The 72089-nt window shown below is 37.0% G+C and overlaps 2 protein-coding genes and 1 non-coding gene across 3 annotated transcripts; 1 reads left to right on the forward strand and 2 right to left on the reverse strand.

Annotated features, from left to right (window-relative positions):
* Positions 1 to 27487: 27487 nt before the first annotated feature.
* LOC136210618 (polcalcin Nic t 1-like) lies at positions 27488 to 27955 on the forward strand. Its single transcript, XM_066001968.1, has one exon. It carries the CDS (start codon positions 27575 to 27577, stop codon positions 27896 to 27898), a length of 324 nt encoding a protein of 107 aa, XP_065858040.1. The 5' UTR covers positions 27488 to 27574; the 3' UTR covers positions 27899 to 27955.
* Positions 27956 to 28071: 116 nt separating this feature from the next.
* Positions 28072 to 30508, reverse strand: LOC136202696 (probable serine/threonine-protein kinase PBL7). The gene is made up of 6 exons (XM_065993475.1): positions 29632 to 30508; positions 29295 to 29552; positions 29064 to 29221; positions 28918 to 28997; positions 28692 to 28839; positions 28072 to 28522 (listed from the first exon to the last, which is right to left on the reverse strand). The coding sequence occupies exons 1-6, from the start codon at positions 30098 to 30100 to the stop codon at positions 28187 to 28189; spliced, it is 1449 nt and encodes a 482-aa protein (XP_065849547.1). The 5' UTR covers positions 30101 to 30508; the 3' UTR covers positions 28072 to 28186.
* Positions 30509 to 34673: 4165 nt separating this feature from the next.
* LOC136216233 (small nucleolar RNA R71) lies at positions 34674 to 34780 on the reverse strand. The gene has a single exon (XR_010683227.1). It is a non-coding gene; the product is annotated as a small nucleolar RNA R71 (small nucleolar RNA).
* Between the last annotated feature and the right edge of the window lie 37309 nt (positions 34781 to 72089).

A 72089-nucleotide genomic window follows, 5' to 3' on the forward strand; every position in this document is an offset into this window, starting at 1 on the left:
GGTAGTGCGACGCTGCTGCCGTTAAGGCAGCAGCGCCGCGGTGCCGGCTGTTGCCCTAGGGCAACAGCCTTAACGTTTGGGTCGGTACGATTAAATCGGCCCTGTCCAATCACTGATACGGGTTTTAAAATTGTTTTAAAACAGGCCCAGGTTTTAAATATATATATGTATATGTTTCAGAATATAATAATTTGTTTTGATTATCAAAACCAATTTATTTAAAAGTTTGTTTTACATAAATATTTGATATAAGTAATTCAAATCATTAAATGAATTGTACGAATTAATTAGGGTATGCATAATTAAAATTGGATGTAAATTAATTTAAGTTGTTAATTTGATTAACTCAAATATTACATAAATAGTTTATGTAATCAACCAATTAAATTTAATTTAATTGAGTCTATGCATGTTTGGCGTTATGGACATATTAGACCCCTCTATAATCGTTATTTAGTCTTTTGGTATTTAAATAGGACCTGCGTGTCCTGCCTTCTCTTACTCTCTATTGTATTTCTTTTCTCATCCAAATCCCTTCAAGTAAATTGAAGTTTCCTAGAAGTAGAATATTGTTGTAATTCAAGGCGCCAAGGAGAAGACGGAGGACCCAAAGAGAAATATGTAATAGTTAGTATTTCCCTAGGGTGACCCTTTATTCCGTTTCTGGCTCAACGGAATAAACTTAGAGATATGTCCATAATTGTCAATGTTGAATGTATGAATGTTTGATATGTGCTAAAGCAAATCAAGACTAGGTTAGATTATGAGACTTAAATAAGATCCCTCACTAATCAAAAGTTAAGTAAATAAGCAAGTTATTAAATCGGTTGCCCCTCCCTAATATTATAATTCAGCCGGCAGTACTGGGGGCCTTTGGGTTGTTGAGTAAACTCAAGCTCGGGGTCTTATGGTAACACCTGAATTATCGAAAAATTATTTTTCACGAATATAGGGGTAATGCTTAAATTAGGATAGAATAATTGGATGAGTAAACTCATATTGTTCTAACCTAATGGGCAATATGGTTGGGATTGATAAACGACACATATCAGTTACTAATGTGGTTAGTAACCCAACAACCTAGAAATCACATGTTTTGATATGATTGATTACATGAATCTACCTAATGAATGAAACTAGCTTGTTGAGTAAACTCAAGGTGAAATTTCAGGAGTTAGGATTCTAGCTCACTAAAGGAATTGTGAATATCTTTCGAATTAATATAGAGGGTTATTAATTTGGTAAAATAGTGGGAGCAATTTAAAAACATAAAAGTCCAACGTATTTAGATTGTAAGTGAATTAAACAAATGAATAACATCCGTCACTTTTCTCACTCTCAGGTTAATCGTACTCTAAAACAATCATGTCGAAAACCGATCTAAGAAATATCCTTACCGATAACAAGTTGAATGGTTCAAACTTCGCCGACTGGTTTCGTAACCTCAAAATTGTTTTGAAGTTCGAAAAGATAGGGTATGTACTGGATACATCGATACCCGTTCTTTCGGTCGATGATGCACCCATTGAAGAGATTGATGCCTATCAGAAGCATAAATCTGATGATGAACACGCCGGGTGCATCATACTTGCATCGATGACACCAGATCTGCAAAGGCAACATGAGGAGATGGATGCCTATTCTATTGTCATGCACTTGAAAGAGCTGTTCGGGAAACAGACTCGTTGTGAATGTTTTGAGATATCAAAACTGTTGTTTCGCTGCAGGATGGAAGAGGGCACATCTGTTATGACACATTGTGTCAAGATGATTGGCTATATCACCAAACTTTCTAGTATTGGCTTCGCGATGGATCATGAACTAAGTGTCGACTTACTTCTTACATCCCTCCCAGAAAGTTATTCACAGTTCACCATGAACTACCAAATGAATGACTTACATACCTCTCTTGAAGAGCTTGCCAATATGCTCAAGACTATTGAGCCCTCAAGAAAGATCAGGTGGTACCTGCTCTTGTGATTGAGGGATCAAAGAAGAGGAATGGGAATTTTCCCAATCTGAAATATCCCAAGAAGAACAAGGGAGGCAAGCCAGCCCAGGCTAAAGGAAAGCAAATCAAGAAGCCCAAAGGGAAATGCCACTTCTGTGGTAAAGATGGGCATTGGAGGAGAAATTGCAAGGAGTAACTAGCTTCTCTCAAGAAGGGAAAGGACAGTGCTTCAACTTCTGGTATGTTCTATATTGAAATTAACTCAATTTCGCAGTCTGAATCTTGAGTATTCGACGGGTTGGGAGTACCAATTGATGGAAGAGGGGCTCTAAGCGATCACGAGCGAAGACGTGTCGATGGGAAGAAAGAGTTAATGGTCAAAGGAAGGCAGAGAAGTTTCTTACACCGGCAAGGGTAAATAAGCCCAGGTAGTGTTTTGAGAGATGCAGGTGGTGCTTGGTTGTCGGGTTTTGCACAGAATCTGGGATTGGGTTCTTCGTTTATTGCTGAGCTCTGGGATATCTTTTCAAGGCTTAGAATGACAGAGGATCTGGGGATTAGAAAGCTGCTCGTAGAGTCAGACAATCTCGAAGCGGTTAATATGATTGCAGATAGAAGAGCTCTGTGTTTCGGGACACCTTTTTTCTCAAAGGTTGCTTTCTCTCACCTCAAAGGTTGCTGACTCTGATAGTGGGCATAGATTCGAAAAGCCAGTCGACCTTCCAATTCAAGGTTCTAAACCCGGTTTAAATGCGGTTTAAGGCAGGGTTTAAAGGCTTTGTTACTATTAATAGTAAGAGAAACTGTTACTTAAACGAGAAATAGCTTTAAAAAACGGTTACTAGGAAGGATAAAAGAAAGTCTCAACTAGAAAGGCAACTATCAACTATCTAGTAGTCTGTAAATTATCATTATTACAAATAAGAAAAAGGTCTATTTCATTGTGGATCTCATATTTGTATGAATATGCAGGAATTAAAGCAGACTAGAGAATTAAAGAAAGGAGACATAAACTTGCGAGTAGGAAATGGAGCAAGAGTTGCCGCCCTCACAATTGGAGATTATGTTTTGAGTTTGCCCTCTGGGCTTGTAATAGAATTAAGGAACTGTTTGTATGTTCCAGAGATGTCTCGTAACATTATTTCTATTAGCTGTCTAGTTGATGATGGCTTTCATGTTTCAATTAAGAACAATGGTTGTGAATTTTATAGAAATAACATTTTCTATTTTTCAGGAATATCATTAAATAGGATTTATATTTTGAATGATAAAGTTTCTGCTTTCACAATTGATACCAAAAGACTTAGATTAGATAATTCAACTTACTTGTGGCATTGTCGTTTAGGCCATATAAACCAGAGACGCATGCTTAAGCTACATCAAGATGGGCTTATAGACTCAATTGATTTTGAATCAATGGGAACATGTGAGTCATGTTTAAAAGGAAAAATGACAAAGATTCATATAGGTGTTGCCTTACCGGAAGTGACGCTCCGGAAACCGTAGGAATTGACAAGCCACGGAACTTACGGGCCCTAGTTTCTGATCCCCGGCATTAGACATACCTTGACTAGGAACCACGTAGTCTAAGTACTTCACGGGTCGGTCAAACTACACGTAGTCGTCTTTGCAAGAGTAAATCGTTAATCGAATATATTCGGAGTTATTGCTTATTATATTTATAACTTATCATCACCTATATCATTCCGTGGAGTTTTCCGTTACATAAATCTATCTCACCAATAGTTTAGGAGTAGTTTGTAGTTGGTTCCCACATCAACCCCAAAGTATTCACCGCTTAAATAACGTATAAAACCGAGTCGTTTAATACTTGCACTTATAAATCCCGTGGATTCGATACCTGGTCTTAACCGGATTATTACTTGATACGACGGGGTACACTTGCCCCTAAGTAGTGACGTCTAGTAAAGATAAAGCATTTAGAAAGATCACATCCATAGTCATAACGCACTTATCGTAATATGCATTTTATCGTAGAAAACACTACGCTAGACGAATCACGCCATCAAGTTTTTGGCGCCGTTGCCGGGGATTTATAATTTCTTGCAATATTAGACAAAAACGTTTTATTGTTAGTCTAAGCATTTGTAGATATTACTTTCTTTTTGTGAATAATTTGTTTTGTTTCTTGTTGTTACTAATGATTTTTTCCATGGTATGATGCCTCATATTCGTCATATGTGGGATGACCACATGGAGGACGAATGTTTGCACCTACACTCAACCTCGCAATTCGATGTGGTAATCTCTATGCTTAAAGACATTCATGAAGGATTATCTAACACTGAGGCATATTGCAGGGATTTGGAAAATCTATTTGCCAGATTGAAGTCTCCTCTTGATTCAGCCGCGAACGAATCAATTCGAGGTTCCAATTCGGTTTGTCAAAATGGAAAGCTCAAGTTAATTGAGTTTTCTCAAGAGGATTCTCCAAATAATGAAGGTTGTCTCAGTTATGAGGAAATGGACATCGATGAGCCGGTTGTGTGCGGACCCATGGAAATGAATCCAAAACTAGAAGAGTTTGAGGTTCCTTCTACCTCGAAACATTTCACTCTTTTTGAACTACCAAAGGAGTCAAAAAGGGAGCAAACTGAACTCTTCAATAATTTCTATAAATATAGTTTTTGGTTTTTGTTAAATTTTTTTGAAGCTAACAATCCGTTTTGTAGGTACGGATTGTCTATTCAAGAATTTGCATTTCTAACGCGTATGGAAGCATACACCTAAGAGGAAATTCTAAGTCGAGCTCACCGACTATAAAGTAGCTTCTTGGGAGGCAACCCAAGCTCGAATAAAGTTTAATTTTATGTCTTTAATTTACTTTTAAGTTCTTACATTTAAGTTATTATTGTGTGCTTAATTATTTTTTCTTACATTTTATTAGGTGTTCGTGTAATTTTGTGTCAATTCGGTGGGACGATCTGGAAGAGAGTTGTAAGTATTGACGTTGGCAAAATTAAAACAAAAATGAAAAAATGAAAAAAAAAATTTATTTTATTTTATTCTATTTGATTTTATTTTTATTTTTGGAATATATATAATATACATATGTTGATTTAAAATAATAAAAAAAAAGTGATGCTGGCCGCTGCGGCACGCGGGGCGCGCGGCAGCACACTCCGCGCGCAGGCGCTGCCACAGCTCCAGGAGCTGCGGCACGCGGGGCGCGCGACAGCACGCTCTGCGTGCAGCGCTGCCCAGCGCTGGGCACCGCCGCTGTGCGACGCCCGCCGGCCCCAACGAGTTGAAATTTTATTTTATTTTTTTTTCTTTTTCTTTCTTCTCTAATTTTATTTTAATAAAAAAAAAATATATATATATAATAAAAAAAATCAAACAATAAACAAATTAATAAATTAATAAAAATATTTACATTAATAATCTTACACCCAATTTAAATTTTAAATTTTAAATTTTAAATAAATGCCAACCGAGTTCGAGAATTGATACCTCGAATACTTCACAAGTCATTACTTTCACAAGTCTCTACCTTACTCTTTTTTCTTTACACCTTGTGCTTCAAATTTATTTCGCAATGTTGGAACTTATTGCGTTTTTAAGTATGAGGAGGGATAGGGTAGATACCCTTCTATCTTTCAATTTAAATTCTATCTTTCTTTTTCTTTTTGTTTTCTTTTCTTTTGCGACGTCCTTGGAATAGACGTCCTTTTAATAACGTGGAGGGTCGTGCAACCCCGCACTTTCAGTTTGTTTTGCACTAACAAAAACAAAAATAAATAAAAATCAAATAAACAACAAAATAGTTAAACTAATTTATTGATTCTTTAAATTTTTCCGACACACTACCTCTCCCTCGGAAATAAAATAAAAGTTCTGTTATTTGTCCTTAAAATAAAAAGACGGAACACAAAGGATCGGTTTTAGTAAGAAATTTTAGTCTTAATTTTGAAGTTCTAGAATTTATGCAAAGTCTAGGTTTATACTAAACAAAAGCATCGAATCCTAACCCACATGTCATCTCCATAATGAAATTTAAGAAGGCAATAAAAACGGGATGTTCGAGAGTCTAGCAAAGACTCGATAGTACACAATTTAAACCCGAATTTTTGTGAGGTATTTTTGAGCCTAAAGGAGTTCGTACGAGAACTCCATTTCTTTCACAATTTTTCGAGAGCTTTGACTTCACTCGACTCATAGAGTTTGCACCTAATACCGGGTTAAGTACACCTATTTTGGTTAAAATGGCAATAGATGATAAAACGGACCCACTTAGTTTAATTCTCTTCTTAATTTATTTTTCTCGTTTTTATCAACCTCTAGGAAACCCCCTTGAGCCTACTAACCGACTTTTCTTGTCAACACCCTTTTAACAGTTAACCCTCTTTTTCCTCTTGTTTAAATACCAACAAAATCGATTCGCACCCGAAATAAGTCAAGGCCTTAAAAAGTGAGCTCCATAAGTTCTCGAGATCGTTTTTGTGCCACTCTCAAAACAAAAAGAAAAAGAAGAACATAATAAAGAGAAAAAAGGCATTCTCAAGCTCCACCTGAGCAATTTCGAGTATTTTACAAACCTACCAAGGCCAAAATAAAACACGGTGCAATCATCAAATTGGTATTTAAACTCGAGTTTTCAAAAATTAACCATTAAAAAGCCACCCACATTACAACCCCCCTCCGGGCTCATTTTTAATATTGTCTAAACCATAACATAGGAGGAAAAACCCGGATGAAAAGGCAAACTCAAAGTGATCTCGGGTAAGTGCAAAGAAGAGTGCCAAAACACCGACCCACCAAAGTTTGAGCGTAAGAGTGAAATCCCTTAGTGAGGTATTATTGGGTTCTCAAAAGATAATCGACCCCTGTTAATATTGCCTATTAATTTTGATCATAGAGGTTTCAAACAAGTTTTGGCCACTCATTTGTTTGCGTAGGTACTTGCCGAAAACATTGCATAAAACTTTAATTTTGAAATCACACACTTGGTAAAACCGATCGTCGGTTTGTTTCTTAATAATCTCAATCCCTTGTCTTTCGATTTCTTTTACTTGAGGACAAGTCAAACTTTAAAGTCCGAGGAGGTTTGATAGGGGCGTTTCGTCCCTATCTTTTAGCGTGATTTACGGTTTAATTTGAGGCTAAATAGATAAGTTTAATTATAAAAATAGAGTGTTTTAATAAAATAACGAAGTAAGAATAAAATTCGTAATGTTAATTAATAATCTTTAGTTTTGATTGAATTTATGAAATAAAATGTCAAGCTAACTCGGCTCTCGAGAACTGTATTTCAGGTACGAACAAGGGAGCAAAATTCATGCATTTACGCGAGGCGTATTATCCCTTACGCGGGGCGTGGAACATGGAGTCAGAAATGATTGGCTTATCCGCAGGCACCACGTGGGATCTACTCAGCAATACGCAAGGCGTACCCAACCTACGCGGGGCGAAGAAAGCAATAATTGGCCCAATCATAAACATCAGACTGCATTGTCCCCCGAAGTCAACTATCTACGCGAGGCGTGTTTCAGGATACGCAGGGCGTACATGGTGTAATTCAAGCGCTTTTTAGCCAGGAGCTCAAACACGCACGGCGTACACCAACATACGCGGGGCGTGGTTGAGACAAAAGATCCGGATCAGGTCCACATGCAGGAAATTATTGAAGGAATGGGCCAACACGCGGGGCGTGCTCCACCATATGCGCGGCGTAGTATGGGAAAATGAAGAAATCATGATGTTGCTCCATACTTGTACCTTGTGAAATTACAACTTTGCCCTAGCTTGATGTGTATAAATAGGGGTTTAACCTTAAGTTTGGGGGATATATATACTTTATATATACTTTTTATATACTTTTTTAGATACACTTATATATAGATTTGGCTGCATAGTTTTAGGATTGAGCTTTTATGTAATAAAACTCTACCACCTTGAGAGCTTGTTCGCTTAATCCGTCATTCCGTCAAAGTTCCGTTCGACCTCCATCCACCAAGCTCGAGAGTTCCACCTCTAAGTCCTAAGAGACGGCCTTGAGTCCGGTTAGCTAGTTCCGAGGGCCGATTCTTCCCTCTCTACTTGCTAATTAGCTTGTACTCTTCCTATGTACTAGGCTTGGTTGTATTCCGCATTTACGCTTTCCACATTTATAATATATGATTTGCAATTTCCATCTCTATATACGTGTTGATGTTTATTGCTTGTTTTGATACTCGTAATTGATTATTGTGTAGGGGAACGCGATTTCCGACGCCATCCGGGCTATCTTTAGGGATTCATATAGGTGTTGCCTTACCGGAAGTGACGCTCCGGAAACCGTAGGAATTGACAAGCCACGGAACTTACGGGCCCTAGTTTCTGATCCCCAGCATTAGACACGCCTTGACTAGGAACCACGTAGTCTAAATACTTCACGGGTCGGTCAAACTACACGTAGTCGTCTTTGCAAGAGTAAATCGTTAATCGAATATATTCGGAGTTATTGCTTATTATATTTATAACTTATCGTCACCCATATCATTCCGTGGAGTTTTCCGTTACATAAATCTGTCTCACCAATAGTTTAGGAGTAGTTTGTAGTTGGTTCCCACATCAACCCCAAAGTATTCACCGCTTAAATAACGTATAAAATCGAGTCATTTAATACTTGCACTTATAAATCCCGTGGATTCGATACCCCGTCTTAACCAGATTATTACGTGATACGACAGGGTACACTTGCCCCTAAGTAGTGACGTCTAGTAAAGATAAAGCATTTAGAAAGATCACATCCATAGTCATAATGCACTTATCGTAATATACATTTTGTCGTAGAAAACACTACGCTAGACGGATCACGCATCAAGTGGTACCTGACATTGTGAATCCCATTACTCTGTACTGTGATAACAATGGAGCCATTGCACAAGCAAAGGAACCACGGTCTCATAATGCATCCAAACATTATCTCAAGCGATATCATCTCGTTAGGGAGATCATAGCCAGGGGAGATGTGAGAATAGAAAAGGTGCCCACTGAGGACAACGTTGCAGATCCGTTGACCAAGCCATTACCACAAAGAGCTCACGATAGACATCGTAGTTCTTCTGGTATTAGTTTCAGGAACAATTGGCTTTAGTCCAAGTGGGAGAATGTTGGAGTTTAGTGTCCTAAATACAATTGTTTTAGGATATTAATATTAATGAATAAATTGTTAATTTGATCATTCCTTTAATCAGATATATAACATTAAAATGAAACTATATATAAAGGCAAGAATCTTTCATAAAGAAAGTAACCCTAAGTTTATTTAAGTAGTTATAAAGTGTTCATACAAGCATGAAGTGAGACTGTACTTTATAATAGACCAATAAATTTAAAGTAAACCCAAGTCAAGTAATATGTTATAGGGGTTAGCATATTGCTGTTGAGACTTGCATGTAACAGTGTTTTCTCTCGAGACAGAAAGCTGATCTCACAAGCTTTAGATATTCGGATATCTAGACAGTTACATGGATTCGGTGAAGGAGTTCATTAGGATTGTGACCCGACTTGAGATAATAGAATGGATTGATTTATCTAATGTGTCAACTGTTCATCTTATTGGTATTAGTAGGTATAACTAATCCTCAGACTCAAACATTCGTTAATTAGTGATTCTGGATTATGGAGTCTGATACTTTGATTCTGTGTGAGCATGATCCAATAGGTGAGAGCCTAGGGTGTGTGAGAGCAGGGTTGGGTATCACACAAAGTAATTGCAGAATAGTTAATGTCAAATTGAGCATTCGTCACTCCCGATAAGTGGGAGATATATCCAAATGGCCGCTTATGGTGAATTGACTGAAATCCTTGCAAGGTGATACAGTTAAGAGTAGAAATGAACATTTCACTTAACTTATCTTTTCAGAGTGAATTCAACCTGTACAAGTAAAACCGGACTCTTCGTTATATGTAACCTTGACACATTCCATGGTTATAAGGAATTGACCGACAAGATATAGTTGATGAAGGATCGTATTATACTGTACCTAATATAGAAAGGTTAATGTCAGTTATCAACTTGACTTCTTAATTGCTCTGGGGGAATATCATAGGTTCTGCTAGTAACAGCTCGCGGCGGTATTCCGTTATATATATGTTGGAATTAATCGTGATGAATAATTTCAAAGGATATATGATGCGCGTTTCTAGTAGTGTTCTTTTTAACGACGAAATGTATATTACGTTAAGTGCGCTATGACTATGGATGTGATCTTTATAAATGCTTTAACTCTACTAGACGCCACTACTTAGGGGCAAGTATACCCCGTCGTATCAAGTAATAATCCGGTTAAGACCGGGTATCGAATCCACGGGATTTATAACTACAAGTATTAGACGACTCGGTTTTATATTTTATTTAAGCGGTGAATACTTTGAGGTTGATATGGGGACCAACTACAAACTACTCCTAACTACGTGTGAGGCGAATTTATATAACAAACTCTATGAAGTGATATGGATGCGATAAGTTATAACTATGACAAATAACGACTTCTAATGTTTATACGGTTGATGGTTTGCTCTTGCAAAGATGACTACGTGTAGTGTAACCGACCCGTGAAGTACTTAGACTACGTGGTTCCTAGTCAAGGCGTGTCTAATGCTTGGGACCAGAAATTAGGGCCCGTAAGTTTTGTGGCTTGTCAATTCCTACGATTTCCAGTTTGTCACTTCCGGTAAGGAAACACCTATATGAGTCCCTAAAAATAGCCCGAATGGCGTCGGAAGTCGCGTTCTCCTACACAATAATCAATTATGAATATCAAAACAAGTAACAAACTGTTGAAAATTAGGCTAAGGTATAGCAGTGGAAATATAAAATTTTAACCTATTTCCATTTAACCACAAGATCCGTTAACCGTTATTTCATATAAAGAAGGATAAGAAGAAATACCTTTTAGAAGTTCTATCTACCGTTGCAAACGAAGTGCCCACAACTTCAAAAGAGATAGAAACTGTCTACCAATCTGCCCTTATCCAAAACAGACCTTCCAGACCTCCGAACGACAATCCCTTCAGTGGAAACATGGAAGAATATGTCTAGAAGCTCCTGTCCCAAAATCGCGACGATCCGACGGTTCAATCTCCGGGAATCCGCGAAATCGTGAACTGACCTGATGTAGGAGTAGTAAAACGAATTTCTCCCTTTTGTTTGTTTTTCTTCTTCGAGTTCCCAAACACGAAATAAAACACGGGAAGATTAATTTAGTATCAACCGTTGAATAGTGATGCGCCCTCACCTAACTCGAGATGAGAACTCACTAAGGGATAAGTGTACCCCGTCGTTATCAAGTAATAAATTTCTGGTTTAAGTCCAGGTTATCGTCCACAGGATTTATTTCTGCAAGTATCAAGCTACTCGGTCTCGAATGTTATCTAGGCTTAGGGGGTTTTGAGTTTGGTTTGTTAAATTAATCTACTCCTAGGTTGAATTGTGCTAATCCTAGCTAAATTATCTAATTCGAACTAAGTTATCTAATTCTAGCTAAGTTATCCTAGGTCTAACTAAATTACTCTACCCCTAATTGATCTTTCATTAATGAAACTATTCGAAGGAACATGGTATGAACGGTAATAATAAAGATAGATTATCAAGTCTATCGAATAAAGACCTAATCTGAGTCACTTGTATTCAAGGCGATTAACCCTACTTACCCTCCTGAGGTTCCTAGCGCGTGATTCCCTAAGGCCGAAACTAGGTCTAAGGCTCAGTAAATTGGCGCTTAATCAACTAAGAGGTTGTCAATCTCCTAGGCTCTGACTAGGTCAGATTCAGCTCGCAATATGTGCCTACTAGATTTTGGGGCTTTTGAATGAGTTAAACCAATTGAATAAAGCGTAAGACAAGAATTAGACAATAAACATAGAACAAAACAAGAGCTAAATTATTATTAAAAGCGAAGATAATTGTCACAAGATACAATAAGTCAAGTTCGGCAACTGTATCAAAGAGTACAAACATGGAAAGATAAAAGGAGATACAAAAATCCCTTTCAGGGAACCTGTTTACTCTGCAGCCGACGACTTGATCTTAAGGACGGACCTTGATAATTCCTCGGTAGAAAGCTTTGAAGGAGCTTCAATGGAGGTTGAGGAAGATGGAGAAGATGGAGAGAAATTACAAGGGGAAAGCTAAAACAATTTACAAAAACGAAAGATATCTAATTACAATTGAAAAATCCTATTTATAGACGCATCTCGGGCCTCGTTTTGACCTATTTTCGTGTCCTAGTTGGTGTAGGAAGACGTGGGGCCGAACGTGGCTTCGTGGGGGCGGAATTGGTCTTTTTGACCAATTCCCGCAGGGCTGCTCGCCGAGCAGGCGCCTGGTGCCCTGCTCGGCGAGCAGGCGCCTGGCGTCCTACTCGGCGAGCAGGCCTCCAGGGGCCTGCTCGGCGAGTAGAAATGGCCCGTGGGGCCCTGCTCGCCGAGCGTTTTCGCCCGAAGCGTGCTCGATCCAAGCGCGATGAGTTCCGCGACCTTTTTCGTCCGACTTCACACCTGCATACGCATAAAAACTCCGGAAAACATTAGTCCAAAAAGCCAAATTGATCCGTCAATCACTTATTTTGAGTAAACGCTTCGTTTGGTGCGACTTTTGACGGACCAATTAGCTTCAAAAGATAACGGAATTCTAATACGCATGCTATTTCGGCCGTATTTGCCTAAATTGATTACAAAACGAGCCTAAACGGTGAAAAGTAAATAGAATGTTTTCAATTCCTAACTAACTCACACAAAAGCATTTAAATGCGAGAATTGCTCGCTTATTAACCGAATAACTCTAAAAACCGTCCTAAAACCGTACCCAAAGATAGGGTTTTTTGACCCCTATCAAACCTCCTTGCACTTAAAACTTTACTTGTCCTCAAGTAAACTAAAAAACTAAACCCGCCATCACAAGCAAGCTAGAAAACTTCCCAGTTTGACTAAGTGCTTGACACAATTTCGAGCATCTGTAATTACATGCATTCGGAAATACAAAGTAGAGACACGATATCCAAAAGCTGCATTTCAATTATCATGGGTCATAGTTTTAAGCAAATGGACACATGTTCAATTAAACGAGTTTAAGGGGATCGCTAGGTAAAACACCTCACCATAGGTAGTTCACTCATTCACACAATTTTGGTGGCTAAAGTGTTTACTCTCGGCTTATGTTCTTGCTTAGGATTACGTTGATTTTGCACGTTCATCCGAGTTCCTCTACTATGCTATATGACTCCGATGATATCAAAAACAGCCTCTAATTGGGGTTGTAATGTGGTTAGAGGGTTAAAGGTACAACAAGGGTTAAAAGTTCTAGCGCTACAAAAACAAAGTTAAAATGGCTTTAGCAAATACGAAGTGACTGAGCTTTTTATTCATCCCTTATATTTATATTTTTTTTTCTTTTGGGATGTTTTCTTGAGACGTTTTTGATTTTTAGGAACTGGGGAATGAAGTTTTTCCCCTTTTGTTCGTCTCTTTTCTTTTCTTTTTCTGTTTCTGTTTTTCTCTTTTTCTTTTTGGGGTAGTGATGCTCATTCACTTCTTAGCCTTTTGGCTTGCTACTGAAATGCCATAAACAAAGGTAAAGCGCTAGAGGAAAGCAAAGGCTCAATTTCGAGAATTGCAAAAACAAAGGTTAAATAGCGAACCAAGTTGTGGTTTGCAAAAACGGGTTAGAACGAAAGAAAAATCTACAAACTACAAAAATGTCGGCTCAAAGGGGCTTCCTAGAGTGGATGAAAAAGAAAAAAAAATAAGGTAAAGAAAAGGATTAATTCTAATGAGGCTGATTCATCGTTTATCATCTCAAATCATTGCATGTAGGTTCAACATAGTATTAGGTGCAAAATCTGTAATCTTCCACAAGTCAAAGCATTCACACAAAAATGTCAAGAAAAAGAGCTTTTTGATGTTCGCTCTTAGGCTCAAATTCAGCTCACAATTCTTTGGGTTTCAATTTTGTGTCTACTAGTTTTCCCCAAACTCAAGTTTAATATCACATGCCTTCAATTCTTAAGTTATCTACCTAAGTAATGATTTTAGCATTTCTTCAAAAGTAGGGTCTAAATGCAACTGTAGCTCATGCTTTTACAGATACAAGGATTGTGTCCTACACCTAAACTAGCTGTCATGCAATATTAGATTCGGTTCTCAGCCCTCAAGTACAAATAACGAAGTTTGGATTCGAAGGAGGTTCACGGTTTTAGGTCCTAAACATGTAAAACATAAATAAAACTCGAAAAACGAAAAACTAAACTAGACACGACGCAACAAAAATTTAAAAATTATACAAATTTTTGTAAGTTTGTCTACCCCTCCTCCTCACACTTAAAATATACAATAAGTTCCAACATTGCATCTAAAACCATCAAGCGCATGTGCAAAAAGTTAGGGTGGAGAAGACAACTTACTAACCAAAGTTAAAAACAGAAATCTATAATTGAAAAAAAAAAAAAAAAAAACCTAGAAAAAGTTTAATCCAAACTTGGGTTGCCTCCCAAGAAGCGCTACTTTATAGTCGGTTAGCTCGACTGGAGTTCCTTCCTAGGTGTAAGTTTCTACTCGCGTTAGGAACTCGAACTCCTTGAGAAATAACCCGTACCTACAAAACGGATTAAGAGCCTCTAATAAGTTTAATGAAAGCAGGAGGTTGAATTTAAACATATTATGAAAAAGTTTGGTTTGCTCCCTTTTGGATTCTCTTGGTAGGTCGAAGAGAATGAAAACTTCTGAGCATGAAGCAAACCTAAACTTTTCTAATTTTTGAGGAAAAAGTAGTTGAGATACACAAGTTTTGATTTGATCTTTTATCTTTATCACATGATTTAGAATTTCAGATTTTGAACCGGGGTTGCTTACCGCTTCCGGTTCCTCACTTACCTCGAGTGATGCATGTGATAGTGGACTTGGTTCTACCTTTTTGTCATTCCTCAAAGAGATGGCTTGAGCTGATTCCCTTTGTGGGATTTCTATGTTTTCCTTTATGCTTGGGAGAGCATCTCGGGATTGCTCTTGCATCTCATGGTTTATTTGAGCCAATTGGTTGCTCAAGTCCTTGCAAACCTCCTCGTTGATTGTAAGTCGGGCTGATATTCCTTTCAAAAGGGACAGCACCTCATCTCGTGAGCTAGAGGGTTGTGGAGGATCTTGGCTCGCTTGTTCGTAAGGGAATATTCCCAATTCGTTTTCCCTGTGCTCATTAACAAACCTATTTGGAGGCCTCAACATGTTAGGGTTCCCGTAGGACAGATTTGAGTGTTGAGGTCTCCTCCAATCACTACCATAAAAGCTATAAGAATTGGGGTTAGAGTTATACCTTTGGTGATTACCCACAAAACTTACACTTTCATTGGTGTTGAGGCTCAGTTTCGTCATCAAGATATTCATTTTCTCATTTAAGTCGGCCATGGAGGGATTGGGAGCCTCATTCTCCAGGGCATGAATGTATTGTCTTGATGGGATAGTAAACTTTTGAGCTTGCCACTCGACTCTTTCTTGCCAATTCATTGATCAGAGAATGCTGAGAAAAAGTGAAGTTCTAGGACAAAAGTTGATAAGTAAAAGTATATAGAACAAACACAAAAGATATGAACAAGTATAGAAGTTATAAAGAATTATATATAAACAAGTATAAACGATATAAACAAAGGATATTCACAAGGAATGCCTAAACTAACAAGTCGACCTTTGGTTCGATATTGCAGAAGAAATAAATCCCCGGCAACGGCGCCAAAAACTTGATGCGCCCTCACCTAACTCGAGATGAGAACTCACTAAGGGATAAGTGTACCCTGTCGTTATCAAGTAATAAATTTCTGGTTTAAGTCCAGGTTATCGTCCACAGGATTTATTTCTGCAAGTATCAAGCTACTCGGTCTCGAATGTTATCTAGGCTTAGGGGGTTTTGAGTTTGGTTTGTTAAATTAATCTACTCCTAGGTTGAATTGTGCTAATCCTAGCTAAATTATCTAATTCTAACTAAGTTATCTAATTCTAGCTAAGTTATTCTAGGTCTAACTAAATTACTCTACCCCTAATTGATCTTTCATTAATGAAACTATTCGAAGGAACATGGTATGAGCGGTAATAATAAAGATAGATTATCAAGTCTATCGAATAAAGACCTAATCTGAGTCACTTGTATTCAAGGCGATTAACCCTACTTACCCTCCTGAGGTTCCTAGCGCGTGATTCCCTAAGGCCGAAACTAGGTCTAAGGCTCAGTAAATTGGCGCTTAATCAACTAAGAGGTTGTCAATCTCCTAGGCTCTGACTAGGTCAGATTCAGCTCGCAATATGTGCCTACTAGATTTTGGGGCTTTTGAATGAGTTAAACCAATTGAATAAAGCGTAAGACAAGAATTAGACAATAAACATAGAACAAAACAAGAGCTAAATTATTATTAAAGGCGAAGATAATTGTCACAAGATACGATAAGTCAAGTTCGGCAACTATATCAAAGAGTACAAACATGGAAAGATAAAAGGAGATACAAAAATCCCTTTCAGGGAACCTGTTTACTCTGCAGCCGGCGACTTGATCTTAAGGACGGACCTTGATAATTCCTCGGTAGAAAGCTTTGAAGGAGCTTCAATGGAGGTTGAGGAAGATGGAGAGAAATTACAAGGGGAAAGCTAAAACAATTTACAAAAACGAAAGATATTTAATTACAATTGAAAAATCCTATTTATAGACGCGTCTCGGGCCTCGTTTTGACCTATTTTCGTGTCCTAGTTGGTGTAGGAAGACGTGGGGCCGAACGTGGCTTCGTGAGGGCGGAATTGGTCTTTTTGACCAATTCCCGCAGGGCTGCTCGCCGAGCAGCCCCCTGCTCACCGAGCAGGCGCCTGGTGGCCTGCTCGGCGAGCAGGCCTCCAGGGGCCTGCTCGGCGAGCAAAATGGCCCGTGGGGCCCTGCTCGCCGAGCGTTTTCGCCCGAAGCGTGCTCGATCCAAGCTCGATGAGTTCCGCGACCTTTTTCGTCCGACTTCACACCTGCATACGCATAAAAACTCCGGAAAACATTAGTCCAAAAAGCCAAATTGATCCATCAATCACTTATTTTGAGTAAACGCTTCGTTTGGTGCGACTGTTGACGGACCAATTAGCTTCAAAAGATAACGGAATTCTAATACGCATGCTATTTCGGCCGTATTTGCCTAAATTGATTACAAAACGAGCCTAAACGGCGAAAAGTAAATAGAATGTTTTCAATTCCTAACTAACTCACACAAAAGCATTTAAATGCGAGAATTGCTCGCTTATTAACCGAATAACTCTAAAAACCGTCCTAAAACCGTACCCAAAGATAGGGGTTTTTGACCCCTATCAAATAGTAACCAAAGTAGATTGCCTCTAACTAATCAACACAAGATCAAGGATAAAAGAAATAGATGAAATCAATTGATCGGAAGGAAGCCGTAGAGAAATCTCGTCCTCGAACTAGGGGTGTCGAATTTTCTCTCTCTTGGACTAGGTGAATTTCGAAAATCACAAGTAGGGTATGGCTTGCTTGGATTTCGAAAATCTCAAGGAAAGGGGTATTTATAATCTCTTGTATCTAATCCCTAGTTAGATAGAATTAGATTACTGAATAGGAATTCCATTCGGAATAGAATTCCTAATTATTATCTCACTATATATCTAATATATTAAGGATAATAATAATAACCTCATTGGATAATAATAAGAGTATATTAATCTAATTAAAACTCCTAACTTAATTATCTCTTAATTAATTTAATTCATATTCCTAATCTAATTAGGATTAACAAAATCAAATTAATTATTCATGTATGTCACTACATGAATTTCGACCCCCTTATGTCCATGGGCCTTATTGGGCTCAATTGGGCTTCTATCAATTAATTAACATCTATATCTCTTTCAGGTTCCAAGTCTTATGTGTGATCCATTAGGTTCTTATTGCTTCTAGCCGTATGCAATGTTATTAAATTAATTTTCAAAGAATTATATTTAATCTTTACATAACGGAATGATGTACAGAGTATGTGATTAGCAAGTCCGTAATCATTCCCCCAGAGCTATAAGAAGACAGGTTGATTCTGTCGTTAACCTTTCCGTATTAGTTACAGTATAATTTGATCCTTTATTAACTACATCCTTGAACTGAATCTTATGACTATGGGTGATGTCAAGTCATATATAGCGAGACGTTCGTTTTACTTGTACAGGCCGAGTCAACTCAAAAAGATAGGTTAAGTGAAATCTGTATTTCTTACTCTTAAGCTATCACCTTGCAAGGATTTAGAGTCGAGTCTTCCACAAGCGATCCATGGATGTATCTCCCATTTATCGGGAGTGATAAATGCTCAATCCAATATATAACGACTCCGCAATTACTTCCTGTGATACCCAATGTCTACTGTTCACACCCCAGAGTCATCTCTGTTAAGGATTGTGTTACACCAGAGTCAAAGCATCACATTCCGTAATCCAGAATACCAATTAATATTCCTTTGAGTATGAGGATTAGTTATACCTATTAATACCAATGAGATGAACAGGTGACAAGGATGAATCTACCCATCCTGTTATCTCAAATCGGATCCCCAATCCTAATGAACAACGTTTCATCGGATCTATGTAACTGTCCAGATATCTGTATATATGAAGCTTGTGAGATCAGCTTTCTGTCGGACAGAAGACATTGTTACATACAAGTCTCAATAGTGATATGTCAATCCCAAACATATCACTTGACTTGGGGTGGTTTTAAGTTTATCAGTTTACTATAAAGTTTTGTCTCACTTCATGCTTGTATGAACACTTTATAATCACTTTAAATAAACTTACGGATTTCCTTTTATTAGACTTTATTTAGTGCTTAAAAGGGATTGCCTTTATATAGTTATAAAACATATATCTCATTAAACAAATGATATAAAGAACAATTCATTTACATTAAGTTTGTATCCTAGAACAATTGTCTATAGGACACTAAACCCCAACACAAACATCAACACATATATAGAAAAGAAGATTATGAATCATAAATTATAAATATGGAGAATGTAAATATGAATTACAACCAAGCCTAGTACATAGGATGAGTTCAAGCTAATTAGCAAGTAAAAAGGGAAGAATCCACCCTCGGAACTAGCTAACCGGACTCAAAAGCCATCTCTTAGGACTTGGATGGTGGAGCTTTCAAGCTTGGTGCACGGAAGTGGAGCGGGACTTTGATGGAATGCCGGAATCAACAAACAAGCTCTCAAGATGGAAGAGTTTGGCTATACAAAGCCTAAAAACAAAATCTAAACTACAAATGGCAAGAATTACAAGATGTAAGGTGTATGGTCTAAGGTCTAAGGTCTAAGTGTGTTTTAAATGAGTGCTAGACACTCTTATTTATAGATCAAGCTAGGGGCAAGATTGTAATTCCACAAGGTGCAAGCATGGGGGAACATAATTTTGTGCAGAAATCCCATAATATGCCCCGCGTATGGTGGTGTACGCCCTGCGTGTATGCCCATTCCGTCAGAAATCTCCTGCATGTGGACCAATTCCAGATCTTGTTGTCTCAAACACGCCCTGCGTAGAATGGCATGCGCCTTGCGTGTTTGAGACTCTGACTTTTTATTGCTTGATTTGGTCCTTTTACACCGTGCGTAGCTTGAGGCACGCCCTGCGTAAATGAGTCTCTGAACTTTTTGCATTGAAGAACTCCCTTACACGCCCCGCGTGTAAGGTGGTACGCCCCGCGTATGGATCGTTGACTCAGGGAGACCATGCAGTCTGACTTTTCAGGATTAGGCAATTATTTCTGACATGTGTTATACGCCTCGCGTAAGTTGGCGTACGCCTCGCGTATGCTGACTCGATACCACGTGGTGTCTGTGGATAGGGCAATCATTTCTGACTTTATGTTTCACGCCCCGTGTATGGGATGATGCGCCCCGCGTATGGAGTGGATTTTCACTCCTTGCTCATACCTGAAATACAAATCTAGAGAGCCGAGTTAGCTTGACGTTTTTATTTCTTAAACTAATAAAAAACAAAGAAAATTAACTAAACGCATGGAATTTATTTTTATTCCGTTATTTTATTAAAACACTCTATTTTTATAGTTAAACTTATTTATTTCTTCTAAAATTAACCCGTAAATCACGCTAAAAGATAGGGGTAAAATGCCCCTATCAATATATACGGCTAGTGGCATTAAAGAACCTAATGGGTCGCATATGGGACTTGGAATCAGAGGACGAAAATGTAAATTATTGAGACATAGTGCATGGGCCGAAATTTATATATTAAATAGGGATATTAATTTGATTTAATAATTATAATTAGATTATGGTTATAAATTAAATTAAAGGAGTATCTGATAATATTAATTAGAAATTTTTATGTGATTGAAACTCTAATTAATTATCCCTAACAATAATTAAATTACTAATTTGATTAATAATAATTATCTGGATATAATTAATTATTATTTAGATAATATTAAAGTGTTTATTTAATTATCTAATTAGTAATCTTATTCCGAATAAGATTCTGATTATTTAATTACCTAACACAACTGGGATTAGGGTTTAGAGAAGTCTATAAATAGACTCCTTAACCCATGAATTTCGACTAACGCATAAGAAGGAGAAGAGGAACTGTTCCGTCTTTCATCTCGGCTAATTTACTTTATTTCTTACTCCCTCTTTGATCTCGTATCGATTTCTGTTAGAGGCAATCATTGCGATTGCTATTTATTAAATGTTGATCACTGATTAGTTTTGTTTTGTGTTGAATCAAACGTTCGTGGTTCACGAGTTGATAATAACAAGTTGTGGGCACTTCGTTTGCAACGGTAGATAGTTCTTCAATAAAGGTATTACTTTCTATCCCTCTTTATATGAAATAACAATTAACAGATCTTGGAAAAGGGAAATAGATAAAATAGATAAAATTTTATTATTCCGCTATGCCTAGGCTTGTCTATTTTCTTACATGGCGCGTGCGGTGTTTCTTGACGTATGCTCGGAGTCGATTTTTCCCACATGCTCGAAATAATATTTGTGATTTTTCTGTAATTTTTAATTTATTTTTGGATGCACAGAATAATTGATATCGAATTAATTAGGTTTCTGTAATTGTTTTTAATATGTAAAAACTGAAGGAAAATAGACAAGCCTAAGCGCAGCGGAATAATAAAATTTTAACTATTTTATCTATTTCCCTTTTCCAAGATCTGTTAATTGTTATTTCATATAAAGAGGGATAGAATGAAATAACTTTTCTGAAAAACTATCTACAGTTGCAAACGAAGTGCCCACAACTCTTAATCCGTGTATCACGAACAACAAAAGAAACAACACAGAAAAGAATAACTGATCAGTAATCAACCTTAATAATAGCAATCGCAATGATTGCCTCTAACAGAAATCGATACGAGATCAAAGAGAGAGTAAGAAAGATTGTAATTAGCTGAGACGGTTTCGGAACGGTTCCTCTTGCCTCCTTATTATGTTGGCCGAAATATGTAGGCTAGGGAGTCTACTTATAGACTTATCAAAACCCTAATCCTAGTTGTGTTAGGTAATTAATTAACTAGAATCTTATTCGGAATAGGATCACTAATTAGATAATTAAATAAATACTTTATTATTATCTAAATAATAACTAATTATATCTAGATAATATTATTAATCAAATTAATAATTTAATTATTCTTAGGGATAATTAATTAGAGTTTCAATCACATAAAAACTTTAATATTATCAGATAATACTTTAAGTTAATTTATAATCATAATCTAATTATAATTATTAAATCAAATTAATATCCCTATTTAATTAATGAATTTCGGCCCATATATTGTGTCTCACTAATTTACACTTTCGTCCTGCGATTCCAAGTCCCATATGCGACCCATTAGGTTCTTTATTGCCACTAGTCGTATATATCCTTTGAGATTATTCATCACGATTAATTCCAACATATATATAACGGAATACCGTCGCGAGCTGTTACTAGCAGAACCTATGATATTCCCCCAGAGCAATTAAGAAGTTAGGTTGATAACTGACGTTAATCTTTCTGTATTAGGTACAGTATAATACGATCCTTCATCAACTATATCATGTCGGTCAATTCCTTATAACCATGGAACGTGTCAAGGTTACTTATAATGAAGAGTCCGGTTTTACTTGTACAGGTTGAATTCACTCTGAAAGATAAGTTAAGTGAAATATTCATTTCTACTCTTAACTCTATCACCTTGCAAGGATTTCAGTTAATTCACCACAAGCGGCCATTTGGATATATCTCCCACTTATCGGGAGTGATGAATGCTCAATCTAACATTAACTATTCTGTAATTACTTTGTGTGATACCCAACCCTGCTCTCACACACTCCAGTCTCTCACCTGTTGGATCGTGCTCGCACAAAATCAAAGTACCAGACTCCATAATCCAGAATCACTAATTAACGAATGTTTGAGTCTGAGGATTAGTTATACCTACTAATACCAATGAGATGAACAGTTGACACATTAGATAAATCAATCCATACTGTTATCTCAAGTCGGGTCCCAATCCTAATGAACTCCTTCACCGGATCCATGTAACTGTCTAGATATTTAAATATCTAAAGCTTGTGAGATCAGCTTTCTGTCTCGACAGAAAACACTGTTACATGCAAGTCTCAACAGTAATATGCCAACCCCTATAACATATTACTTGACTTGGGTTGATTCTAAGTCTATTGGTCTATTATAAAGTATAGTCTCACTTCATGCTTGTATGAACACTTTATAACTGCTTAAATAAACTTAGGATTACTTTCTTTATGAAAGATTTGTGCCTTTATATATATAGTTACATTTTAATGCTATATATCTGATTAAACAAATGACTAAATAAATAATTTATTCATTAATATTTATATCCTAAAACAATTGTCTTTAGGACACTAAACTCCAACAAAAACTATTTAAAAAATACTCAAAAAATTAAATAAATTAAATTACAGAAAAACAAAACTTTTTTCGAGATTCTGAAAAATTGAATTTAACGAGACCCGTCTCGAAATAAAAGTATTTTCAATAAAAGATTATTATACTTTTTTAATTTTTAGATATTCAAAATGTATTTTTAATATATTCCGAATAGACATGTTATTAAAAATAATTATTAGAAATATTTTCTAGTTAACAAAGATAAAATAAACTCGCTCAAAAAAGTATCTCCATCTGTTTAGTGTGAAAGTTGTTAGTCTCTTCGAATTCCATTCGTAAGAGTGTTCCTTCTTATTACGTTTCTCACCTGCCGGCTTCGGACGGTGGCACTCCATCCATCTGTCGGTTTCTCCTGGGCTGTTACTGCTATGTGATGGTGTGTTGAAAGACGATGGAAGAGGATATGGACAGACTGCAAATTGGGGACGATAAGCATGAGGTTCTCGACCTGGTTTTAAACCCGCAAGATGATGTTGTGACTGATATGGGATTGTTACTAGTTGGGAGGCTGATCACTGATAAATTGGTTAACTTCCCAGAAATGAAGATTAAATTGGCGAATCTCTGGAGACCGGGTCAGGGGATATCAATTTAGGAGCTAGCACCGAACTTGCATGTTTTTGAATTTAGGAGCTGGTAGGGGGGTCCCTGATATTTTGATAACTACACCCTAGTCATGAATACATGGAGGAGAGGCACGAATGTTGAGATGGTTTCACTGGAGTCCCTGGATATTTGGGTCCAGATTTATAATTTACTAGTTGGTGCAATGTCATAGAACGTGGGAAAGCAGCTAGGGGATTTCCTTCGTGTTTACCGTGAGTACGATGTCAAGAATGGAATTGGGCTATTTAGACAATATATACGGATCAGGGTCTCTATTGATGTCAACAAACCGCTAAAGAGGTACAAAAAGATTTGACGGTCTAAGGATGAATGATCTTTCATAAAATTTAAGTATGAGAGGCTAGGTATATTTTGTTATTTGTGCGGTCTATTGGGGCATTCTGATAGGTTTTGCAGAAGATTGTTTGAAAGTCAAGGTTCGAAACTGACGAAGGAGTGGGGGGATTGGCTTAAAGCGCGAATTTGGAGAGGAAGGGACCAATGGGGGTCAAGATGGTTGAGGGATTCAGGTGATGATGGTAAGTACGAACCTAGGACAATAAGTAAGAGCTTCCCAAGACATCATCTTTAGATAGAAAGAGGAAGTCGGAGATATCAGCAACCAACAACCAATGCGAGTCCAAGGGGGAATTTTGTAGAATATCGACCCAAATATAATTTCGAGGCAGCTTAATACTACATCAGAGGTACAAACGAAGCATGGTGTGGGTTTGGATGAGGAAGCGGCAGGTGGGAACGACTCAATGAATATCGAAGTCCAGGATGCGGGTATGGGGAGTGATGAAGAAGAGGGAATGGAACTTCTTGAAGCTAGAAAATGCAGAAGAGAGGTTTTGGCGACAGACAAAGGGAAAGGTCGGGAGGCAGAAGTTGTAAGGCATAAACAGACAACACCTATTACTGAGAGCTCTGATTCTATGATTGATGTAGAGCACTCTTTGACATTTGTAGCAGCGAGGCCTGAGATGCAGGCCCACTGAGCCCTGAGATGCAGGCCCGTCGAGCCCAATGAGTTGCATTAGCTGGAACTGCCGGGGTCTCAAAAATCCCTATGCAGTTCGTGTTGGTCCCTTAGTTATGTGAGAATTAGTTCTAGAGGGGGGGAGGGTTAATGGAACTATTACAGATTTTAAAAATTACCAAATGTAAAACGTTTCTCACAGCAACACAACTTAGAGTGCAAATATTGAAGTTCAGAGGCAACTTTAGTTGATTACCAACTAAGATTGCTTTTGTCCTTGGTTCGAAAGGTAACGATTATGAGTCTTCCGAACGTTGCACTTTTAAGATATAACTCTGATTGGTTAATGGTTCCGAATTAACAGCAAGCAACTATAAGGAGTAAGAGTTAGAAAATGATACTCAACAGATTTATCCTAGTTCGGCCTCCTGCCTACATCCAATCCTCAGAATTCGTCTTCCAAGCTTTAATCCACTACTGAGCTCTTTCTGGTAGAGCACAAACACTTACAATAGTTGTTGAGCAATTACAGAGTACCTTGCTCTATAATCCTACACTCCGAACTATCTAACTCTGTTTGCTAAATACCGAACAAATAGAGCTTCCAAACTATTCTAAAGAATTGCTAATTTTGTTCTAATCTAAGAACACTTTGAATGAATTTAAAGTAAAGATTACATAGAAAGATATGAAGGTGTGTGTAAACAGATCTTGCTTTGCTTTGCTTTTGTTTTGCTTGGAACTTCAAGGAATAATCACTCAGAGTTTTTGTGCGTTGAAGATCAAGTTCCAATGTTGCAAATGAGAGGCCTTTTATAGTTGACACTTGAGGCTGGGTTGAATTCGAAACTCAAAATAACCGTTGAGAGGGAAAACGTTTGACTGTCATTTTCAATACTTAGAGCCCAGTGCCAATAACCAATGATCTTCTATCCTTTACCGTTGTCTTTGTCTGTTGCATTATGCTCCAGAGTTGGTCGGAGGCAGACTTCTTGGTCTAGCCAAATCAGGAAAATTTCTCAGGTTGACCAAGAGACAATCTGTCTGTTGGTTCTGAAACTTTCATTATCTGGTATGGGCATTGTCAGTTGTGCAGAAGTCAACTCTGTCTTGTCCAACGTTGTTGATCTTGTCCAACGTGGCTTGATTCTTGTCTTCCGGAAATGATCTTATTTTTGAGATAACTGGAAGGCTTCTGGATCCTTCTAAAGACTGGGCTCAAGCTTTGTTTCATAAGCCTTTGTGAAGTGGGCTTGGATTTAGACCTTAAGGCACATTCTCAATTTCTTTGAACTAATGCTTATATTATCAAACACTTCAACAAACACATTAGTATAAATAAATCAATATTTTATTTTAATGTGTTATTAATTATGAAGATATTAATTTACTTTAATATTTTTGTCATAATCAAAATCAATGTGGAAATTGTGTTTCAACAGTTCGAGTATTGGGGGAGCTAGTCCGGGCTTGCGATCTGGATATTTTATTTCTGATGGAGACGTTGGTTGATGATTCTAGAATGAAAGGTTTGAGGCGAGAGTTACGGTTTGGTAATTGCTTGGCTGTCAGTAGGAGAGGAAGGAGTGGCAACTTAGCCATGTTGTGGAAAAAATCAATGTTTAAGATCAATAAGAAGGTACTCGGATCACCATATTGAGTTAATAGTCCCTGATGCGGTTGCAGGGGATTGGAGATGTATTGGTTTCTATGGGTATGCAGCTAGAAATAGACAAGGAGTCATGGAACCTCTTGCGGGGTCTTCACTTAGCATCCACATTACCCTGGATTGCTATGTGTGATTTTAACTGTATTCTGCAACCTGATTTTCAAACCGAAATACTATCCTCAGGTTACTTTCATTTCCTTTAAACTGGGCAATAATCCTAGTTACGTTTGGAGATGTGTATGGGGTTCTATTGATTTACTTTGTAGTGGGTTACATTAGCGGATTGGATCAGATAGTGCAGAAGGATCCGAGCTGATTCGTGATGGTAATTTTGGTGTTAACTCTGATTGCATCTCAGGTATGTAACATGGTACTCTTTTCGATTTTTTGTCACTAGAATGAGGGCTTGGGATCGAGGAAAGGTAAATAATTGATTCTTAAGTGTGGAGACTCATTCCATTTGTAACATGATTATCCCAAGGATGGAGTTAGATGATCGTTTGATTTGACAGTATACCAAAGAAGGATGCTATTCTTCGATGTCCAGGTACCACATCCTCCATAACTCTCATTCTAATTTTGTTGCTAATGTTGGGTGGACTTCTCTGTGGGATCTCTCGCTGCCTCTAAAGGTGCTTTTGTTCTTGTGGAAGATAGGTAACAATTGTATTATGATTCGGTATATACTTTTTGATAGACATTTGTATGTTGTCAGAACCAATGTTGGTCTGTGCTTAATGGGTGTGGAGTTCGTTCATGGAGGGTGTGGATTCTCTCTCTTGATCTTCATGATGTCCATTTTGAATTTGACGCTAAGTTTGTGGATGATTGTATTCGCTGCACGAAGTATGATCTGAATGAGTTTGGAGTCATTATACGGGAGTGCAAAGATTTGTTTCATCAACGATCTTATTTTAGTTTGACATTTTCGTTTAGATTAGCGAACGATGTTGTCCATGTTTTTACTAGTCACGGTCTTTCCAATGCTAGTCTTTTTTTTATTCTTCTATTAATCCCATTTGGCATTCTCTTGAGAATGCTTTATTTAAGGATGTTTTGGTGGTTTATTAATAAAGTTTTCCAAATTTCAAAATAAAAAAAAAATTGTATATATAAATTTAAATTAATGTATTCTTATTTTATTTAATTAGTTTGAATTTTGAGAAAACATAACAAAAAAAAATGATTTTGATTAGTTGAAATTGATGGGGTTGGAAATGAATATTATAAGGCCGAGTTAGGCTTGTAAGTTATATGGGGTTTGAAGAATGGCAATAAAATAGGAGAATAATGAGGGGATCCAGCTTGACTCCGACTTGAAAGGCTGGCCTTAAACAGAAGAATTAGTCCCTCTTTAAAAAGCATATTAGTTAAAGAAAAGAAAATCGAAATCAAAATGGCTGATGCTGCAGAAAATGATAGTAAGGAGTTAAAGAAGATTGCTGATCTTGAGGAGTTGAAGAAAAAACTTGACACTCCTGAATTTCTGGCTGAGCGGGAACGCATTTTCCAAAAATTTGACTTGAACGGAGACGGCAAGATCTCCTCCACGGAGCTCGGTGAATGCTTAAAGAAACTGGGAAATGTCACCAGCGATGAGGTTATGCGAATGATGGCCGAGATTGATACAGACGGCGATGGCTTCATTTCAAAGCCTGAGTTCGAAGCTTTTGCATTTAATAATATAGGTTTAATCAAGGATGTTAACAAGGTCTTTTAATTCTTTCATTCTTTTACCTATCAATTCCTTTTATTTATGTCACCCTTTTGATTTATATATGGATTTTGATTGATTGATTGTTTGTTTGTTTGATTTATAAAGACATCATACTTTGCTTCTTCTGAATAATTGTATCAAACAAATATGATATGTATGTATGTATGCACACAACAAAAATTCTGATCCCACAATTATGATATGTATATGTATACTAAACAAAACTAACTCCTTTTCCTATTTACAGTTTCAATTTTTATTCTGACTTGTCTTCATTAGTTAGTTAAATAGTCAGCGACTGTGATCATCTTCAAATTCTGAAACTCCTAGCATTGCCAAAGCTAAATGACTCCTCATCTCACTTTTCGTCTGTTGTTGAGGGTAGCAATCAATAATTCCTGAAAAATTTGATTTCTTCTTACTTGAGTATACTCTCTCTTTTTCACCTCCTAGTATACCTATGATTTCGTTGATGCCTGGACGTCGAGATTCCTCGTTACTTACACAGGCAGCAGCAGCTTCAATCATCTGGGTAATTTGACGGATCTTTTTCAAAGTGTGTGGTCTAATCTGTGGATCAAGCAACTCTTCTATGCCTCCTTTTCCCTTCTGTAAAAGAGGCTTAGCCTGCAAGACAATGTATCATCAAATAAACCTGGCAATGGCTTTAGAAGCCGGCTTAAACTATTCTTTATCTATAAACCTGGCAATATTCAACAACACTTGAAGAATTTCAAGCCATAATATAACAACCATTTGCTAAAAGTAAAAGATGAACTCAATAAAATGAAATTACCCATAGAACCAAATTCTCTTCTTCCGGAGGCCTCCTTGCTTCGATTGGCTTCCTTCCTGTTATTAGTTCTAAGAGTACAACCCCAAATGCATAAACATCAGTCTTATCAGACACTTTCCCATGCTGGAAATACTCGGGAGCCAGGTAACTGCAGATTTTATTACACATCAACATCAACAAAATGAGAGGAAAGGAATAGAAATCTTCAAAGTTGCTGAAATCTTACCCGAATGTTCCCTTAACAGTTTTGCAAAGGAATGGTACTGAGGGTGCTGAAGTCCAAGTGGCCAATCCGAAATCACACAACTGTAAACAGTAATACATTCATTGTTTGTTTTTCAACTGAAACACTATAAAAGAAAAAACCCTTACCTTGGCTGTTTTCTTAGAAGAAAGGAGTATATTTGAAGGTTTAATATCTCTATGAACAACACATCTTTCAGTTCCATTGTGCAAATATGCAATTGCCTTTGCAATTCCTAGTGCCACTTTATACCTAACTGACCAAGGAAGTGCCCAACTCTTCTTTTCTGCAAATCAATCAAAAAGTCAACACAAAATTTACAACTAGCTGAAATCAGAACTGAAGAAAGCATAGCGTACCATGTAAATGGCGCTCTAAGCTTCCACCTGAGACATACTTGTACACCAAAAACAAACCCTCCTCCGGATCAATACAAAAACCCACAAGGGGTACAACGTTAGGATTGTGAAGAGAGCTTGCAATCATCAATTCTCTACAAAAAGCCTTTGAGGACTCCTTGTCTTCCTTGTCTAACCTCTTAATGGCAACAACACTCCTCAACATTCCAACTCTACCCCTAAAAACAAAGCTTAAGGCCCCTCTTCCCAAAACTCTACCTATCAACATCAACATCAACATGATTCAAAAGACACAAACTTTTCAAAACAGGAACACAAGTTGGGGCATTTTCAGTACCTTTAGAGAAATTGCAGGTAGCAGCTAGAATCTCACTATAACTAAATCTCACCATAGAATTTGCCACAGGGGAGATACTTCTCTCTAGAGACTGAATTCTTCTCCATTTGAGTTCCTTAGTTGTAGTCTCATTCAATCCATTGTCCAAATTGACCATCAAAACAGTAGCTGATCCTGAAGAATTCATGTTCATTGACTCCAGCTCCACCTGAGAACAGATGCTGAACCTGAAAGAAGAGTGAACCGACTGCGGATCCGCATTTGTTAGCTCAGCACCGCCGGACTCCGCCAGTAACCATGCCTTGTTGTGTTCAAAGTTTGCATTTTGAATTAAGTTTGTATCACTACTCTCATTAGGGACAAAACAGGACATCCCAATTTGCCAAACCATCTTTGCCAAAAGGGTTTTGGCCTTGGACTCAGTGGCCATCGCGGTTTTTCTGCTATTTGTGTCTTGTAAAAAAACCATTTTGAAAAGCAGATCTCAAGGTGCGCACAGAAACCCAGATACCAGAAAAAGAGAGAAAGTGAAAGCTGTAGCTGCTTTGCTTCAAGGGTGGGACAGAATTTTTCTCAAAAAATGGAGTAAAGGGTATGGACCATGTGTATATAAACCAAAGCAGACTGTGATGGTGATTAGTTGAAATACATTAATAAAGATAAAAACTTTGTTGTGGTTAGCAATTATAGGTGATTAGTTGAAATACATTAAAGAATAAAGATAAAAAAAACTTTGGTCTGGTTAAGAATTGTTGGTTGGAACTTGGAATAATATAAAGAAGAAGAGATTCTGGCTGCCAAGTCTCAAGTAGACAAATAGAACCCACAACAGGGAAGCTTGTGGGATAACTAATTAATTATCATATTTCATATAATTGGGTCATCAAATCAAGCATCATTGCGACCTACTACTACTACTAATAATATATAGAAGAGAGAGAGATTAATAATTAGTGATTAATTTGAGATTATGTAAAACAGGGAAAAGGTGTGGTGTGGGCTTATGAGATTAGGATTAGGATTAGGACAAAAATAATGAAGAAGAGAAATATGCAGTTTGGTGAACATCCAACATCTTCCAACTTCCAACTACCTTATCCGGCAAAACCACCTAGCCTCCTCCGATTTCAAAAGTGCCGGTCAACAACACTTCCTTTCTTCCTTTTTCTAACACCACATGACTTTAACTTCTGTTTGTTTCACTTACTTGTTTCCTGTTTTTAATCAGCTCATTAGTAATTGATAGTATTAAGTAAATATATACTTGTCACAACTACAAACGTCCCAACTTACCCTCTAAAAAATATAGAATAGGCAGCTTCTCATAGTATAAAATATAGCCAAACGACAGCTTAGTAGAAGTTTGATTTGGGAGACCTGGTCAAGAATCCAGTTGTTGCCATAACCACTGCCGATTCCGAAAATCACGAGCCAAATAGGCCTTGAAGGATATCAAGGTCTAATATCTAGACTCACTTTCTCCTATCAATAAGAGACATGTGACCCACATGTGACCCACTCTGATCCACAATCTATAATCATTTTCAACAACCCAACATCAGCATAAATAGAGTAAGCTCAGCTCGAGGTAAACATGTTTATTTTTCACATTTATATTACGGCTTTAAATTAGTGATTGTGATTATCCTCTAGTATTCTCCACAAATTGCTTTAGGCATCGGAGCGGGTTCGTCATACATACGGCCCCCCTTTAACTTTGCTTCTCTGCAGTTGCAGGTTGACACGTGAACTTTCAGAAATCAGCAACATCAAATTGGTGTGATGAGCGTGGACTGATACAATGATGACTCGTTTAAGCAGTTATATCGAAATCCCTTCCACCATGCACTCCCCACAACGGAAATCTAGAGAAACACCGAAGAAGAAATGCGTTGGAATCATATGGTCAATAATGACCCAATCCTAGAAATGGTGGAAGAATGGGAAGCCCTAGAGCCTGGGCAACAAAGGCTCTTAGGCGCAATCTCACGGTGCCTGACAGAAAACCTTAATTTTGTTCAAGCGGTCATCAACATTATGAGGCAAGAGCATGCCATCAAAATGGCAGCGGTAATAGAAAAACTGGTGATATGAGAAGAAACATTGAGGTACATGAACAAACCTGAAGACACCAAGTGCTCGACTGGACACCACATTGTCCGAAGCTGCTACCGCCGACATGACAGTTCTCCGAAGAGTCGAAGGAATGATCTGTATACCCAATCCAATGGGAAAGGAGCGTCTCCAGTATGGCGCCCCTAGACCTGGACTCCTCTTCTATGCAACATATGCGAGATGGATCAATCTCCTTTGAGATCGGTCCAGGCAAGAGAAGGAAGACACCAGACTCCAACCCTTGACGGACTCGTCACCGGTTGGTAGAATCCTGGTGAGTCGGCCAAGAAAGAGCGGCCGAGCCCCCAACCTAAGAGCGTCGAGCATTGAAAGAAGAGGACCTCCCGATCAAAGATGAGGACGTAGAGGCTAAACTCGAGGCAATACGAAAGGAGCTTGACAAGCTCAAGAGCACCATTGCTGAGGCAAGATCGATGGTGAACATCCTAACATCACAAAAGTAGAAATACCTATGTGCAAGAAAATCATGAGGGAACCGATGCCCTAAGGGTTCAAACACCCACCACTGAAGGAGTACGATAGGACAACTGACCCCACTACTCTTGTGAAGAACTTTAGGTAAGCTATGGACACTACCACGACAACTGACGTTGTGATGTGCCGCATATTTCCTACAACCCTAAAAGGTTCTACTTCTTATTGATACAAGTCTTTAGGACCGAAAACCATCATCGGCTTTAAGCAGATGTCTAAACACTTCGTTGATTGATAGCTCCCTATTTTATAGAGTTTTTAGGATTGTTTTAGATTGTTTTCGCTTTGTTTCCATTCGAATCTAGTACTATTTTGTTACCTTTTAGTTAAATTGCATATTTTCCTTTAATTATGGCAGTTTCGGTGTTTTCAGGGATTTCCAGGTGCTATTCGAGCATTTCCGAACCAGGCCCGAGCTAATTGGAGCATTTTTGGACTATAAAGGACCTTCAGAGCACTCTCGGGATTCGTTAGGGACCATTAGAGCGTATTTAGGAAGCCTAGGGACCTAAACAGACAAAAGCCGGAGTAATATTGCCCCATATGGGACCTATCTCGTCGAGACATTACATGTCTCGTCGAGACACCCATTGTCTCGACGAGACGAGGCGGTGTCGATGGTTCCCAAAGGGAACCATCGCGTGGCGTCTCGATGAGACACCAACTGTCTCATCGAGACATCCACTCATCTCACCGAGACACCTCCTATCTCGGTGAGACGAGACGGTGGGAAGCAATATCCTAGTGTCTCCTTGCCTATAGGATGCGATTTTTGCCCTGGAAATTTCCAAAAACTCCCCTGACACTGCTGAGCACTATAAATAGAGCTTACATCTTCTATTTTAGGGTTCCTCTTTTCTTTTTCCTTCTCCTCTTCCCTTTTTCTTTTCCTTTTTTCCTTTTTTCATAATTTATTTCCATTGTAATTTGTTTTAGCTTCTTGAAGATTGTTAGAGGAGAGTTCTCTAGCTTTTTGTAATCAGAATCGGACAAAACCGGGTTTTAGACTTCTAACTCCTTATTCTGTCTTATACTTTTACTATTTCAAATTAATGATGATTCCTGTTGATATTCTGTGCTTTAATTTTGTGGTTGGTTTATTTATGAACTAATCCCCATCCAATCTGGGATGGGGATGAGATTGATTGTGTAAACTATGTATGATTAGGGATTTAGGGTTTATGGAATTGTTTCAAATTGATCAGACTATGCATGCTTAATGTCCTAGATTTACCAGGGACATGATTATTGCTAGAATGAGATTCGATGATGATCAACTAACATGATATTCATTTATGTGAAACTTAATGCCTTGAACCTGATAAATATAGGATTATAGATAGATAGGACACCTGACCAAGGAGACTATTTAATCCGAACTAGTATAGTTTGACCTCGCTAGAGACCACTAGGAGTACAGTCTAGTGGTTGGGCTACGAATTTAGCCTTAATCACCGTAGAACCTAATGCTTTGCATGACCTAGGTTATATGCCTAATCAAGCCGTTAACCGAAGGCATGTGAATAGACTACATGAGATTGGCCATCTACACATCGTTAACTTGGTGATTACCGTCAATTATCGTTAGGACATAAACCTGAATCCCCGTAAACTATACATGGAATCCAATTAAGAGAATCCCCATCTTAGATTGTTTCATCCATTAATTCTAATTCTCTCCTATTCATACCTTTTATTTTAGTAATTTATTTACATAATCACTCCACAAACTTATTCAACCTTCTGAACAATTACATTGGCTTCCTGAGGTCTACTAGTTGTGATAAATAGTCATTGTGGTTCGATCTCGTGCTTAGCACTTTATTACTTGTTGTGATAGGATACACTTGTCCTATTAACCACTATACATTTTACGAACATCAAGTTTTTGGTGCTGTTGCCCGTGACTATTTTTGTTTATAACTAGTTTACACTTTGAAAAAGGTTGATATAATTGTTTGAATTTCTAAGAATCGAGGTTCTGGGAATCACTCATCATTGCATCTTGATTCTTAAGTTGAACTTGTTCTTGCAGGTCGAGAAAGGAGGAGACAATGGCTGAAGATTTGTCAATCATGGAGCTGTTAAAGGCAAAGCGGCCTACAAATACCTCTGGCATCCTCGATCCGGCAATAACAGTGGCATCATTTGAAATTAGACCTGCAATGATCCAGATGATTCAGAACTCGGGATAGTTTGGTGGGGATTATTACGAAGATCCCAATTCACATGTTGACAAATTCGTGGAATACTGCAGCACTTTCAAATGCAAAGACGTTACATCTGAACAGATTTTTCTGAAACTGTTTAGATTCTTTCTGAAAGAAGAAGTTGCAGAATGGCTACAATCACTCGAGCCAGGCTCTCTCACTGATTGGGACACTACAGTATCAGCATTCCTAGTGAAGTACTTCCCACCATCAAAGACTGCACAATTTAGAAGCGACATCACTTCCTTTAGGCAGTCCGACAGTGAAAACCTGCATCTAGCCTGGGAGAGGTTCCAAAAATTGTTAAGGCGATGCCCCCACCATGGCTACAAGAAGTACCAACTTGTTGATATGTTCTACTCAAGAATATCTCCCGTCAACCACGCCTCCTTGGATGCAGCAGCAGGAGGAAATCTATTCAACAAGACTGCAGTCCAATCGTACAATCTGGTGAAAGAGTTAGCTGAACGGAGTGCATGTTGGCAAGTAGAGAAGCCGGCTTCGAGAAGAGACACAACAGCTGAGGAGATCCCCAAGATACCTTCAGAATATAATCCTCAGATAACAGCACTAACAGCAAAGGTGGATATGCTGGTAGCTCACATGAAAGCACCAGAACCAGTATTGAGGTGTGAGTTTTGCAGCAGAGGGCATAAGAACGTAGAGTGCCCGATGGTACTGGAATAGATCCACTATCTCAAGTAATATGGATCATATAGTGCACATTGGAAGCAGGACAAGTATCAAGGCTCAGATGGGGAGATTGAATTGGAGAGAAATATAGACGCCCTGAGGGAGGTCCTGAGCACCATGGAAGGTAGGCTGGCACACAATGAAGCTTTCTGCCAAAGACTTCAAACACAGATCAGCAGATTAGCACTATCAGAGGAGGAAGCAAAAGCAATCACGCCTCAGTAAGACGAGGTGCCTAACCCTATTCCTAGTATTATCACATCCACCCCGTCTGCTCCCCAGGTAAGTGCTTTTTTGATCCAAATTCAATTGCTGATATTGCCTTGCAACCAACACAGGTTACTTTGCCTTACCCTAATTCTAGGAGAGCTAAGTTAGAGAAGGATTATTCCAAGATGTTAAATGTGTTTAAAAAAATAGAAATTAACCTCCCGTTTCTTGAACTTCTTGAGAATATGCCTGTGTGTGATTTTTTTTAAAAGAACTGATCTCTAAAAAGAGAAAATTAGGAGATCATGAAACTGTAATGCTAAGCCAGGAGTGTTTTGCAATGCTAACAAACCCGTTACCAAAAAAATCTAAGGATCCTGGTAGTTTTAGCATCCCTTGTACAATAGGCAAGGTTCACTTTAAACGTGCTTTATGTGAACTTGGTGCAAGCATTAATCTTATGCCTTTGTCTATTTACAGGAAATTAGGAATCGGAGACCCAAAACCTACATCAGTCACAATTCAGCTGGCTGATAGGTCGATAAGGCGTCCGATTGGAGTGGTAGAAGACCTTTCGGTCAAGGTGGATCAGTTCATCTTTCCAGTTTACTTCGTGATCATGGATATTGAAGAAGATGATTAGGTCCCTATCTTATTAGGGAGGCCTTTCCTCGCCACTGGTCGGACACTGATCGATGTTGAAGGGGGTAAACTGATTCTCCGGTTGCAAAATGAGGAAGTAGAATTCAATATTTTAAAATCTATGAAATTTATTATTGATGATGAATGTTGTAATTTTTTGAGCCTAACTGACTCCTTGGTTGAGAATGCTTTCCAGGAAATTGAAGACAAGAATTTGAATATTGAACTAGCGGAGGAGGAGCCATCAGATTTGGAAATTGAGGCAGAAGGTAAAGAGGGTTGTAATTGGGCCCGACACGATGAGCTCCTAGATAGAGAAACCAAGACGAGGCCTAAGACCTCAATTGAAGAACCACCCACCCTCGATCTCAAACCCTTACATGCACATTTAAAATACGTCTTTTTAGCACCTCCTATCCATTTACCTGTAATTATTTCTGCTGAACTCACAAGTCCTGAGGAAGATCGCTTGGTGGAGTTCTTAAGAAAGCACAAAGGAGCCTTTGGATGACAAATGTTTGACATCAAGGGAATCAATCCGTCTCTCTGTGAACACCGGATCTATATGGAGGATAAGGTGAAGCCGACTGCCCACCACAGAGAAGACTCAACCCCAAAATGAAAGAAGTAGTGAAGGCTGAAGTCATCAGATTGCTTAATGCAGGGATGATCTATCCAATATCTGACAACCAATGGGTGAGTCCCGTGCATATGGTACCAAAGAAGGGCGGAACAACGGTGACAATGAATGAAAAGAATGAACTAATTCCAGTGCGGAAAACTACTGGGTGGCGAATGTGCATGGACTACAGGAAATTGAACGACGCCACCAGGAAGGATCATTTCCCTCTTCCGTTCATTGATCAGATGCTTGAGCATATGGCATGTAAGTTTTTCTTCTGTTGTGTGGATGGGTATTCGGGCTATATGCAAATAACAGTGGATCCTGACGATCAAGAAAAGACCACTTTCACTTGCCTTTTTGGAACATTTGCGTATAGACGGATGCCCTTTGGGTTATGTAATGCACCTGCTACATTTTAGAGGTGTATGACAGCTATTTTTTCTGATATGATAGAAGAGTTCATGGAGGTCTTTATGGATGATTTTTCTGTATTTGGGACTACTTTTGATAGCTATTTGCATAACTTAGGATTAATGTTGCAAAGATGTGAGGACACTGATCTGGTCCTAAATTGGGAAAAGTGTCAATTCATGGTCACTGAGTGTATAGTTTTGGGACATAAGGTGTGACGGAAGGGGATTGAGGTAGATCCTGCTAAAATTGAGGTCATTGAAAAATTACCTCCCCATTCCAATGTCAAAGCAGTTATGAGCTTTTTAGGCCATGCTGGCTTTTATAGGCGCTTTATTAAAGATTTCTCTAAAATTGCTAGGCCTCTGACCCAACTGCTGCTAAAGGATTCAAATTTTGTTTTCACACCTGAATGTCTTGATTCTTTTAACACTTTAAAAGACAAATTGATTAAAGCTCCCATCATGGTTAATCCCAACTAGGATTTACCATTCGAGCTTATGTGTGATGCCAGTGACACGGCTGTAGGTGCATGCTTAGGTCAAAAAGTGGATAAAACTTGCCAACCCATTTTATATGCTAGTAAAACTCTTAATGACACTCAATTGAATTACACTACCACAAAAAAAGAGTTACTAGCTATGATTTTTGCACTTGACAAGTTTCGTTCGTACTTGGTGCTTTCCAAAATTATTGTATACACTAACCATGCTGCACTGAGGTATTTGTTCTCAAAACAGGATGCCAAACCTAGGCTCCTTAGGTTGATTCTGTTACTATAGGAATTTGATCTGAAGATATGAGATAAGAAGGGAGTTGAAAATGTGGTTGTTGATCATCTCTCCCGGTTAGAACAAGAGGAGGTGGATACATACATTGATGCAGACATCCAAGAGACATTTCCCGACGAGCACTTACTGGCAATTAGACATGTCCCTTGGTTTGCTGATTTTGCTAACTTCCTTGTAGGAAAGGTGATCCCTCCAGAGCTCTCCTACTAGTAGAGGAGAAAGTTTCTGCACGACGTAAAACAGTACCTTTGGGACAATCCCTACCTATTCAAGGTTTGTGGAGACAACATCATCCGCCGGTGTATTACTGAGGAGGAGATAACATCTGTCCTTGCATTTTGTCATTCCAGAGAGGTAGGTGGCCACCACGGTGCGGATAGGACAACAACTAAGGTACTCCATAGTGGGTTCTACTGACCCACCATCTTCCATGATGCTTTTGATTTCGTTAAAAATTGTAATAAGTGTCAACGAACGGGAAACATTTCTCAGAGACATGCCATGCCTATGAACCCAATACTGGTATGTGAAATTTTTTATGTTTAGGGGATAGATTTCATGGGACCTTTTCCGAAATCGTTCAATAATGAATACATCCTTGTAGCCGTGGACTACGTTTCTAAATGGGTGGAGGCTGTAGCCTTACCTAGTAATGATGCGCGAGCTGTCATCCGATTCTTGCAAAAGAATATTTTCACATGGTTTGGATTTGAACTTTCTCAAAAGCTTCTGACTTATGCTTCATCAAGCAGATGTATCAATATCTGGTATGATCATCTTATGACTACACACATCTGAATGTATTAGTCCTAGAGTGTCTGATACACGTTCTCCTTTATTGTTAAAGGGTGTCTTTGTCATCCTACCTTTAAACAAGACTTACATGTGCCCATTGATTCAAAATCAACTGAGTCTATAAGCCCATCTTGATGCAGCTTAGACATATGTTTCTCGTTTATATGGCCTAGGTGACATTTCCACAAGTAAGTTGAATTATCTATCTTTTAATTCCAAATGTAAAAGCACCATCCTGACGCTTCTTTTAGACAGAGTCTAAGTACTTCTTACAGTTCCTCTTCCAATTCTCTTCTTTACCATATTGGTGGCATTCCCTACTTGCTTTTATTAACTTGAGTTTAATGCATTTGTTCTTCTTGGAATCTTTAGAATTGGGAAACTTCCCTTTTCTCTTGTGAGATCCCTCAATAACAAGTGCTGACATCACTTTCTCTTAAGATTTGGGCTCAACTGACTTGAGCATATTCAAGAGATCTTCTATAAAGGTCTCTGAGTTATTCATCTGACAGTTCATGATGAACTTATGAATAAATCTCCATGAGGGATCGTAGAACTAAGTCGACACTTAATTCATTATCCATTACAAATCTAATACTAGAAATCTTTGGTGATGTAGTCAATCGTCTTGACACGAAGTGCCATAGCTGCAAGTGTGATACATCCTATACGTTCTTCATTTGATTGGTGCTTCCGGTAAACATCAATCTTCTTGACATGAGCATCATCAATAAGGACACTTGGGTATCAGCGTATCTTAATACATACCCAATCTTTTCGAACTTCAAAATAATTTTGATGGTGGGTATCAGTGTATCTTAATACATACCCAACAATTTCGAACTTCAAAACAATTTTGATTTTGCCAAAGTAGTCGGTGAATTTTGAACTATTCAATTTGTTATCGGTTAAAATATTATGTAGATCCATTTTAGATATGATGATTCAGAGTATTTATTTTAACTTGAGAGTGAGATAGACTGACGTATGTTATTCATTTGCTTTAACGTATATCAATTTAAAAAATAGGACTTTTAATTCATTTTAAATTGATTCCACTATTTTGCCAAATTAATAACCCTCCATATTAATTCGAAGAATTTCACAAATCCTTTAGTGACCTAGGATCCTAACTCCTGAAATTTCACATTGAGTTTGCTCAACAAGCTAGTCTCATTTGTTAGGTAGATTCATGTAATCAATCACATCAACAATGTGATTCCTAGGTTATTGGGTTACTAACCACATTAGTAACTAATATGCATTTATATTAATCCCAACCATATTGCTCATTAGTTTATAACAACATGAGTTTGCTCATCCAATTATTATAATCTAATTTAAGTATTGCCACATATTCGTAAAAACAATTTTTCAATAATTCAGGTGTTACCCATAAAATCCGAGCTTGAGTTTGCTCAACAACCCAAAGTCCCCAGATACTACCGGGTGAATTATAATTTTAGGGATGGGCAACCGATTTTAATAACTTGCTTATTTACTTAACTTTTGATTAGTGAGGGATTTTTATTTTAAGTCTCATAATCTAACCTAGTATTGATTTGCTTTAGCATACATCAGACACATACAATTTACATTGGTAGTTATGGACATATCATCTAAATTATTCCGTTGAGCCAGAAACGGAATAAAGGTCATCCTAGGGTAAATACTAACTATTACAATTATCCTTCAAGTCCTCCGTCTTTTCCTTGGCGCTTTGAAATTACATCAATATAAATTTCTATACTACTAAAGAAAACTTCAACTAATTTGAAGGGAATTAGATGAGAAGAGAAATTACAATAGAGAGTAGATAAGACAGGACACACATGTTCTATTTTCCAAAAATATCAAAAGACTAAATAGAGGGTTCAAATATGTACATAACTCCAAACATGCAAAGACTCAATTAAATAAATTTAATTGGTTGATTACATAAACCCTTTATGTAATATTTAAGTTAATCAAATTAAACCTTTAAATTAATAATACTTTCAATTTAGTCCTTTAATTAACTTTACTATCAAATTAACCTTTAATTAAATTTTGTATATTTTATATTTTATTCTAATTAAAATATATCAAATATAAACTTAATTAGACACTCAAAATATTTTTTTTTTGATAGAAATTGGGACGAGACAGAGACACTCAAAATATAACTATACAAAAAATTAATTATTTGTGTTCAATTATTTTACCAAACTTATTTAACATGTTTCATTCAACTGTATCACATACAAATAATTAAACATCAAATAACTTTGTAAAATCAATTCCAAAACACAAAACTTTTAAGACGAGAGATTATTAAATTATTGTGTTTAACTATTTTACCGAAACTGTTTAACGTGTTCAACTAATATATCGAATATAATTATCAAGCACAAAAACGGTTTGTAAAATTAAATTAGAACACACATAATTACCATTTCCTTTATTAATTATAACAATTATAAATTAATAAACTTATATGGGCTGATTCGTTGTTTCAAACTTTTATTTTGTATCAATGAAATAATTCGTCTAATTAACCGTATCAAAATATCTTTAGTTAGACAACTCAATTCAATCTATACAATTTAAATTAGACAACGATAAAAAAAACAAGTGGATCAATTAATTCTATATATTAATTTTAGTTTTCTGGAAAAACCAAAATATTTTTGAAATATTCAGAAAATAAAATAAACGTGACGGAAGCGAAAACCGGGTTCGTCCACGTTGCGGATCGCATCCGCGACGAAGGGCAGCATTGCTGCCAAAAGTGGCAGCAATGCTGCCGCATACACAGTGTATGCGAAATCAGCAGCAGCTCATAAAGAGCTACTGCCTTCGATGTTTAACTTTGAGTTGCTGCCAACATCTATGCATTATTTTTTTTTTGTTTATTTTAAAAACTTTAATTCTGTTTTGTTTAAACTAAAATTATGTTTTAAATCAAAACTCTTTTAATTAAAACTTAACTTTTTAATTTCGTATATATATTTATAAAACTCAGTTTATATTTATATAGCCTTTTTCAAATATATCAATAATTAATCGATTCTAACCGTTTCGCTTAAATCGTTTATCAAAATCAAAATTTTCAAAGATTAATCAAATTAATTCTTTTAACGATTCAAACGGTTAAACCCTTAATCCACAAAACACATATATCTCATATACAACCATCGTTTTAATCAACCGTTTAATTCTACAAACCCCTTTGTTAATTAACCGAATCATAAAATATCTTAATCTCGTCTTAACCATTTATCTTTAGATTAATTAACTAAATCAAATTTATTAATTAACCTAACAATAAATATATTCAATCTGATTGAAAACCCTTTTATTTACATATATGAAATGACAGATTTAACGCAGACTCTGATACCACTGAAGGAAAATAGGCAAACGTTTGGCAGCGGAAATATAAAATTTTAACCTATTTCCTTAAACCAAGATCCGTTAATCGTTATTTCATGTAAAGAGGGATTAAACATAAATACCTTTATGACGATTAATCTACCGTTGCAAACGAAGTGCCCACAACTTCAAAAGAGATGGAATCTGTCAACTAATCTGCCCCTACCCGAACAGACCTTCCAGACCTACGAATGGCAATCCTAACAGTGAAAACAAGGAAGAATATGTCTAGAAGGTCCTGTCCAAAAATCGTGACGATCTGATGGTTCAATCTCCGGGAATCCGTGAAAACGTAAACTGACCCGATGTAGGAGGAGCAAAATGAATTTCTCTCTTTTGTATGTCTTTTCTTCTTTCATGAACATAACAAAACATACAAGCAAGCGATTAGAATACAACCGATGAATAGCAATCAAATGAGATTGCCTCTAATAAATCAACATAAGATCAAGGAGAAAGAGAAAGAGATAAAATCAATCGAATGGAAGCAAGCGGTGAAATTCCGTCCTCTACTGTAGGGGTCGAAAATCTCAGTCTGCAGGATAGACTAAGGTTAGCCGAAATTTGCAATGGGAGGGGTATAAATAACCTCTTGTATCTAAACCCTAGTTAGATAGAATTAGGTTACCTATTAAGAGTTATATAATACTCTTGTTATCATTATCTATAATTATATCTAATATATAAAGATAATATTAACTTATTTAATAGGATAATAATTAGAAGCAATTTAATCTCAATAAACCTTCTAACTTAATTATCCTATAATTAATTTAATCGACAATTATAACCTAATTAAAATTGTCAAAATTAAATTAATTCCCACATAGGTCCCTACACATGAAATTTCGCCCCCTCCTTTATTTGGGTCTTAGTGGACTAAGTTGGGCTTCCATCAATTAATTAACATCCATTCATCTTTTTGGTTCCAAGTCTTATGTGTGACCCATTAGGTTCTTATTGCTACTAGCCGTATACAACCATTAAATTAATTTTCCAAAATTACATTTAATCTTTGTATAACGGAATGAGTGCGAGGACTGTGATTGGCAGAACCGTAAACATTCCTCCAGAGCTATAAGAAGACAGGTTGATTCCGTCATTAACCTTTCCGTATTAGTTATAGTATAGTTCGATCCTTTATCAACTGCATCCTTGAACAGAATCTTATGACTATGGATTATGTCAAGTCACATATAGCAAGACGTTCGTTTTACTTGTACAGGCCGAGTTAACTCCGAATAGATAGGTTAAGTGAAATCTCCATTTCAAGTCTTAATCTATCACCTTACAAGGATTTAGAGTCAAGTCTTCCACAAGCGATCCTTGGACGTATCTCCCATTTATCAAGAGTGACAAATGCTCAATCCAATGTTAACTATCCTGCAATTACTTCATGTGATACCTGTTGAGCGATTTTCGCAAGTGCACGGTATATGCTTGTAGTAATAAAAAGATATCGATCCCACAGGGAACGCTTTTCACGAAAACTTATTTTAATACAGTTTAAATTACGTCTTTAGGTTTATATTATAGAAAATCGTTTAATTGAATTGAATTGGTCAGAATCAGATGAGAAATATATGTTGAATTTAGAATACAATTCTGTCTTGAGATTTGATTACGAGACAGAAACTTTTGTGTTTAAAGTAAGAAAAGTATAAAACTTATTCACATTAAGCAAAGAAAACAACTTTAACTTTGGTAAGATTATGAACATTTAATAAATCATAAATTTGTTCAATTAACAGGCCTTGAACCGTAGAAATCTCTCTAGATCGGAGCAGATTTCTACCTTAATCAAATTGGTATTTATATCCGATAAGCCGACTCAACGATTATATCTTTCATAAAAACTAATTCTTTCAAGTGTTCAACTAAGTTTCCTTGTAATTATATGAAATTTAATACGTTTTAATTGAAACACCAGAACCTTACTTCGAAGGTAACATCAAAGTAACAACAGAAATATTTATTGAATAAAGTAAACGTTTTATTATAGAATTGTGAATCTTCACAAGTTAACAGAGAAGAATAAACATAGATATCATTTTAACTAATTTGAGTTCTGATGAGTGTCGAATGCACCAAAAATAAAATACCTACTCTTGGAATCCAAAAACTGTAGTAAACATGGATTAGGATCGAATCCACAGAGACTGGTAGAATTATAACTTTTCAAAATTAACAATTAAAAGTAAAAGGGGGGGGGGGGGGGTTTGGTTTGTAGAATGAAATAAATAGAAAATAACAAATAATAATAAAATAGGAGAAAAATTAAATAGTTGAGAAATATATATGAGAAAGATTCTAGCTAGAGGTTAGGTTTGAGTCTTGAATTTAACAATTGATCATCGATCATAGAAAATATAAATTTCAACCTTTCAAATAAATTAGCTATGGTTATTAAAAAGCATTAACAACCTATCTCTTCTTACCGATTGGACAATTAAGAAAAGTTCATTAATTTTCCCTAACCAATTAAACAATTCCAAACAAGCTTCAGAATTTAATTTGATTGAAAGCATTAAAGTATGAAAGAGATACCAATTCTACTCAATAATCACTAAAGCAGGATTATTTAAAGCATATCAATTACATTCACAACATAGGTTAAGAGCTTGTCCACAATTAACTATGTTATTTGCTACTTGCATTAGATGAATTAAACGATTACGTATTTAAACATCTAATTAGCGAAACGATTACAAGTAAATAATCAAATCAATGATTCAATTAAATCATGCAATACGAACAAGAACAGAATAGAAATTGATTACTTGAATAGATGAAAAAGATTAAGTACAGAATGATCTCCCAATTGATTGTTCAAGACCTAAAAACCTCTAGAAATTGGAAATTAGTTCATATTGGAGGAAGAAGAAGCCATGGAAGAATGATGATACATGAAAAGCCTTTGATATTTTTTTTATTGTTCTCTCTGTGTGTCTTTTTTTTTTGTGTGTCCTTCCTCCCTCAATGTGGTTCTGATTGTCTCTTCTTATAGCTTTCACAATTGTGCCTCTTGGCTTTCAGGAGAGAGAAAAAATGAATTTTATTAATTCCTCATAAAAATATTAAGAGAAACTCTCCTTTAGAATTAAACTCTAAAAGAAACTCCCTTTTAGAATTAAACTCTAAAAGAAACTCATCTTTAAGATTAAACTCTAATTAGGACTATTTAAGAAAATCCTTATAGAGTTAAAATCTTATAAATATTATATATGTTAAGAATCTCATAACATAAGTCATCAATTCTCCATTAAATGCTCATTGATCCACAGGCATAGGTTAGGACAGATCATCATTTGAAACTCATTTTCAGCACATGACTTGACAAGTTTCTTCAAATTCTCTTTAAACTCCATAGAATCACCATTTTAACCATCAACAAAAATACCTACAAAACAGAAAACAAGGTAAACTTGCACCTAAACAATAAAACTAAAACTAAACCCTAAGGAATTAAGATATAAAAATATGTATAAATATGGACTTATCAAAATTCCCCCACACCAAACCTTGCTTGTCCCTAAGCAAGAACAAAACTAAAACCAAATTCAAAAACAATTATCAATATCCTCCAAAACTATCAAATTCGAATTACCAAGCATTATGGAAATGAATCTCAATAATAATCAAAACATCAAAAGTTTTCACAGTTAATTTTGTATTCAATAGTTAAGTAAGACATCAAGTTCAACAATGCTATCGAAATCAAATACACAAAGCTTGATAACTCTCACAAGGTGGTCACTCAATTCACACGTGTTTAGGGAAAAATATACTTGAAGCTCTCGATTCTATACAAGGAATGAACTACTATGAATTTGCACTTCAATCTAATCTCGACCACTTTGTTATATAATCAAAACAAAAATCTGAAGGTCTTTGAAAGGGTTGTAATAGGGTTAGGGTTAAAGGTATGGAAAATGGGAAAATTTAGGTTAATAATCAAAAAAATTAGCAAGCAAGTCAAAAGAAACTAAATCTATTAACATCTGCACTAGAAAAGGAAGAAAGTTTACCAAAACTGAATATATTTTTTTTCAAACTTTTTTTTCTTCTTTTATTTTTTTTATTTATTTTTTTCATTTTTTTTTCTTTTTCTTTTTTTTTCATTGATTTTTTTATTTTGTTTTTTTAGAACAGAAAAGGCACAAAAGTTAGAACAACCTTGGCTGTTAAAAAGATGTGAAACAAAATAGCCAACAAAAAAGAGACGAATTCAGCTGTCAACTATTGGTGACAAACAGCTGATAAACAAAACTGAGAATTTATTTCTTTTGAATAGAAGTGAATAAACAAAAGATGAGAACGAAATTGGCTGCTAAAAAGATGTGAAACAAAACAGCCAACAAACAAGAGACAAATTCAGCTGTCAAATATTGATGACAAACAGCTGATAAACAAAAGTGAGAATTTATTTCTTTTGAATAGAAACGAAAAATAAGACTGACTGCCGAACTTTTGAAGTGCAACAGACAAAATTTCAGACATCCTTGACTTTTTTTTAAGGACGAACCTCCTTTTGAATGATATGAGCATATATGAACAATGACTAGTGCAGACATTTTATAGAAAAAAAACTTGTAGAACTGACTTACTTACCAACTCTTTCGATAATACGAGCTAATTAAACTATCAAGTTAAAGAGAATATGATTAACACGACTTGACTAAAACACAAACTAACTAAATGCAAATGAAAACACAAAACACAAACTAAACATAGAGAACTCAATTTAAAATGAAGACTAAAATGCGAAAATTTTCTCCAAAACACCTCTCCCCCACACTAACACACACATTGTCCCTAATGTGCAAAACACAAAGACAAGAATTTATTTCTAAAACTGAATTTAAATAAAATAAAATTAAAATAAAGTAAAAGGATAGAAATTTGGGTTGCCTCCCAAAAGAGCGCATTTATTTATCGTCTTTGGCTAGACATTATGCCAAATACTCAAGTAATTCCAATGGCATTTTTGTGTTCCTTCACGACTTGAATTAACACTTCCTCAGGCATTCCTTTTGGTATAATCACTGGAATGGTTTCATTATCACCTAGATATACAATCTTGAATTTACCAATTACTGCCTCAGGTTCTATCTTTGGATCACATTTCTCACACAAAACCTCTTTTAGCCCCACTTGCAACGTTTCTTCAGAAAATTTACTGTCAAAAATCTCATGCATGAGATTAGCAGCATCAGTAGCTAAATTAGAAGCGACATCATATGGAAATTTTGTAGCTTCGTATATATTAAATTTAATCACTTCATCATTGAACTCCATAGTTAGTGTACCTTCATGCACATTGATTATAGCTTTAAATGTTTTAAGGAATGGTCTCCCTAAAATAATTGGTGAAGACTTAGGAAAATCATCATCATCCATATCTAAAACATAAAAGTCCGCAGGAAAAACCAAACCATTAACTTGCACAAGTACATCTTCTAGCACCCCATCGGGATAAGCATTAGTTCTATCGGCCAATTGAATTATTACACCCGTTTCTTTTAGAGGTCCAACATTTAAAGATGCATAAATAGAACGTGGCATAACATTAATTGAAGCTCCTAGATCCAACATAGATTTTTCAATTCTAACATTTCCTAACTTGCAAGGGATAGAGAACATACCTGGATCTTCACATTTAGGAGGAAGTTTATTTTGAATTATCGCAGAAACATTCTCCCCTACACTTATCCTTTCATCACCTCTCAATTTTCTCTTGTTAGTACACAAATCTTTAAGAAATTTAGCATAACGAGGAATTTGTTTAATTGCTTCAAGAAGAGGGATATTTATCTGAACTTTTCTAAATACGTCTAGTACCTCTTTCTCTTCATCCTCCTTTTTAGATTTTGAAAATCGACTTGGGAATGGGGGAGGAATTACAATGGGTGGTGATGGTGTTTCTTTTAAGGTTAGCTTAGGAATGGCCTCCTCTTTCTTTAGCTCTTTTTCCATAACTTGCTTTGAGACTGATTTATCATGTGATTGCACTTCTTTGCCACTCCTCAATGTGATAGCACTAACATTCTTTCTAGGATTCACCTCAGGTTGGGATGGAAGATGCCCATAAGCTTGAGATTCCAACTTGCTTATTTAAGTTGCCATTTGGCTCATTTGTGACTGCACATTTTCTAGACTTGTTTGGATCTCTTGTTGAAATATCAAAGTATTCTGCTGAAATAACAAAATATTAGCACCTAAAGCATGAACAATTTCTTCAAGAGACATACCTGAGCTTGACGAACACTGATCACTAGAAATAAAGGGATAGAAAATTGTTAAGCCCTAACTAAAAAGAAATAATTCCGTTAAAGAAATCAGTCCCTGGCAACGGCGCCAAAATTTGATGAGTGTCGAATGCACCAAAAATAAAATACCTACTCTTGGAATCCAAAAACTGTAGTAAACATGGAGTAGGATCGAATCCACAAAGACTGGTAGAATTATAACTTTTCAAAATTAACAATTAAAAGTAAAAAGGGGGGGGGGGTTTGGTTTGTAGAATGAAATAAATAGAAAATAACAAATAATAATAAAATAGGAGAAAAATTAAATAGTTGAGAAATATATATGAGAAAGATCCTAGCTAGAGGTTAGGTTTGAGTCTTGAATTTAACAATTGATCATCGATCATAGAAAATATAAATTTCAACATTTCAAATAAATTAGCTTTGGTTATTAAAAAGCATTAACAACCTATCTCTTCTTACCGATTGGACAATTAAGAAAAGTTCATTAATTTTCCCTAATCAGTTAAACAATTCCAAACAAGCTTTAGAATTTAATTTGATTGAAAGCATTAAAGTATGAAAGAGATACCAATTCTACTCAATAATCACTAAAGCAGGATTATTTAAAGCATATCAATTACATTCACAACATATGTTAAAAGTTTGTCCACAATTAACTATGTTATTTGCTACTTGCATTAGATGAATTAAACGGTTACGTATTTAAACATCTAATTAGCGAAACGATTACAAGTAAATAATCAAATCAAGGATTCAATTAAATCATGCAATACGAACAAGAACAGAATAGAAATTGATTACTTGAATAGATGAAAAAGATTAAGTACAGAATGATCTCCCAATTGATTGTTCAAGACCTAAAAACCTCTAGCTAGAAATTGGAAATTAGTTCATATTGGAGGAAGAAGAAGCCATGGAAGAATGATGATACATGAAAAGCCTTTGATATTTTTTTATTGTTCTCTCTGTGTGTCTTTTTTTTTGTGTGTGTCCTTCCTCCCTCAATGTGGTTATGATTGTCTCTTCTTATAGCTTTCACAATTGTGCCTCTTGGCTTTCAGGAGAGAGAAAAATTTGACTTTTATTAATTCCTCATAATAATATTAAGAGAAACTCTCCTTTAGAATTAAACTCTAAAAGAAACTCCCTTTTAGAATTAAACTCTAAAAGAAACTCATCTTTAGGATTAAACTCTAATTAGGACTATTTAAGAAAATCCTAATAGAGTTAAAATCTTATAAATATTATATATGTTAAGAATCTCATAACATAAGTCATCAATTCTCCATTAAATGCTCACTGATCCACGGGCATAGGTTAGGACAGATCATCATTTGAAACTCATTTTCAGCACATGACTTGACAAGTTTCTTCAAATTCTCTTTAAACTCCATAGAATCACCATTTTAACCATCAATTTGAAATTGAGTCTCAAAAATACCTGCAAAACAGAAAACAAGGTAAACTTGCACCTAAACAACAAAACTAAAACTAAACCCTAAGGAATTAAGATATAAAAATATGTATAAATATGGACTTATCAAGTTCCGGGTTGTCAATCCTTTCCGCAAACTTCGTAGGTTTGTCAGACCCTGGGGTGCTTCAGTCGTTAGTTCTTCTCTCTGAATCTTCGGAATAGAGATTGTCCGATCTACTACCAGAATGTGAACTTGTCTTTGAACAATTCTTAATCTAAACTTAATCGCTGCTGTGTTTGTAATAATCTAAGAACAATCTTGTGTACAACAAGTTTGCTTTACAGAATTGAAAACTAATCTCTAACTCACTTCTGAATCAGAATCTCAACATTATATCTGCTCTCTCTAAAACTTAATTAACCAACTCTTTGAACTCTGAAATAAACTCTTTATTTATAGATGTTGAAGAGTCATGTTTGAAGGGACGTGTCCGCTGTGAAGAGACGTTTCTATCCACCCGAACATACGCGTTTCTTGAATTTTTGACATGTGAAATCAGTGCTTCAAAGGCTGATGGTCGTACCGAGATTCTGGAATCTCAGTCGTGACCTGGGGAGTAATTTTTTCCTCAGAACGACTTCATCCTCCATGCCTCATTTTAGCATGTCGAGACCGAGATATGGGAATCTCGGTCGCGACACGAGTCGTATTTCCCGGTTCTGACTCGTTCCCATCTCCTCGTACCGGTGCACTGATTTTCTCGTAGTTTTGGCTCGTAACTTAGGGTTTTTCCTTCGTTTTTGCTCCGTTTTAGCTCCTATTTGGATTTAACCAAATAATTAAGTACCTTGCATCAAAAAACATATATAGACGTAAAAGTACTCTAATAGAATGTAATTAGCACGATCTCACGACAAAACTGACGTAAATATTAATGATATTTTAGGTATATTTTGGGCTTATCAAATCTCCCACACTTAAGCTTTTGCTAGTCCCGAGCAAAATTTCACTAAATTTATTCTTTAACCAATCTCTTTATGAAAATAAAACATATATCCATGTATTCCTTTTTAAATTAGTTAAACCGAAAGATTAACTTTGCATGGTAAATTTATACGCAAAATATCAAACTAACTAGTGTAAAAGTCGATATATCATTCGTTTTGTATTTCAATTTTGAAATTGAAGTATTCGGGACGATACAAGCACACGTGTTTTTTAGTCTTTCGTCTCAAGGCATTTCAAAGCACAAAATTTCTTTTCCCAAACCTAAACTATTATATGAAATATGAATTAAATAAGGACTTAGGTTTCATTTATTTGCTTAGTTACGCCCGTGATAAGGGTGGTCTCGATCGTAACTTTATTTTAATTGCTTTGTGTTCACTTAAGAGGTACCGACCATGCTATGGGTGGACGCAATCGTTACTTTAAACTTTAAACACGTTTAATTTTTGCTTTATTTTTTTAACGTTCATTCCATACCTCGATTGTGATAAGGGTGGTCGCAATCGTGGCCAAAAGTACCGTTTACTTAATTTTTCTTCCCTTTCATACCTCGATTGTGATAAGGTTGGTCTCAATCGTGGCCAAAAATTAAGAATACGACTACTTGATTTAATTAACACGAGTTATAAAATAAAAAATTTAAAATGGGAAAGAAAAATAGCATATTCATCCTATATTGACTTAAAATTCAACATGTATTATGGCTAAAGTTTCCTTAAAAACTTCAATTGGTGTTAATGTAAGACGAAATCAAACCGAGCTAAAAATTGTTAGTTCAATTTAATGCATATAAACCTAATTGAGAATTGAAAATAAGATTTATTGTATCATGAATTTGCATGATATAAAATAGAGATTGAAATAAAGAATTTTTTACTTAAATACATTCAGTCGAGACGTTTTTTGATAAAATCGTTTCAGAGATTTGTAAAAAATATTTGAAAATAGTGCTCGTATAGAAATATTATTTCTAACGATAATGATAACCTAAAAATAATCATAAGTTAAGCATTTTAAACATATGAAAATATATAGTTTATAAAAACAATGTTTATATTAAAAATTTCATTTTTTGAAATGGTTTAAAAATGTTGCATAAAATGTTGCATTTGTATAAACACAAATGTTGCAATATGTATATTACTTAAAATTATTAACATGCATTTATACTAAAATAAATGACATTCATCCGCATTCGATGCATTCATTTGTACTTAAAATAAAAATGAATATGAAATATCTCCTCCCACACTTAATTTGGACCATGTCCTCATTGGTGCAAAAATTGATAAAACACGAAAAATTGTACGAAAGATAACATACGAATTAAGATACGAAAAACTGTAACAAAACATTCAACATAATAAAATAAAAATTGTACCAAACATAATATGAAAATATTGTACCAAACTTAATCAAACATAACAATAACGAAAATGAGTGAAATAAAGAAAGGATAAAACCCATTCTTGAGAAGGTGCACCCGGTGGTGATGGTGTAGTCACGACTCCTTGGCGTCGGAAAAATGATAACATCCATCGACGAGTTGATTTGTGCTCACGCCTCAAGGTGTTGATATTGGCATCCACTGTGGTGATTCTTGTATTCATTTCGGCATTGTTGGCAACAACATCATCCAACCTCAAATTCATTTGACGGTTATGCTCGTTCATTTGTGACAAAACACGTTGCCATCCGATTTGTTCACCAACATTTTGTTCTTCTTTATGTGCTTGCTCTTGTTCTTGTGCTTGTGTATCAACATGTTCCTCCTCCTCACCTTCTTCATCTTCATCATCACCCTCTTCGGTACCTAAACCTTGGGAACTAGAAGCTCCTCCACCTGTGCGAGCAACAAGATGCTTAACACGTTCTTCATATAATATAAATACGGGGGGACCAAGTTTATGAACTAAATTGGCTCTTTGAAGAACCGAAACATCTAAAAGAGGTAATCCAACATGATGAGGGGGGTTTTGATAATCCGCTAATTCACCTCGTGCACCCAAAACAATCCCGGTAATTAAATTACCCATAGGCACTTGCCTATTATTGGAAGCGGCGACACGGTGTAAATTCTCAAAAATCATGCCAATACTATCAACGGTGAGACCTTTAAATATACTATCAAGCACGAATAAATCACGACTTTGGACCTTTGAACTCTCTACCCGACCAAACAACAAAAAAGAAAAATACTTGTGAAAATAGAATACACAATTATCTCTAATCCACTTGCTCGAAGTATTTTTTGGACAGAAAACGTCTTGGTTAGCCATGTTGGGGTTTAGTGTCCTATAGACAATTGTTCTAGGATATAAGCTTAATGTAAATGAAGTGTTCTTTATATCATTTGTTTTAATGAGATATGGTTTCATAACTATATAAAGACAACCTCTTTTAAGAACTAAATAAAGTCTAATAAAAGGAAATCCCTAAGTTTGGTTAAAGTGATTATAAAGTGTTCATACAAGCATGAAGTGAGACGAAACTTTATAATAAACTAACAAACTTAAAACCACCCCAAGTCAAGTAATATGTTTAGGATTGACATATCACTGCTGAGACTTGCATGTAACAATGTCTTCTGTCGAGACAGAAAGCTGATCTCACAAGCTTCAGATATGCAGATATCTGGACAGTTACGTGGATCCAATGAAAGGGAGTTCATTAGGATTGGGGACCCGACTTGAGATAACAGGATGGGTAGATTCATCCTTGTCACCTGTTCATCTCATTGGTATTAATAGGTATAAATAATCCTCAGACTCAAAGGAATGTTAATTAGTGATTTTGAATTATGGAATGTGATGCTTTGATCCTGTTGTAACACGATCCATAACAGAGATGACTCTGGGGTGTGAACGGCAAACGTTGGGTATCACAGGAAGTAATTGCAGGATAATTATACATTGGATTGAGCATTTGTCACTCCCGATAAACGAGAGATACGTCCAAGGATCGCTTGTGGAAGACTTGACTCTAAATCCTTGCAAGGTGATAGCTTAAGATTTGAAATGCAGATTTCACTTAACCTATCTAATTGGAGTTAACTCGGTATGTACAAGTAAAATGAACATCTTGCTATATGTGACTTGACATTATCCATAGTCATAAGATTCAGTTCAAGGATGTAGTTGATAAATGATCGAATTATACTGTAACTAATACGGAAAGGTCAACGACAGAATCAACCTGTCTTCTTATAGCTCTAGGGAAATGTTTCGGATTTGCTAATCACATTTCGCGTACTCATTCCGTTATGCAAAGATTAAATATAATTCTGAGAAAATTAATTTAATAGTTGCATACGGCTAGAAGCAATAAGAACCTAATGGGTCACACATAAGACTTGGAGCCCAAAAGAGAAACATATGTTAATTAATTGATGGAAGCCCAACTGAGTCCACCAAGGCCCAGTAAATAGAGGGGGGCAATTTTTATGTATTAAATGCATAAAGAAATTAATTTGATTTTAAGCAATCCTAATTAGATTATGATTGTGAATTAAATTAATTAAAAGATAAATAAGTTAGGAGGTTTAATGAGATTAAATTGCTCCTATTATTATCCTAAAAGGTTATTATTATTATTATCTTTATATTTAGATATACGCAGGGGGTAAGGCGCCGCCTTGTGCTGGGGGCGAGGGTGGGCGTGGTTTGCCTGATGCGGAAGTAATTGCCGACAGCGCCGGGCATTGCGCTGGATCTGCCGGCGCTGGTGCTGGGCGCGGGGCGGGGATTCCTAGCGTGGTGCCTGGCGCTGGTTGTCTTTCCCCGGGCAGTGCTGGGATTGATGGGGCATCGATCAGGGGGCATGTTGCCTCGGGTCAGTTCCCGTCTAGGGTTGTGAGTGATGCTCAAGGACAGGGGAACGTGGCTTCCCCCAGAACTGTTTCTGGTTCAAACGGTATATGTAAAGGTTCTTGGAAAGACACGGTTATGGGGGTGGTTGAGGAGGAGCCTTGTATTGAGGAAGTGGAGATGGTAGGGGATTCCGAGGATCTGTATTCTGATTCTGATGTGGAGGAGGATGCCCAGGAAGATCCTCTTTGTCCGGTTATTAGACTTTCCTCAGCAGAGAAGCGTGAACTCAGAGAGAAGTGGAAGGTATCCTTAATTGTTACGGTGCTGGGGAAGAGAATTAGCTTTAACTATTTTGCCCAAAGAATTCAAGCCCAGTGGGCTAGGAAAGGGAAAGTTAGTATTACTGATCTGGAAAATGACTACTACGTCATCAAATTTACCAGAGTCGAGGATTATAATACTGTGATCAAGGGAGGGCCGTATATTATATCCAACCATGTTTTGGCTTTACGGCCTTGGGTTCCAAATTTTAATCCTCATGACTGTTCTGTTAACAGAATCTTGACTTGGGTTAGGTTCTCGGGCCTTCCCATTGAGTATTACAGTGAGAAGTTTCTCAGCAAAATAGGAGGTATGGTGGGGAAGGTCCGCCATGTGGATAAAACTACTATAGGAGCCATTAGGGGCAAGTTTGCAAGGGTTTGTGTGGATGTTGATCTTGCGAAATCCTTATTGTCTAAATTCTGTGTTCAAAACAATATGTCTTTGATTGAGTATGAGGGCTTACAAAACATTTGTTATGATTGTGGCATGTATGGTCATTCTCAGGAGGGATGCCCTAAAAGGGTAAGTGTGGTTAAGGAGTTTGTTGAGGATAGTGTGAGTAAAGCTGTAGGGAGCCAGTGGAATGGAGGGAACTTCGATCCCTGGATGGTGGCAAAAAGGACTGTTTGGCGTAGAACACAACCTCCAGTTGTGCAGAATCGTCCTTCTGATATTAACAGTAATTCCGGTCTATCTAAACCATCTGATGTTCCTAGTGTCAAGGAGAAGCCTTCCCCCAAATCGAGGGAGGAGGCTGGAACCAGCTCAGCCTTTAAATCTGGTTCTAGATTTGGGGCCTTGTCTATTAAGGAGGTTCAAGAGCCTGACCAGGGAGATGAGCATATGAGTCTTAGCATGCCGGGTCTGGAGTCTGTTGAACCTTCTGAGAAGGTGGTTAATTCTGTCAATCCCCTCTTTGTGTCCAAGAATGAGGCACAAGGGAGAACCCTGGATCTGGCTGCTCAAAGGATGAAGAAGACGATTGAGGTTAGTATTCCTACCTGTAGTGGTGATCCTGGGATTGGGAAACCAATGGGGGTTATTAAACCTAGTTTGAAAAAGCCAAAGGGTAAGCAAAAAAGCATCCAGAATTCTTTGGCTCTGAATGAGAAGAGGGGACCTGCGGGTACCTCGGTGAGGCTCTTAGGAGCCCCTAATAAATACCTGGCACAGGTGGGTTGTTGCGGTCAGTTTTCCTCCTTTCTATGGATTTGTTGTGTTGGAATGTTAGGGGTGCGGCTAGCAAGGCTACCCGTATCCATATTAATGATCTTATTAAACAGTTTAATCCTTCTTGTTTTGCTCTATTGGAAACTAAGATTAGTGGAGATAAAGCAGATGAGGTGGTTAAGAAGTTTAAGAACTGGTACTGTGTTAGATCGGAGGCAACTGGCCGGGCTGGTGGGATTTGGCTTTTCTGGAGGCCAGATCGGATTCATTTTGATGTTCTAAGCATGGATAAGCAGTTCATTCATTGTAAAGTGAGTATCTCCGGCAATACTCCTTTTTTGATTACCCTTGTGTATGCTGACCCTATCTTATCTAATCGAAAACGGCTCTGGGAGGTTCTCTATTCTATGAGTGTCAGCATTTCTGAGCTCTGGTTTATGGCGGGTGACTTTAATGATATCGCCTTTATGAGTGATCAGAGAGGGGGTTCCAATCATTATGTCAATCGCTGCCTTTACCACAAGAATAGTATGGATTTATGTGGGCTTTCCGATATGGGGGCTTCTAGTCATAAATTCACTTGGAAGCGTAATAATACCTTTGTTCGGTTGGATAAAGTCTACGCTAATGTTTTAGCTCAGACTTCTTTCCCTAAGTGCTCTGTGTTGAACCTCCCATTCCGTCATTCGGATCATTGTCCTATTTTGTTTAGACTTTTGAGAGGTAAGCATCCTAGGGGTAAGAGACCGTTCCGGTATCAGTTAGCTTGGGAGTCCCATCCTAAGTTCAAAGAGTTCGTTCACGAGAATTGGAAACCTCATTCGAATGTCCTGCAAGCTGCTGAAGGTTTCAGGAATAATGTGCAGGGGTGGAATAGAAACGTGTTTGGGCATATTATTAGAAGGAAGAACAAGTTATTAAAGAGGATGGAGGGCATTCAACGCAGGTTGGAGGGGAGGTTTGATCACAGCCTGGAGGGCCTCCTCAGATCCCTTCAGAAGGAGCTGGAGGCTGTGCTTAGGCAGGAGGAGTTCCTTTGGTTCCAGAAGTCTCGGAAGTCCTGGATTAGAGATGGGGATCGTAATACCAGGTACTTCCATCTTTCTACCTTGATCAGAAGGCAGAGAAATAGAATTGAGGCCATTAAGGATTCTAATGGTGACTGGGTTTATGAAGATGAGGTCATTCGGAACTTGGCCCTGGAGTTCTACAAGGATCTGTTCAAAGAGGAACCTGTTCATCTGGAGGGGGCTCACTCTGTTGCTACCTTTCCTCTAATCAGTGAGGAAAGTAGTCAGGATGCCTTTCAACCTATTTCCCGAAAAGAGATTGACCATGCCATCTTCAGCATTGGGGCTTCTAAAGCTCCTGGGATTGATGGTCTGCCGGCGGGCTTTTACCATAAGCATTGGGAAGTTGTGAAGGAAGGTATCTATAATTTTATCTTAGGGGTGTTCAATGGTTCGAAGGATATTGAGCTGGTTAATAGAACCCTCCTAGTTCTGATTCCTAAGATTGATAAGCCTTCTTCCTTTTTGCATATGAGACCTATCAGTCTTTGTAATGTTCTTTACAAAACGGTTACAAAGATTGTGGCTAATAGAATCCGGGGCATTCTTCCTGCGATCATTTGTCAAAATCAGGGTAGTTTTGTGCCTGGTAGACAAATGATGGATAATGTGGTGGTCGCCCAAGAGATGGTCCACACGATGAAGATTAGGAAGGGGAAGAAAGGCATTATGGCTCTGAAGATGGATTTGGAGAAGGCCTATGATCGAATCAATTGGGATTTCCTGATGGAGAGTCTTGAGAGAGCTAGAATCCCGGACAGCTGGAGAAGGTTAATTAAGGTATGTATTTCTTCTCATGTGTTTCAAGTTATGGTCAATGGGGATATGTCGGAGGAATTCTCCCCAGGCAGGGGAATCCGTCAGGGGGATCCTATGAGCCCCTTCCTTTTTGTTATTGCTATGGAGAGGCTCTCTCACCTGATTCAAGATGCGATTGATAATGGGAGTTTCCACCCAGTGGCGATCAACAGCTTCTGTCCCCAGGTGACTCACTTATTCTTTGCAGACGATGTCCTTATCTTTCTTGAAGGTAATGAGGAGAAGTTGAGGGTCATTATGGATATTCTGGATTGTTTTTGTTCGGCCTCTGGGCGGAAACTTAATATCCAGAAATCTAGGATGATGTGCTCAAAGAATATGAATCAGAGAGTTTGTAAAAGATTAAGTGATCTGTCAGGTATTCCTCTTACTGATTCTCTTGGGAAGTATTTGGGCGTTCCCCTCCACAGTGAGCGTGTGTCTAAAGTCTCCTTCAAAGATACTTTGGATAGAGCTAATACGAAGTGTGCCACGTGGAAAGCCAAGACTCTTTCTCTCGCTGGCCGCCTCACGTTAATTCAATCTGTTAATTGTGCAGCTCCCAATCACATCATGTAGGCTTGTCAGCTTCCGGACCCTGTGCTTAATGATCTTGATAAGATTAACCGTAGGTTCCTGTGGGGGGAAGCTGCGGAGGGAAGGAAGATCCATCTAGTGCCTTGGAGTGAGGTTTGCCAGCCAAAAGATTCTGGGGGTCTGGGCATTAGGAAAGCAAAGGACAATAATAAAGTTTTATTAATGAAACTCCTTTGGCGTATGTGGCAATGCCCCTCCTCTCTTTGGGTTCGCCTTCTTTGTGGTAAGTATCGGAAAGACAAAATCTTCGGGGGCCCTAAAGAGAGAGTTGTCAATTGCTCCTTCCTCTGGTAAGGGCTTAGCGCTGTGTTTGCTGAGTTCTGCTTGGGGGTTGCTCTGGAGGTGGGTAATGGTAAGTCCATTAGTTTCTGGTTTGATAACTGGATTGGGGATAAACCGTTAGTAGATGTGTGTTCTTTCCCCCCGCCAAGTGATATCCATAACTGGAGGATTGCCGATGTGGTGGACTAGATCTGGTCAAAGTTTGATACTTTCTTTAGCCTTGAGACTCTCCTTAGAATTCGGGGAGTGAAGGTGAGTAACCAAGAGGAAGACATGGATAGGCATTGCTGGGCGCTGACTAACAATGGATTTTATTCTTGCAAATCTGCCTTTGAAGCTTTCTCTCTCAATAGATCCGATCCTCCCTCGTATGTTTGGAAGTCCATTTGGGCCCTCAAAGTCCCTTACCGTATTAGGAGTTTCCTGTGGCTGGGCGTTAAGGACAGGCTTCTTACTAATTCGGATAGGCACAGAAGGCATTTGTCTGATTCTGGAGCTTGCAGTAGATGCAGAGGCCATATTGAGACTTTGTGCCATGCTCTTAGGGATTGCTCTAAGAGTAAAGAGGTTTGGAGGAAAATTCTCCCACACCATATTTTCTCTTCCTTCATGGCCCATTCTGAGGTCGACTGGTTCTCTGATGGTATTAGTGGTAAGTTACTTCCATACATGGAGCATGGTGACATTTTCTTTGCTATTATCTGTCACCAAGTTTGGAAGTGGAGAAACGAGGAGATTTTTGGAGATAAAACTATGTTTATGACGAACTTAGCTGAATTCTTCTCGAAAAAACTTTCCTCTATTATCGATAGTTTCAAAGGAGAGTCCCTTGCCAGATCCTCCCAGTTTTGTGATGTCCATCTCGTCGGATGGAGCAGGCCAAGAAAGGGGGTTGTGAAGCTGAATACTGATGGTTCCTGCCTCAGTAATGGTAAGATTGCGGCTGGAGGTGTTCTTAGAGATGCGGGGGGCGCCTGGCTTTCTGGGTTCACCCAGAATTTGGGGTTGGGTTCTTCCTTCTCAGCGGAGCTCTGGGCATTCTCACTGGTATCAATCTTGCTAAAAGGCTGGGTGTTAAGAGGCTTTCTGTGGAGTCTGATAATATGGAGGCCATCAAAATGATTTTTGAGAATCATACTATGGGTCTCAATAGTCGCAACCTCATCAAAGCTATTAAAAGGCTTTGCTCCTCCTTTGAGTTCTTAGAGTTCAGTCACATATTTAGAGAGCAGAACCGAGTTGCAGATCGCTTGGCGGCGGCGAGCCATGAGGGGACGTTAGGTGTCACTACCCTTTCTGTTTCCCCTAGTTTCATCTCTCCTCTTCTTTTAGAGGATGGGATTGGGGTTAGCTTCCCTAGGCTAATCCCTAGGTAGTTTTTGTTGTTTGTTTTTTCTTTTCCTTTTCTACCAAAAAAAAAGAGATATAATTATAGATAATAAATAAGAATTATATTCCAAATTAAATTCTTATTCAGTAACCTAATTCTATCTAACTAGGGTTTAGATACAAGAGAGTATATATACCCCCTCTATATGTAAATTTCGGCCAACACTAGTCTGCCGTAGAGAGAGAATTTCGACCCCCATAGTTGAGGACGAGATCATTCACTGCTTCCTCCCGATTCAATTGATTTTCATCTCTTTCTCTTATTCCTTGATCTTGTGTTGATTTATTAGAGGCAATCTATTCTTGATTGTTTTTACACGGTTGATATCTAACTTGATTTTGGATTGTGTTTTTGTCTTGTGCTCGGAAACTCGGAGTAAGAGTTGTGTGCACTTCGATTGCAACGGTAGATAGAACTTCAAAATGTATTTCATTATATCCCTCTTTATATGAAATAACGATTAACGGATCTTGGGTTAATGAAAAAGGTTAAAATTTTTATATTTCCGCTGCCATACGTTAGCCTATTTTCCCATCAGTGGTATCAGAGCCTGCGTTAAATCCGTTATTTCATATATGAAAATTAAAAGGTTTTTCAATCAGATTGAATAAATATTTATAGTTAGGTTAATTAACAAAATTGTTTTGATTATTTAGTTCTAAAGATAAATAAGTTTTAATTAATTGTTAATTAAAATAGATTATGCGTATGTTCCTAATTATTTTGGTTGATAATCATTATAACAAAATCTATTAGTTTTATAGTTAGATTGATAAAAGTTAGTTTTATTGATTCTAAAGATAAAACGGAAAATCTATAATAGGTTTTCTTATTTTCTGAAAATCGTTTTAAAACCGTTCTAAAACTGTTATATATATATATATAATTATTTAAAAAAAATAAAAATAAATGGACAGCAGCTCGGGTTGCGCCTCACGGCGCAACCCGGCCGCTGTCCTGCGGTTGCTGCCTCGCGGCAGCAACCGCGCAGTGGCGGGCCAGGCGCAAAGGCCCGTCCCGAAACCCACGTATTTTAAAATAGTTTTAAATATATTTATATATATATGTGTGTGTTTCAGAAATTAATAGTTTTCTGTTTTGATTATCGAATGAATGAATTTATTTAAAAGTTTGTTTTACCTATTTGTAAATCAAAAGTATTAAATGAATTGAAATCAAAATAATTGGGACATGCATAAATAAAGTTTTGTATAGTTGTATTAATCTAAAAGGTTAATATAGAAGATACGAAACTGTTAGAATTAAAATTAGATGAAAGTTAATTTGATGAGTTAATGTGATTAACCTAAATATTACATAAGTATTTTATGTAATCAACCAATTAAATTTATTTAATTGAGTCTATGCATGTTTGGAGTTATGGACATATTTGGACCCTCTATTTAGTCTTTTGGTATTTTTGAAATAGGGCCTGCGAGTCCTGCCTTTCTACTATCTATTGTAATTTCTCCTCTCATCTAATTCCCTTCAAGTTAATTGAAGTTTTCTTTAGTAGTATAGAAATTAATATCTAATTTCGAGGCGCTATGGAGAAGACGGAGGACCTAAAGAGAAATATGTAATAGTTAGTATTTCCCTAGGGTTTGGCCTTTTATTCCGTCTCTGGCTCGACGGAATAATTTAGATAATATGTCCATAACACCAATGTATGTGTCTGATGTATGCTAAAGCAAATCAAGACTAAGTTAGATTATGAGACTTGAAATAAAAATCCCTCACTAATTAAAAGTTAAGTAAATAAGCAAGTTATTAAAATCGGTTGCCCCTCCCTAATATTGTAATTCAACCGGCAGTACTAGGGGCCTTTGGGTTGTTGAGAAAACTCAAGCTCGGGGTCTTATGGTAACACCTGAATTATCGAAAATCGTTCTTTCATGAATATGGGGTAATAGTTAAATTAGATTATGATAATTGGATGAGCAAACTCATGTTATCATAAACTAATGGGCAATATGGTTGGGATTAATATGAATAGCATATTAGTTACTAATGTGGTTAGTAACCCAATAACCTAGGGATCACATTAAAGATGTGATTAATTACATGAATCTACCTAACAAATGAGACTAGCTTGTTGAGCAAACTCAAGGTGAAAACTCAAGAGTTAGGATCCTAGCTCACTAAAGGATTTGTGAAATTCTTCGAATTAATATGGAGGGCTATTAATTTGAAAAAATAGTGGGAGCAATTTAAATTGAATTAAAAGAACTATAATTTTAGATTGATGTACTTTAAAGCAAATGAATAACATACGTTTACTCTTTCTCACTCTCAGGTTAAATTAAAACACTCTTAAAATCATGACTAATACCAATCTGCAAAATATACTTACCGATAACAAGTTGAACGGTTCAAACTTCACCAACTGGTATCGCAACCTCAAAATCGTTTTGAAGTTCGATAAGATAGGGTATGTACTTGATACACCGATACCCCCTTACCCAGCGGATGGTGCTCCCTACCAAGAATTTTATGCTTACCTGAAGCATAAGGCTGATGACGATCACGCGGGATGCATCATACTTGCATCAATGACACCGGAATTGAAAAGGCAACATGAGGAGATGGATGCCTATTCCATGGCCATGCACCTGAAAGAGTTGTTTGTGAATCAAACTCGGTGCGAACGCTACGAGATAACAAAGCAGTTATATAGATGCAAGATGCAGGTGGGCACATCTGTAATGACACATTGTGTCAAGATGATTGGCCTTATCACCAAGTTTTCTAGTATTGGAGATGCGATGGATCATGAACTAAGTGTAAACTTACTTCTTAAGTCCCTCCCCGAGAGTTATTCACAGTTCATCATGAACTACCAGGTGAATGGCTTGCAAACCTCTCTTGAAGAGCTTGCAAATATGCTCGAGACAGTCGAGCCCAATATGAAAGAAAACGAGGGGATACCGACCCTTGCTATTGAAGGTTCAAAGAAGAGGAAAGGGAACTCTCCCAATCCGAACCATCCTAAGAAGGGCAAGGGGACCATGCTCACCGAAACAAAGGGAAAGGAAGTGAAGAATCCCAAAGGAGAATGCCACTTTTGTGGTGAAGACCGGCATTGGAAAAGAAACTGTTTGGTGTACCTAGCTACCCTCAAGAAGGGAGAAGCTGGGACTTCAACATCTGGTATGTTTTATATTGAAATAAATACAATTTCACAGTCTGAATCTTAGGTATTAGATACCGGATGTGGATCTCATATTTGTATGAATATTCAGGGACTCAAACGGACTAAGGAATTGAAGAAAGGAAGCATGAACTTGCGAGTAGGAAATGGAGCAAGAGTTGCCGCCCTCGCTGTTGGAGATTATGCTTTGAGTTTGCCCTCTGGGCTTGTAATAGAATTAGGGAACTGTTTGTATGTTCCAGAAATGTCCAGAAACATTATTTCTATTAGCCGTCTTGTTGACGACGGTTTTCATATTTCAATAAAAGACAAACATTGCGAGTTTTATAGAGATGGGATTTTCTATTTTTCAGGAATATCACAAAATGGGATTTATATGCTAGATGACAAAATTTCTGTTTTCACAATTGATACCAAAAGACATAAGCTAGATAATTTGACTTACTTGTGGCATTGTCGTTTAGGCCATATAAACAAAAGATGCATGCTTAAGCTACATCAAGATGGGCTTATAGATTCAATTGATTCTGAATCATTGGAAACATGCGAAGCATGTTTAAAAGGTAAAATGACAAAGACACCCTTTAGCAATAAAGGTGAGCGTGTATCAGACACTCTAGGATTAATACATTCAGATGTATGCGGTCCTATGTCGGTCCAAGCAAGAGGAGGATTCAGATACTTCATAAGCTTCATAGACGACCATACCCGATATGGTTATATCTACTTGATGAAGCACAAGTCGGAAGCTTTTGAGAAATTCAAATGCTTCAAGAATGAAGTAGAAAATCAATTAGGAAAGAAAATAAAGATACTTCGATCCGATCGAGGTGGCGAATATCTTTCAGATGATTTTCTGAATTATCTAACTGAATGTGGGATATGCTCACAATGGACACCTCCCTATACACCACAACACAATGGTGTATCCGAGAGGAGGAACCGTACCTTACTAGATATGGTATGATCCATGATGAGCATAACATTACTTCCAAAGACATTCTCGGGCTATGCCTTAGAAACTGCCCTCTTCACCCTAAATCGAGTACCAACTAAATCCGCTAGTTCCACACCATATGAATTGTTCGTTGGTAGGAAACCCACATTCTCATTCATGAGAGTATGGGGTTGTTCAGCATTTGTCAAACGCGTAGCGTCAGACAAACTAGATTCTAAATCTGATAAATGTTTCTTCATTGGATATCCTAGGGAAACTGTAGGGTATTACTTCTATCATCCAGATGATTAGAAAGTAATAGTATCCAAGCACGCAACCTTCTTGGAGAAAGAGTTTCTCGAAGAAACAGAAAAGGGAAGCATGATTGAACTTGATGAAGTTCAAGAAGAAGAAACACCAACTGAAACAACAGAGGCGGTTGAGGAACCCAAAGCAGTCCCATTGGATGAGATTCAAGTGCCACCTACTCGTAGATCATAAAGAGTTCGTGAACTCCCAGTTAGATATGGTTTTCTAGTGGGAGATGATGACGAGGTTCCCGTGTTAGACGACGAACCCGAAAACTACGAAGGGGCTCTTACCAGTCCAGATTCTAAAGCATGGCTCGAGGCCATGGATTCTGAGATGGATTCCATGTATACCAACCAAGTGTGGACTTTGGTTGATCCACCCGAAGGGATAAAACCCATTGGGTGCATATGGATCTTCAAGAAGAAGACTGACATGGATGGAAAGGTTAGCACCTACAAAGCTAGGTTAGTAGCGAAAGGATATCGTCAGAAACAAGGAATTGATTATGACGAAACTTTCTCTCCTGTGGCTATGTCCAAATCAATCAGAATAATGCTCGCTATTGCCGCTCACTATGATTACGAGATTTGGCAAATGGATGTGAAAACAGCTTTCCTAAACGGAAACCTGCTTGAGGATGTATATATGATGCAACCTGAAGGTTTCATATCAAAGGATGCAAACAAGGTTTGCAAACTTCAGAGGTCCATTTATGGACTCAAGCAAGCATCGAGAAGCTGGAACAAGCGTTTTGACGAAACCATAAAATAATTTGGTTTTGAACAAAATTGCGAGGAAGCTTGCATTTACAAGAAAGAAAGTGGCAGCTCAGTTGCATTTCTAATATTATATGTGGATGATATATTATTAATGGGAAATGACATTGCTCTACTACAGTCGGTGAAAGTATGGTTATCAGGTAACTTCTCTATGAAAGACCTTGGTGAAGTAGCTTATATACTTGGTATAAAGATCTACAGAGATAGATCAAGAAGACTACTTGGTCTTTCATAGGCTACATACATTGAAAAGATGCTAAAGCGGTTTAGCATGCTTGAATCGAAACGAGGTAACTTACCCATGGTACATGGAGTAAAGTTAAGTAATCATCAATGTTCTAAAACCGAAGATGATAAGAAGCGCATGCCTGTAATCCCGTACGCCAGCGCAATCGGTTCGATTATGTATGCTATGCTTTGCACTAGACCTGATGTAGCGTTCGCGTTAAGTATAACGAGTCGTTATCAAGGTAATCCGGGAGACTAGCACTGGAATGCCATCGAGAACATTCTTAAGTACTTGAGAAGGACTAAAGACATGTTCCTAGTGTACGGAGAAGGGGATCTGAAAATAGAAGGATTTTCGGATGCCAGTCATCTCACAGATGAGAACGATTTTAGATCCCAATCAGGATACCTGTTTATCTTGAATGGGGGCGCGGTCAGTTGGAAGAGTTCCAAGTAGGGAAGCGTAGCTTTCTCTACGACTGAGTCAGAGTACATCGCTGCCGTGGAAGCAGCAAAGGAAGCGGTTTGGATTAAGAAGTTCATTACTGAACTTGGTGTGGTGCCTGACATTGTAAATCCCATTACACTGTACTGTGATAACAATGGAACCATTGCACAAGCAAAGGAACCACAGTCTCATAATGCATCCAAGAATTACCTGAAGCGATACCACATTGTAAGAGAGATTATGGCAAGAGGAGATGTGAGAATAGAAAGAGTACCTACTGAGGACAACGTTGCAGATCCGTTGACAAAGCCCTTAACCCAGAAAGTACATGATCGTCATCTTAGTTCTACTGGGATAAGTTGTAGAAACAATTGGCTTTAGTCCAAGTGGGAGTATGTTGGGGTTTAGTGTCCTATAGACAATTGTTCTAGGATATAAACTTAATGTAAATGAAGTGTTCTTTATATCATTTGTTTTAATGAGATATGGTTTCATAACTATATAAAGGCAACCTCTTTTAAGAACTAAATAAAGTCTAATAAAAGGAAATCCCTAAGTTTGTTTAAAGTGATTATAAAGTGTTCATACAAGCATGAAGTGAGACGAAACTTTATAATAAACTAACAAACTTAAAACCACCCTAAGTCAAGTAATATGTTTAGGATTGACATATCACTACTGAGACTTGCATGTAACAATGTCTTCTGTCAAGACAGAAAGCTGATCTCACAAGCTTCAGATATGCAGATATCTGGACAGTTACGTGGATCCAATGAAAGGGAGTTCATTAGGATTGGGGACCCGACTTGAGATAACAGGATGGGTAGATTCATCCTTGTCACATGTTCATCTCATTGGTATTAATAGGTATAAATAATCCTCAGACTCAAAGGAATGTTAATTAGTGATTCTGAATTATGGAATGTGATGCTTTGATCCTGTTGTAAACGATCCATAACAGAGATGACTCTGGGGTGTGAACGGCAGACATTGGGTATCACAGGAAGTAATTGCAGGATAATTGTACATTGGATTGAGCATTTGTCACTCCCGATAAATGGGGAGATACGTCCAAGGATCGCTTGTGGAAGACTTGACTCTAAATCCTTGCAAGGTGATAGCTTAAGACTTGAAATGCAGATTTCACTTAACCTATCTAATTGGAGTTAACTTGGCCTGTACAAGTAAAACGAACGTCTCGCTATATGTGACTTGACATTATCCATAGTCATAAGATTCAGTTCAAGGATGTAGTTGATAAAGGATCGAATTATACTGTAACTAATATGAAAAGGTCAACGACAGAATCAACCTGTCTTCTTATAGCTCTGGGGGAATGTTTTGGATTTGCTAATCATATTTCGCGTACTCATTCCGTTATGCAAAAATTAAATATAATTCTGAGAGAATTAATTTAATAGTTGCATACGGCTAGAAGCAATAAGAACCTAATGGGTCACACATAAGACTTGGAGCCCAAAAGAGAAACAGATGTTAATTAATTAATGGAAGCCCAACTGAGTCCACCAAGGCCCAATAAATAGAGGGGGCGATTTTTATGTATTAAATGCATAAAGAAATTAATTTGATTTTAAGGAATCCTAATTAGATTATGATTGTGAATTAAATTAATTAAAAGATAAATAAGTTAGGAGGTTTAATGAGATTAAATTGCTCCTATTATTATCCTAAAATGTTATTATTATTATCTTTATATTTAGATATAATTATAGATAATAAATAAGAATTATATTCCGAATTAAATTCTTATTCAGTAACCTAATTCTATCTAACTAGGGTTTAGATACAAGAGAGTATATATACCCACTCTATATGTAAATTTCGGCCAACCCTAGTCTGCCGTAGAGAGAGAATTTCGACCCCCATAGTTGAGGACGAGATCATTCACCACTTCCTCCCGATTCAATTGATTTTCATCTCTTTCTCTTATTCCTTGATCTTGTGTTGATTTATTAGAGGCAGTCTATTCTTGATTGTTTTTACACGGTTGATATCTAACTTGATTTTGGATTGTGTTTTTGTCTTGTGCTCGAGAACTCGGAGTAAGAGTTGTGGGCACTTCGATTGCAATGGTAGATAGAACTTCAAAAGGTATTTCATTATATCCCTCTTTATATGAAATTTTTATATTTCCGCTGCCATACGTTAGCCTATTTTCCCATCAAGCCAAAGAATTCCAAACGGTGTGTGTATCAAATGTTTTCGGTTTTTGATAAAAAATTCTGAGTTGGAAAACTAAACCACTCACCCATTGCTTCATAATCAACATCAAATCTAACCCCATTATTTCTAAAATAAATAATACCCTTTTTCTTATCATACTTGAAAGTCACCAAAAATTCTATAATATAGGAGTCATTATGCGGAAACCGCATACTAGCAAATCTAGTCCAACCAAGAGTGTCTAAAAATTCATCAATGCGTTCGGAGAAAGATAGTGCATTTACCGTATCAAAATGCAAGAACGACATATCGATGAACTCCATTTTGGTTCCGTTAAAGTGTAGATAATGTCGGCCTTCCGCTTCGGATTCAATATCGAACACGGCTCCATATTGAACACGAAGACGATTCGCTTTGGTTGCCTTAATTTTGTTAGCAGCTCTCTTTTGTCTAGGCATATTGCTTGAGTTTGGTTTAAAAATGGTTTGAAAATAGTTGAGAGAAATTGAGAGATGAAAGAAATTTGAAAGGGTTTGAGTGAGAATATGTGTTTGAAGAATGAAAAAGATGATGAATAGTTGTAAAATATATTGGGAAGAGAAAAGATCTTTGTATTGGGAAGAAGATTGTGTGTTTAATTGGTGAAAATTGGAGGTGATGTATGTAGGTGTAAGAGATAGGTATTAAATAGGTAGGAGAATAGGGTTTGATTTTGAGTAGGAATAGGAAAAGGTGTAAAAATTGTGCCAAATCTCGTCCTGGAATCAGCGTGTCGCGACCGAGATTCAGGAATCTCGGTTGCGACATGAGGTTTGTAAGGAGATTAATTTCTCCTGAAACTCCATCGTTCGCTGGTCACGTAGAGATTCTAAAATCTCTACCGAGATTTCTGTCTTGGTAGCCTAAAAACGCTTATTTCAACTCCGAATTAATTAATTCTTCTTGCAATTATGTCCTATTAATGAAATGATTAATTCCTGTAACTGAAAAACACAATTAAAACATTAAATGAAAGGAAAACCAAAAGGTTTTACCTTAATAATTAGGAAATGAATGAAACAATTAATGCCTTTAATAATTAGGAAATTAATGAAACAGTTAATGCTTGTAATAAATTAACAGAAACATGAATATACATTAAACATAAATGGTAGAATTAATACCTTTATTAACAAGCATATTTATATATACATATACATTAAACAACCATATGTATACATTAAAAATGATGAATGAAACCATATGCACATGAAATCAGAAACACTCAAACATATATATATTATGTACAATTAAACAAAATAGAATTAAAGGACATCCAGGTGAATTGGGATACGCCTTGCATTAGCCCGATTTATCTTCACTTGTACGAAGATTTGTCTTTCTTCAGAAGAAAGAAATTGTGGGCCGACTCTAAAAACACGTTTGGCAATTCCCTCACTTTTTAGGAACTCATAATCAAGGACAGGGAAAGGTTCTTTATCAGTCCAAGGAACCGAAAAAACTCCCTTGGTTCCAAGGATAATTCCACAAATAATATTCTCGAATCCAATCTTTCTGTCCTTTGAACGTGATGCAGCAACTAATCCCTCCATTAAAATCTTTGAGGAATTAACAGTGTTGCCTTGGAATATATCTCCCAACATATACAAGTCTGTATCTTGGACGACACTGCTACTGGTCCGTCCAAACAAACTATGGCAAAGAAATTTATGCAGGTACAACATGGAGTTAGAATTTATAGACTTGTTGTATGCGAGACTCGGATTGAATCTCCAAAAACCCGTCAACATTCTCCAAATTTCCTAAGAAGTCATATCTCTCCCAGGATGGTATTGGGTAGTATCCCTTGGTGGGAAACCAAACCATGCATGAAGTTCTAGATACCCGAATGTATATGCTTGGCCGTCACGATGATAACTTAGACGAACACGTCCCTTATTAATGAAACGGATAGTACAGAGGAATTCTAGTACCCAGTCTCCTATAATTGGAAACCTCATAAATGCAAACTTAGACCATCCTAAATTTCTCAGATAGCGATCCATATCTTCGCTTATCCCGAGTTCATCATTAAGGAACTCGTCCATATACATCATTCCCATATTTAAACCGATAATAGCGTCTGCCTTCATCAGTACTGTAGATGGGGAATAGTTCTCTATAGCGTGATGAAATATCAGTACGCTTGGTGCGAGCAGATGTATTCTTCTTAGAATTTTTAAGAGAGGAAGTCATGTTGGAGAATTAAAATGTGCATGTAACCTTTAGAAATGTGGTAAGAATTTCAGAATTCTGAAAGAGATGAAGTGAAAATGGAAGTATTATGATTCTTACAGGAATATATAGGTTAACAAAATGAAAAATTATGTCTGTTGAAAACGAAATGGTGTCAAATTTATACCTTTTGGGTAAAAACTGACTAAAATTTTCGAATTTCAGCAAAGAATTAAAGAAGATGTAGAAAACAAAGGTGACAGGTCGACCTAATGACCATGTCGCGAACAAGATATTGGAATCTCGGTCGCGACATGCTTTGCCCATCCTGGGCAAAGGCTTGTCGTAACCTTATCCCACGTCACGACTGAGATTTTCAAATCTCGGTACGAGCAGGACCTTTCCTAAATCCTTGATCTAAAAATCTAACTGAGATTTATGAAATTTTCATATACACATAATATTTTTATGAAATAAACTTCAAAACATGACACTAGACGAAAAATAAAAACAATTTATATAAAAATAAATAAAAGTAAAATAAATTAAAAACAAGTAAAAATTAAAATTATGAACAAAATATAAGAAAAGCAAAATTAAAAATATGAAAACTTATTAATTTAATTTTCATAGAATTCGTCCACAGATTCAATTACTTAAATTGGAGCGCCTTCGTAATAAATCTTGCATCGATTATTGTTAACCTTAAATCGATTGCCTTTTGAACTTTCTAATTCTAATGATCCATAATCAAATGTTTTAACAACTACGAACGGTCTATTCCATCTAGACTTAAGCTTGCCTGGAAATAACTTCAATCGGGAATTAAAAAGTAAAATTTTATCCCCAACATTAAAGCTTTTAACCTTAGTTCTGGCATCATGCCATTTTTTCACTTTTTCCTTATATACCCTTGCATTTTCGTAGGATAAATAGCATAGTTCATCCAACTCGTTTAAGTCGAACAAACGCTTCTTTCTTGCGCTTTGAAAATTATAATTAAGGGTTTTTATAGCCCAATATGCTTTATGTTCTAACTCTACTGGTAAATGACAAGCTTTTCCATACATTAGTCTGTAAGGTGTCATTCCTATAGGTGTTTTAAATGTAGTATGGTATGCCCATAACACATCGTTAAGTTTATGTGCCCATTCTCTTCTAGAAGACGAAACTGTTTTCTCTAATATCCATTTGAGTTCTCTATTTGATATCTCCTCTTGACCATTCGTTTGAGGATGGTATGGCATAGATACACGGTGGTGTACTCCGTATTTCAATTGCTTCAACCCACTTTGAAACATAATCTACGTCTACTAATATATAAGTTTTGCCAAAAGAAGGAGGAAAAGGACCCATGAAATCGATTCCCCACACGTCGAAGACTTCAACTTCCAACATGTTCGTGAGAGGCATCTCATCTTTCCTTCCTAAATTCCCAGTTCTTTGACATTTATCACACCGAATAATAAACGAACGAACGTCTTTAAACAATGTAGGCCAAAAGAATCCACACTCTAATATCCTAGCTACTGTTTTACTTACGCCGTTATGACCTCCATAAGAGCTTGAATGGCATTCTAACATTATAGAGTCATACTCAAACTCACTAACGCATCTCCTAAGCATACCATCGCCACATGTTTTGAACAAGAACGGATCTTCCCAA

This window comes from Euphorbia lathyris, chromosome 1 (genome assembly GCF_963576675.1).
Source record: "Euphorbia lathyris chromosome 1, ddEupLath1.1, whole genome shotgun sequence".
NCBI classification, from domain to species: domain Eukaryota; kingdom Viridiplantae; phylum Streptophyta; class Magnoliopsida; order Malpighiales; family Euphorbiaceae; genus Euphorbia; species Euphorbia lathyris.

Coding starts and splice junctions, on each gene's coding strand:
- LOC136202696 (XM_065993475.1), bottom strand. CDS start 30,100: ATGGTTTTTTTACAAGACACAAATAGCAGAAAAACCGCGATGGCCACT. Junction 29,553..29,631: donor TACCTGCAATTTCTCTAAAG/GTACTGAAAATG, acceptor TGATGTTGATAG/GTAGAGTTTTGGGAAGAGGG. Junction 29,222..29,294: donor CTTAGAGCGCCATTTACATG/GTACGCTATGCT, acceptor ATTGATTTGCAG/AAAAGAAGAGTTGGGCACTT.
- LOC136210618 (XM_066001968.1), top strand. CDS start 27,575: ATGGCTGATGCTGCAGAAAATGATAGTAAGGAGTTAAAGAAGATTGCT.